The 70,655-nt window shown below is 45.6% G+C and overlaps 3 protein-coding genes across 4 annotated transcripts; all 3 read left to right on the forward strand.

The window, feature by feature from the left end:
• Positions 1 to 5,675: 5,675 nt before the first annotated feature.
• Positions 5,676 to 17,974, forward strand: GPR162 (G protein-coupled receptor 162). The gene is made up of 4 exons (XM_066614138.1): positions 5,676 to 6,545; positions 13,453 to 13,642; positions 16,502 to 16,644; positions 17,450 to 17,974. Exons 1-4 carry the CDS (start codon positions 5,679 to 5,681, stop codon positions 17,972 to 17,974), a joined length of 1,725 nt encoding a protein of 574 aa, XP_066470235.1. The 5' UTR covers positions 5,676 to 5,678.
• A 7,068-nt stretch (positions 17,975 to 25,042) lies between these two features.
• P3H3 (prolyl 3-hydroxylase 3) lies at positions 25,043 to 39,609 on the forward strand. Its single transcript, XM_066614137.1, has 15 exons — positions 25,043 to 25,521; positions 26,414 to 26,566; positions 28,017 to 28,212; positions 30,183 to 30,314; positions 30,445 to 30,578; positions 30,796 to 30,885; positions 31,690 to 31,742; positions 31,935 to 31,993; positions 33,826 to 33,950; positions 34,065 to 34,160; positions 34,892 to 35,042; positions 35,811 to 35,928; positions 37,210 to 37,285; positions 37,873 to 38,013; positions 38,317 to 39,609. Exons 1-15 carry the CDS (start codon positions 25,108 to 25,110, stop codon positions 38,533 to 38,535), a joined length of 2,157 nt encoding a protein of 718 aa, XP_066470234.1. The 5' UTR covers positions 25,043 to 25,107; the 3' UTR covers positions 38,536 to 39,609.
• Positions 39,610 to 61,507: 21,898 nt separating this feature from the next.
• On the forward strand, positions 61,508 to 68,440 carry GNB3 (G protein subunit beta 3). Of its 2 annotated transcripts, XM_066613732.1 has the most exons (9): positions 61,508 to 61,564; positions 61,905 to 61,943; positions 62,114 to 62,220; positions 63,207 to 63,270; positions 63,504 to 63,666; positions 64,440 to 64,506; positions 65,667 to 65,868; positions 66,093 to 66,309; positions 68,334 to 68,440. In XM_066613732.1, the coding sequence occupies exons 1-9, from the start codon at positions 61,508 to 61,510 to the stop codon at positions 68,438 to 68,440; spliced, it is 1,023 nt and encodes a 340-aa protein (XP_066469829.1). The 2 variants fall into 2 exon arrangements, with proteins under 2 accessions (XP_066469829.1, XP_066469831.1); XM_066613734.1 differs by lacking the exon at positions 61,905 to 61,943.
• Positions 68,441 to 70,655: the final 2,215 nt, after the last annotated feature.

A 70,655-nucleotide genomic window follows, 5' to 3' on the forward strand; every position in this document is an offset into this window, starting at 1 on the left:
AGGCAGCCACAGCGTTGGAGACGAGCCGCCAAAAGGCGTCGTGGGTGCGCACAAAGCTCAGCGCGTCCAGGCTTCCCCCAGCTGGAGCCCACATTTCAGCCCCACTGACCAGACTCGTCCTGTACTGACCGTCTCGTCTGAACAGACCCTGCTGCGGTGGCATTGCATCCACCTGCCTGCTACCCCCCCTCCCGGACCACCCACTCAGCCCCACCAGCGTGCCTCAGTTTCCCCCCTGGAGCCCCTCCAGAGCGCGCGGGGTAGCAGCGGCCCTCCAACTTCCACCGCATGGACGGTGCGTCTCCTCCTCCCCCGGCGAGGGCTGCAAATCCCCGAGCAGCCCTGAGCTGGAATAAGGCTGCCGCCTCCCCCGGGGAGGGAGAGGGGAGGGAGGGAGGGAGGGAGGCGCGGGGGAGCAGAGACACGCGCGCACCAGCAGAGCGGCCGGGCCGGGGACGCAGCCATTGAAGCGCCGCCGCCGCCGGTGGGTCGGTGCCCTTCTCCTCCCTCCGCCCCCAGGAGAGGCTCTCGGCGGGGGGCGCGCTCCGCCAGGCTGCCCCTCCCGCCCTGCCCGCTGCCTCCCCTCCCTGCCTGCTGCCGGCGACCCCTCGCCGGGCTTGGCTGCCTCGCCTGGAAGTGGGATGTGGGCAGCGGCGGCGGCGGCGAGGAGGGCGAGCAGGCGAGGGGGCCGCTTGCTCGCAGACACGCACGCACTGCCGGTGCCACTTGCAGCAGCAGCAGCAGCAGCAGCCAGGGATGCTCCGGTCGCCATGGCAGCAGCAGCAGCAGCAAGAGGTAAGCTCGGGCTCCTCACTCAGCTGCCTCCCTCCAGGGGCCAAGCGCGGGAACGGGCTGCTGCTGCTGCTGGCGGCGGCGGCGGCGGCTTGGATGGTGGTGGCCTGAGTATGGCCGTCCATGACGCTCCCGTCGCCTTTGCGCTCTTTCGCGCCTCAGGCGGCTGCCTCCCTCTCTCCCTGCGCCTGGCCGCTGCCTCCCTGCCCACTGCAGCCCCTGACCTCGTTCAAAGGGGGCTGCTGTCCCCTTCCTCCCCCCTCCCTTCAGGACCGACTCCCCACTGAGGAGCCCGCCTACCAGCTGCCAGTAGTGTCCCCTCCCCAAGTGTATGGCGGGGGGGGGGTTCAGGGCTGCGACTGTCCATTGGTGTGGTCACACACATTCAAGCCTTGGCTGGCTTCCTCGTCTCCTTCTCCTCTCTTCCCTCACCCCTACAGGAAAGGGCAAGGGAAGCCTGTGCTGCTGCCCCCCTGCCTCCCCAGACCCATGCCCATCAGCAATAACCATGGCAGCTTCTTTAGGGACACGACTAGCACAGTTTCCTGAAGATCAAAGGGTATGGCATGGATGGAGGGGGGAGTAGGACTGGACTGCCTCTTCCCTTATTATACCTTCCTTTCTCCAGGCCTCAACAGGCCCATCTTGCCATGCCAGCCTTCCTTCTTCATCATCACTCAACCTGATATTATCTTGCATTCCCCCCCCCCCCAATCTGGGTCATCTTGTTCTCTGTCCTTTCCCTCTTTTTCTGCTTCTTCTCTTGCAGTCACGAGCCCATGAGTTAACTTGTTTCCCTAGTGTTCAGACAGAACTTCCCATCTGGAAAGATGGTTCGGATGGTGGGAGGTGGCATTTAACAGGAAGCGTTGTGTGGGGAGGTAATCTGCCAGCAGAAGCCTTGCTGAGAATCAAGCATACGTCTTGCAGGCCCACATCCCAGAATAAAAAAGCCAGGAGCAATTAGGGCTTATCCAGATGGCAGCTTATCCATGGCTGGTCCAGGATTCCGGGGCTTGATCAGAAGTCGTGGGAAAGGTATTGCAGGAAAGAGCCATCGGCTTGTAGCGCAACCGTTGCTCTTCTGGAGATCTGGCTAGACTCAGTGTACCATTTGGGTTTGGAGGGGCCCACAGTGATACCAACATGTTCTTGTGTGACTTGCAGGTGGCAGGTACATTGAATGAACACACCTGACACTTGGCTGTGTACAGACAATTTGGAGACCTGAATGTGGTGAAGCACATATGATGAAGTACTACAAAGGCTTGCAAAAGCAGTTTAGCAAAAGCATTACAAGATATTAAAAGAATGAATGCTTGTGCCACGGGCTCTGTCATATTATGGAAAGCCCTCTGTGAGGAGGCAGGCTGAATTCCAGGCAGGGCTAGCAACTAGGGTCAGCAAGATACGAGATACCCTGCTCGTATACCTAAGGCAGGGTATCTTTCATCGGTCTATGATACTGTTGATCATGAGTGTTGGTGAAGGTTTCTGAGAATGTTTGTGCATTTGCAAGTTGGTGGAAGGCTAAGAATAGGGTTGTCACAAGTCTTAAATATGAAACTGAATGGCACTGAAATAATTAGCTTTTTTAAAGGCCAGTATCCAATCTCCCTGTGTGACTTGAGCAAAATGAGGAGACATGGGTTAGGGCAGATTGAAGCTCATCAGCTAAGCTGCATGCAGTCAGGCAGCATTGCTGTGGGTGATGGGGTTTACTGGTGGGCAGTTCAGGACTCTAGGAGTCGGGGATGAACATGCAGCAAGATTGAGGAGTAGTAGCAGAGCCATGGTGGGAGCTCAAAACCAGAGTAGTGTGACAGGTTTGAAGACTGATTAAAAGAAGGCTGCAGCATCCTGTATTCCTGCTGTTTTAGGACACAAGTAAATCGGCAGAGCTGTGTGCTGCTGATTCTGTGGGGGAGAAACACTAGCAGGGATGTGAACAGCGTATGTTTTGGTGCTGGGTGGAGAGAGAAAGGCCTGCTCCACAGTGAATACAAGAACAACTGCTGTTCAGGATTCCAGTGCTGGAACAGGAGTTGAGTATAGCATGCAGGTAAGGTCCAAGACATGTTGGTGGTCAAAGCAGAAAATTCATATGCTGTCCAATTTTCTCCCTCGTCACACACATGCTAATTAACATAGAAGATAATTTACCAAGTAAGTTGTATACTCGTCTCATTGACATGAGTGGGAGACAGCCAGATCTGCCTCTCATTGTGCCCCTTAATGGCACACAACGTCCTCTGCCTGAGACAGTGGCTCACTTTCAGGGTTAGGATGCTTGTGACTACAGAGCAGAACAAAGGGGCATTATCATAACAAGGAAAAGCGGTAGAGAGGCACTAGATTGTGACTTCTTTTGGGACAGAGAACCATTCATTCATTAATCCATTCATTCATTCATTTTGCTATATAAAACTGTTTTGCAAACTTTTTTTTTTTTTAAGTGGTAGATAAATATTCTTAATCATAATAGCTGGGACTAGAGATGGCTGGAAGTAGGCTCATTCCCTAACAGGTAATTTTACCTTTCATGAAATTATTTGAGCTTGGACTCTTTTGGGGTGCAACATTGAACATGTGACAGGGCAACAACTACAGCTTAAATTCAATGCCATGTAATTCATTATGTGGTTGGAGTCATTCCGTACATGTCAGCGTTGTACTGATCCAATTCTATTTATTTAATGAATTTATACCCTGTTTTCCAGTTAGAAAATTGCACAAGGCGACTTACAGTAAAACCAAACATAATATTTAAAAATTAAAACAAAATCAACGGACAATAAAACAGGCAATAAAATAGCTGTAATAGAGAAAACATTCCCTGCTAAATACAGGGAGCAGTAGCAGAGTGATAACTGTAAGATAGCAGTGAGGCAGCCCCTTTACGCTTCCCTTTCAAAAGCTAAATGAAATAGAAATATTTATAAGCCTCGTTGGAACTGCTCCACTGAGGGGGCTGATTATAAATTCTTTGGAAGTGTGTTCCAGTGGTGTGGTGCCACTGCAGAAAAGGTCTTGTCTCCTGTCACCATCCCTTTTACTTGAATTGGCAGTGCAACTCTTAGCAGAGTTCTGCCAGATGACCTAAAGGGACAAGTTGGACTATATGGAAGTAGGCAGTTTAGAAGGTACCCTGGTCCCAGATCATATATTGCTATGGTGCAATAGACTACACAGTCTCTTACCAGCAGTTCTCAAACTCTCTGGGAGAGTTTGAGGCACAGTAAGACCTTGCGGGGGCAGGGGGGAGGCAGCAACGCAAAACCAGAAGTGAAGCATGATTATTCTGCTTTCATTTTTTAAGCTTTGGGGAGCACTGCGGAGGGTCGTGCAGGGCTCACCGCACCCTCGGAAGGCTGCTGCAGGGACTGGTAAGCAAATGCAGAAGCCAGGGCCCTCAGGCTGGTGCGTCACGATGCCCTAATTTGAGAAACCCTGCCTTAACCACTCATTGTGTGGCCTTGTGAGTTGGATTGATTTTGGTTCTGGGGGCATGTCTGAAGGCTTGGAGATACTGAGATGTTTTCTTAGATTTTTTCCTTATCTTTTTTCTACAGTGAATACTAAACCCTGAGTTTGCCAAGGAATTCTGAGAAAAGGATTAGGCCTTCCTGCAGTTGTTGATTGGCCTTCTACAGATTCCAAAGCAGAGGAGAAGGTTCTGGGGGCAGTGGGCCCATTGGCCTGGCAGAAAAGCAGAGGATGTGGGTGCCAGGTAGGCACTGAAGAGAGAACTCACTGACCTTGAAACAGTTCCTGAGGAAGAGGGAGCATATTTTGGTGACAGAAACCTAGTGTATTCTGCCCTGCGACTCCTGTTCTCTATTCTATTCATCCTGTTCTCTATTCCATTGTATTCAACTTTTCCCCAAGAATGCTTCATTTATCCTTTATTCATCCATGAGAGGCTAAGTGGAGGATTGTTAACAGAAGGTAATAATATTTCTGAAAGAGAAAAAGGAAGGGAGCAACAGGAGCAGATTCTCTTTCTTCACCTTGTTTTTCTTTTATAATGTTTGACTTGTTTTAAATATTTATACCTAGCTTCCTCATTCACTTGAGGCAGGTATAAATTTTTAAAAATAGATTACAACAATAAAACAAAACATTACATTAAAAATAGGAAACCAGTAGCACAAATGTAGACCCCTCCAAAAAGACCTACAACAGCACAAGCCCGCCCCCCCCCCCCCATATCCATAATCAAACCAGGAATAAGTCAGTAATTCCAGAGACCAGCAATTCAGCAAACCCAAATTCAGCACCTAAGCCTGGAAAAACACAGGCTGTACATTTTTTCCAAATATCCAGGAGGAACATGCATATGCTAACATTCTTTGGGCGGGTATTTCATAATATTGGGCTACAGTTATCCAGACTCTGCTCCTCAGAGTAAATGTTCTTTTCATAAATAGAAAATAGAGCCCAACTAGATGACCTTAAAAGATAGGTAAGGAGTTTACAATAGGGAGGAACTCAATTTTTTGTTTTGTTTCCTGGCTTTTTGTACATTGTGTACAAAATGAAACTTTTTCTGCAATAAGATATAACTTTAAAAGAACATATAAGCAGAGAAAGACAGGGACAGATATTTTAAAAAGGAGGATGTATCAACAGAGTAAAAGTGAAGAAAACAGGTAAAAAAGAGAATAATAGAGATAAAAGGAGGAAAGGGAAAGAAATAAACTGTAAGACAATGTGTCTCCCTTGTCCTGGCAATGCCTCCCAAATTCTTCTGCATATCTGCCTTATTACCTTCTGGAAGTAGATCCACCTGGAAGTAGATGACGGGAGAACCACCAGTTCGTCTGGAAGGACTTTATGCATGGTCTTCTTTGACTGTTCCCAAATCCTGAGAAGGAGGCGACACAATGAATCGCGGGGGAGGCAGCAGTGCTATGGAGGACAAATCGGAGGTTACATTGCACAATAACTCACTGTGGTGGCTGGCTTGTGGGCTCCTTGCCCTGCTAGCCAACTCCTGGATAATCTTGAGCATCACAGCCAAGCAACAGAAGCACAAGCCCCTGGAGCTTCTGCTGTGCTTTCTGGCCGGGACACACATTCTCATGGCTGCCGTGCCTCTCACCACCTATGCAGTGGTGCAGTTGCGACGTCAGTCTCCTGACTACGACTGGAATGAAAGCATTTGCAAGGTCTTTGTCTCCACCTATTATACGCTGGCCTTGGCCACGTGTTTCACAGTGGCGTCCTTGTCTTACCACCGCATGTGGATGGTCAGGTGGCCTGTCAACTATCGTCTGAGCAATGCCAAGAAGCAGGCCCTGCATGCCGTGATGGGTATCTGGATGGTGTCTTTCATTCTCTCCACTTTGCCTTCCATTGGCTGGCACAACAATGGGGAGCGTTATTATGCCAGTGGCTGCCAGTTCATTGTCAGCAAGATAGGACTGGGTTTTGGTGTATGTTTCAGCCTGCTTCTCCTGGGGGGCATTGTCATGGGCTTGGTTTGTGTGGGCATCACTTTCTACCAGACCTTGTGGGCACACAGAAGGCATCACAGATGTCATCACCAGGCGGCGGAAGAAGCCTCCTCTTCTTGCCATTCTGCAGCACACAGCACCTTCAATGTTCCAGCCATTGTGGTAGAGGATGTCAGAGGCAAAAGACGATCATCGCTGGATGGTTCAGAATCTGCCAAGACTTCTATGCAGATGACCAACCTCATCAGTGCCATTGTTTTCCTGTATGACACGTTGACTGGAGTGCCCATTTTGGTAAGCAACATTCCTCTTGCTCCTCCTTCTCTTCCTCTGTTATCCTAGAATGTTGGTTTTCAGGTTCTATACCTTTAGATAACTCTGTATTGACTTGCTTGCCAGTGAACCCCTGAGCGCTTGGCATGAAATCTCTGCATCTTGCCGGAGGTTCTGGGGCCTCATTCATTTCATGCAGGGCATCAGGCCAAGACTGTTAGCCCTTTCCATTCACTATGTATGAACCCAGTGCGTCCACTGGAAAACACCTGATAACTCACCATTAACTGAATGTAGTGGAAGAGCAGTAATGGCGGGGAGATGTATTCGTCTACCATTACTGATCTTCTTATTGATGAATCCCCAATAAACTTCTAAGGAACTGGGTTGCCTAAAACAGATTGAAAACTGTTTTATCTATCTGAGAAAGTTAGCAAATCCAGTCAGGTTAGCAAATCCAGGAGCAGGGGTGGTCAAATGTGGCTCTTTGATATATAATGTGCAGCTCTCAGAAATACGTTGACTGAGCTCCTTTTTGCATCACAATTAATATAAAGGTAAATAAGAAATTTTCAAGCCTTATAATTATTTACCAAGTATAAACTGAGAGTTCACTGGTATAAAACTTAACATAAGTTTAATGTTCATGGTGAGTGAATATATTTAAAATTTAAATGCTTCTTAATAATGTGGTTCTCAAGCATCTATCTTGTGACTCCCGTGGCTCTCAAATATCTGAAGTTTGTTGTTTGCGGCTCTAATGTTAAACAAGTTTGACTACCCCTCTCTGTTATAGAGAGATGTGAAGGTGGTGTGATAAAGATATTGATGCCTGTGGTGTTCATTCCATCACCGTGTCCGATTAAACAGTTTTTGCAAGTTTGTGAAGCGCTACAGAATTACCTTGTCTTTACCAAAGACAAGAATGATATGAAGTATACAAATCACCAGCAATAAAAATGCATCTATCCTACTCCTTTAAGACATTAAAAAAAAAAATTGTCCTATGTTTCCATCCTCTGACTGCTCAAAGCTTCTCTTCCAAAGAGCCTCTAGAGGGCATAGTCCCTGTTCTGCCTCTTCAGTTCTAGTCAGAATTGGCAGATCAAAATTATTTTAAGAAAGGAGTAAATAGAAAGGGCTGGGGTACAGAGGTATTGGTGGTGACTGCATTTTTATGGCCCTTGGATATTGTAAAATAATATCATCTTATAATAACAGGTGTTTGGCAGCCTATGAGCCTTGTGGATTATATTATGTATACTTAAATTATTTTTCCACCCCTTCAGTTTCTTTAAACCTCTATGTCCTCTTCTTGTGGCACTCCTTGACACCAGTGACTCTGTGCGTATGTGTACATGCACACGTGCATACGAACTGATCCCAGTTCGAGGTTGCCAAAAGAGACAATTGCCCTAGCTGCTGAATCTGCAGAGTGTACCAAATAGCCATAATTATATTTTAAAATGTGTCTCTTATGATACATTATCAAAATGTATAGTGTACATGGAGGAAAGTCTAGCATTTTGCAGAGACCCTGGTGAGTGCAGTGAGAGGGTTTCAGTGATCCCTTGCAGGATCCCTTGCAGGATCACTGTCATTAGAAGTCAGGCCACTCAGTATCAGGAGTGCAGTTGACAGCAGTTGGCTTTTCCTCACAGAAGTGAATGGGAGCCAGTATCTGGAAGAAAGTCAAGAGGTGCATTCAGGGCAAGGATGGCTTATCCTTGAGACTAACTGAAACTGTTTCTTCAGGCAGCGCATTGGTGGGAGACACCCATCTCTGCCTGCCTGCATGCCTCTACTGTTCCTTCTCCTTCTGCTCCCTGGATTGGAAAAGGAAGAGGGAGACAGAGAAGAAGGGGAAACATAGAGGGGAGAAGAGTGCTAAGCTAGAACATTGGAGAGTGGAAGGAGCAGAGGCTGTCATATCATTGGGTAAGAGAGGGTAGCATTTGGCATGCTGCCTTAGGCAACAGGAGATCTTGGCCCCGAATCTGAGACATCATTGGGATGAGCACTAAACCTGCCACAGTGATCCCAGTATCTGGGTCAGATTTAGGTTTAGTCCATACTTAACTCTGCCCCAGATTTCAGCCCATTGACTTTTACCAGCCGATCTTAATAGGAGCAATTGAATATCAAGCAAGGTGTGTATGGATGGAAATCCCACCACTTCATATGCTTTAGCAGAGTTTGGGTTTGATTTGGGCACGCAGGAGTGTGATGCTAGAGTGTGATCAAACCTTGGGAGGTGGTGTGTCACTGATACACAGCCCCACACACACTTTGCAATAACATTTTTAACATGAGAACATTGCTTTCACTCAAAGTGTCCAATTGTGGTAAAAGATCCAGTGTCCCATGTTTATCCCCAGCTGCTCTTCATTATTACTTTCCCAGAAATTCTGACTTGCTAAAGAAGGCAGCGTGGAAAATGATTCATTTTCTTAGCTTCAAGGGCTAATGAAGCACCAAGTAGGCAAGGACAGGAGATTTGGCACCTGTCTCCTTTCCATGGAGCAGGGAGGCTGCACACTGTGTAAGTACAAGGAAGAAGGGTGAGGGTACCCTCACATGTTCTCCTGCCTGCTCTCCCCCCAATCCATGAGAGGTGACTTGGGAGGATTCGGGTGGCATGGGGACACATGCATTCCTGTTGATGAGGGTGGCAAAGAGAAATTTCTGCAGTCAGTTTTCTATTAATCTGTTTTGAATACTTTTCAGTTTCTTTCCATCTTGGTTTACCTTTCGTTACTAATGGTCATCCTCGTTTATTTATTTATTTATTTATTCACATTTTTATACCGCCCTTCCTCCAAAGAGCTCAGAGCGGTTTACACAGCTGCTCCTCCCCTCCTTCTTGTCCTCACAACAACCCTGTGAGGTAGGTGAGGCTGAGAGAAAGTGACTGGCCCAAGGTCACCCAGGAAGCTTTGTGGCTGAGGGGAGATTTTGAACCTGGATCATCCAGGTCTAAGTCCACCTCCCAAACCACTACACCATCCTGGCTCTCAAGTTTTTTAAAGAAGTCTCATAAATGTACAGCCAGTAATGGAGGGTGTTGCGCTTCTTCTTCTCAGCAGTGATTTTTTTAAAGCACAAAACACAACACAAAATGTTACATTAGAAAAATCTGGATGGTTTAGGTCAAAGGCCCATCTATTCCAGCATCCTGTTTCCTACAGTGGCTCACCAGCCACATCTGAGAATCCCACAAATAGGAGAGAAAGGAATACCTCTCTCCCATCATTGCACCTGGGTAACTCATATTCAGAGGCATGCAGCAGCTGAACCCAGATGTAGCCCATAGCCATTATGACTAGTAGCCATCCTATATTGCCACCTGTCCTCCATGCATTTGTCTATTTAAGCAATTCAGGTTTATGGCTATCATTACATTTTGTGACAATGAATTCCACTGACTAATTATGTACTGTATGAAGACATATCTCCTTTTGTCCTTACTAAACAGTCAGCCAACCAGTTGCATTCTGTGCCCCCTGATTCTAGTATTATGAGGGACAAAAATGTTTTTCTATCCGCTCTCGCTACACCATGCACAATCATATACATTTCAATCATGTGCCCCCTTAATTCCCTTTTTTCCAAGCTAAAAAATCCCAAATGTTGTAGCCTTTCCTCATATGGAAAACGTTCCACCGTTCTGAACATTTTGGTTATCCTCTTTTGCACCTTTCTAGCCCTTCTTCAGGTGCAGCAACCAAAAGAGTACACAATATTCCTAAGAGCCTCACCATAGATTTCTATAGGGATGTTATCATATTAGCAGTCTTCTTCTTGATCTTTTTCCTAATGACCCCAAGTATGGAATTTGCCTGCTTCACAGCTGCCACACACTGCCGGTCAACATTTTCACTGAGTTATCCACCACAACCCCACAATCTTTTTCCTAGTTCATCATGGAAAGCTTAGGCCCCATCAGTGTATATGTGAAGCTGGGATTTTCTGTCCTATATGCATTTGCTTGCCCATTTACCATAACATGCCCATAACATGGAGAGGTCCTTTTGGAGCTCTTTGCAATCTCTTTTCGTTTTTATCACCCTGAAAGTGTGGTGTCATCTACAGACATGACCATCATCATCGATATTGAGCATCACTGCAAACTAGATGAGAAAAGCTCTGATCCTCTGTTGATGCCCATCTTGCTCAGCCATTGCAATTTCCATAAACTATGAACATTAAGTGCTGCGGTGCATGTTATTGATGAATTGGGTTGGCTGACTCATTTGCCACAAGCAGAAGCTGAAGTGTTGCATGACATGCTCAACCCACATTGAGATTATTTGTGCTTACGTTCAGAGTTTCAGCCTCTGCTCATGGTGAATTAGTCGGATGACCTGTTTGGTACATAAAGTGTCCATTGTGACCTACAGGCTTGTTTGAACTAGCTAACAAGTTACAACGCTCCCATCAGTGCAGGCATCAGAATAATTCTCATAGTAGTCAGGAGCTTGACCAAAAACATTTCACTTTCACTACGGACTGCACATTGCAGGCAAAAGTTTTATATATTCAAAGGATTATACAGAGATACATGTTTGCAAATTAACCAGGTGATGGGCCAGCCAATCCTACCTAAATTCCCTCGTGCTGATGCAGCAGTGCCAGTGTTGCTTCCATTGCATCCTGCAGGGGAATTTTGGCTGCTGGAGGTCTGCTCAGGGTAATGGGACATTTGCCCCCTTGCCCCAGGGTAAGTAAGACTCAGCAGTGACAACAGGTTAACACAGACTTGTGCCAGTGATATTGCTGGCACAAGTTTGCGTTGACCCATGTCAGTGGATCAGGCCAGGGAAGGGGGATAGGATGTGATGTGCACTGGCACCACCAATCCAGCCCTCCAGGTTTAATTTGTCCATCCCCCCTGCCCTCATCGCCACCTTCCCCCCCCCATTTCACCCTTTCCCGTCTTCTCCCCGTCCTTCCCCACCTCTGCACAGACTCACCTGCTCCAGTGGGCATTGCTTCAGTCACCAGTATGCTGTTCTTCAAACCACTGCAAAGTGCTTTATGGCAGTTTTGTAACAGGACAAAGGCCTGGCACTGTGGTGGAGCACACGCTCTGCTGGCACGCCAGTTGCATAGGATTGGAGCCTCATTCTCTCACACAGCCCAAACAGAGCTTATGAGAGTATGAATATGGAAGTCTTCCAAGAAATCAGAGAAGCTAAACATTGCTCTGCAGGAAAATATGTCCCTCTTTTCATTCCACCAATACAGATTTTTCAAAGCATCATAGCCCAGACATGGAAAAAGGGAAACAGGTCATCCTTACTAGCAGAAGCTGTAACTATTCCAGGGAACAGCTTCAGTACAGAAAGTAGCTCTTAGTTGCAAATGCAATCCATAGTTCTTCCAGGTTGGATTGTGTAAAAACCTAAACAGCAACATCAGAACCCAGTGTTTTGACAATAACTTCCCTGTGGCCATTCTTTGCAGCATAAGAACATACGAACAGCCCCACTGGATCAGGCCATAGGCCCATCTAGTCCAGCTTCCTGTATCTCACAGTGGCCCACCAAATGCCTCAGGGAGCACACAAGACAACAAGAGACCTGCATCCTGGTGCGCTCCCTTGCATTGGCATTCTGACATAGCCCATTTCTAAAATGAGGAGGTTACACATACACATCATGGCTTGAAATCCGTAATAGATTTTTCCTCCAGAAACTTATCCAATCCCCTTTTAAAGGCATTTAGGCCAGATGCCGTCACCTCATCCTGTGGCAAGGAGTTCCACAGACCAACCACACCAGCATGCTTCATTTGTAACAGAAGTTATGTGTTTGATTCTTCATGCGATGAAGGCAATACTACTGGCGATACCATTGCCCTTCCTTGAAATTATTGCTGTATCTTTGTAGGTGCTAAACACTTACTTTTCTATAGTTGGCTGCAAATTAAATTATTCACTAGGAGGCTGAGCATTCTGTTTTTGAGGAATTTCTCCAGTCATTTACATACCGCATTATGTGAAATCATGTCAAATTGTGTGAAAACGTATCACCTCATTGTGTCAGATCACGTGGACTGTGGTGAGCTCCATACCAGATGAGTCCAGCAAATGATGAAGTTGACATTTGGGTTATTTAGATGGCAATGAGGTTAAAGAGGGAGGATAGTTTGCTCTAAAATGCATTGTTTAGGTAGTGTGCCATTTTTGAACTTTTAAAATTATTTTTGGCATATATAAACAGCATTGAAAACAAAGACTCAACAACGCGGTGGGAAAAGTCTAAGGACAAGAAGTTGAAGAGGAGAGTTTGGAAATTTCCTTCCCTGTTATCATCCCTTTAGACTAGGAGCATCCCTGGTTGAGAATAGATTGGAGGTAGAACTGATAGCCTGTCGGTGCCAATGTTGTAAATAAACAAATTTGTTATTAGAGTCAGGAAAGACCATCTGTTTTTGAATTATTCAAGCTTAGATATCTGACAACTGTTGGACATCTTTTTTTATCCTCTGGCGAAAGCAGAGGGAAAGAAACAATTGTCTCCTTTCACCCAGATGTTTTCATCATCAGGATCAAAGGGAGGAAGGGAATTCTGTTCCCCAAGACAGAGCAGAACACCTGCAAAACCCTGTAATAGCATTTTTCTGTCATTGGTAGCATGTAGGCTGAAGACAAGACATAGTTTTAAGAGAGTTGAAAGTGGCTCATTTTTCATTATGTAGGTGTACATTTATTTCTTTTGTCCTGCTATTGTCTCTGATCAAGCAGTTGGCAGGATTTTGAAAGAGCTTACAAATCTGCAAAGCTTGTTTGTTGAAGGGGTGAGACAGCACGAGCCGCAATCTTTCTCTTTAAACCATTTTCAGCTCTCTGGAAACACTGTCGCATTACTCCAGTCTAAGCTGTGAATTGTTATTCGCTCCTTCTTCATTGTCTCCCTGTATTTAGGTGGTGAGCTTCTTCAGTCTGCGTTATGACACTGCTCCCACCTGGATGGTGCTGGCTGTGCTCTGGTGCTCAATGGTGCAGACTCTGCTGCTCCCTTCTTTCATCTGGTCCTGTGAACGTTACCGCGCTGATGTCCGTACGGTGTGGGAACAATGTGTGGCAATAATGTCAGAGGAAGATGGGGATGATGGTGAGCTCTCCAGCTCCATGTTCTTTCTGTGATGTCCATAGAAAGAGGAGGGAGGCACACACTGTGGTGAGGGTGGAGAAGCCTGCTTTTCAGGTCCAGGAATGCTGTGATAATTATGGGTTGCACAAAGAACCACTTTCTTTTATTTGTCCAGAATCTATTGGCAATCAGTTAATCTGGCTGACTTCGGGCCCAATCCTATCCAGTTTTCCAGTGCCAGTGCAACTGTGCCAATGGGGCGTACACTGAATTCTGTGGTGGGGAGATAGTCACAAAGGCCTCCTCAAGGTATGGGAACATTTGTTCCCTTCCCTCGAGTCTGCATTGCAGCTGCACTGGTGCTGGGAAGGTTGGATAGGATGGGGCCTTCTACTTCTAGCACTTTGAGATAGGGAATAAAGATTCTCTCTCTTCACTTTCTCCGCTCTGTTCATAATCACTTTGATACAGTCAACTATTTTAAAGTTTTTATACAGTTAACTGTTTTTAAAACTGCACTTGGGTTGAACGCACTGCAGGTTGAACATGCACTCAGGTTAATAATAACTATTATTATTAATGCAACACAGTAAAATATGTTTAGTCTTCAATATATCCTGCTTGATAGTAGTAAGAGCCCAAACCTATCTGACTTTCCAGCAGCACTTAGACTTCCACAATGCAGCCCTGATGTAAGGGATCAAAATTCTCTTACCTTCAGGAGGCCTCTGTGACTGCTGCCTCACTGCAGGATGTGGCACATGCCCTGTTGTCATGCATGCATCAGTGCTGGAATGTTGGATAGGACTGAGCCCCAAGTTATTTAATAATCATCTTACTGACAAAAACGTGTAAAAATAAAAGCCTACAAAATTAAAGAATGAAGCCATCTTTTTCCACAATTCTTTTTCACCTGTCATTTTTCTACAGATCATAGGGAAGTGCTGATAAGTTGCAGGAGCTATAGAAGAATGGGAGCACCTACCATTAGATAGCGTTATGGCTGAATTTAATTTGTGTATTCAATATATATCGGGCTTCCCATTCCTAACCTGCCCTGGAGCAGGCAGGCAGGCTGGCCTGCACTGCGGCCATTGCTGGGCTGGACTGGGTTGCAGCACAATGCAGAGTAAGGGGAATTCCTTCTGCTTACCCCATGTCACATGGCAGCTGCCCCTATAGGGCTACTCAGATCTGCACCACGTAAAGAGGTGTCACAGATCTGAGCAGCCCAGTGTAAGGCCAGATTGCCCAGGAGGGGGGGTTTAGGATCCAACCTAAGTGCCGGATCCTGGTCCTGCTCCCCTCCTGGGCCTAGTCCTCCCACCACCTTGCCCACTGCCTGCTCTCCCCTCACTCCAGAACACCCCCATTCTGCCCTCTCAGACCCCCACACCAGCCTGACTTGGTCAGTGTGAACTCACCCTTCCACTGGTGCAGCAGGGCCAGATTTGGCCTCCAGAGGCCAGTGTATGTCAATGCACCAGTCTTCTGACGGCCATGGTGGCACAGAAGTGCCTTATGGCACTTTTGCAACACCTCTGGACCGGCACAAGAGACTTCCACCGGCCCAAGAGCACTTCTGGATTGTGCTCTAAATCTCATTTTATCGTACGTAATTTTAAGGGCTCTAACAATTCCATGATAAAATATTGCAACAATATAACAATAAAATACACCCTATTTAAAATGAAACAACCTTTGAAACTTAAAACAACAGTAATAGGCACAGGCAGGTTAAATAACATTAAAAGTAGTAGGCAAATATTGTATAGAATAGGAAAATCTAGTATTTTTAGGCATAATCTTCTGGGAATTTCTTCTGCACAAGCCCCATGGAAATAACAGCCCAATCCTAATGTGCATTGGAACAGGGAGGCCAGCTGGCTACTGCGCAACTAAGAGTAAGGGGAATCACTTCCTCTTATTCCATGTCATGTGGCAGCGGCCCAAATGGAGCTACTTGGATCTGCACCACCTAAAAGGGCGGTGCCCAGTTCTCCCACCGGCCTACCTGCCGCCCACCTTCCCCCTACCCCAAAACACCTCAGACCACCCTCTCCCCACCCTCCTCAGACCCCTGTGCTGGCCGACGCAGGCCAGAGCAAACTTACCAGGTGCTGGAGCTCTGGAGGCTGAATTCTGCCTCTGGAGGCTGGCTTGCATCTGTGTGCTGTCCTGCCTCCTCCTGCGGCGGCACAAAAGTTCCTTACAGGCACTTTTGCGACACCTCCAGGCTGGCACAAAGGGCCTAAGCAGCCCTTTGGGGTGGGCCCTAAATGTAGTTGTGCAAGTTGTGCTCTTCTGCAACTCCTACACCTTTCATTGGAGCTTATACTGAAGAATTTCCTGGAGAATTCTTCCCTATATGTAGCTTTTGGAGAATGAATTCTTAATCGGGCTTCCCAATCCTAACCTGCCCTGATTAGGCTGGAGGCAGGCACGTAGCCCCTCATTTCTACAGTCACTAGCAGACTTGCACCAAGAAACAATCAATATTTCAACTGCTTTTCATGTGTGGCATTCCTAGTTTGCTAACATATGTTACAGCATTTTATTGAAATCAAATAGCGTGCAATTGATGGATCAAATAGCATCAATTACACCCCTGGTTGACCAGCCAGGAGATAAAGACCTTGCATGTGCATTTGTTTGACCAAAACAAAAATGAAGATGAAATGAAAATAAAAGATTATAATAAAGGGGGAAATCGTTATGTAGGAGAATACAGCTCCTTCAGGAGTTGAAGTTTGCATAGCTTTATCCCCTGATAAAGAGCTATCTCAAAACTGGATGGGATTGCATTTGATATTTTTCCTCCCATTAAATTGTCTCCTGCAAATATCAGAGCTTCTTTTTTTTTTTTTTTAAATCCTCCAGATGGCACTGGGGATGATTATGGTGACGGAAGAATCTGCAAGGTGCGTTTTGATGCCAATGGCGCTGCAGCTATTAAGCGGGACCCCAAGCTGCTTCCAGTGCACCACATGCTCTTGCCCCATGACAGAGTGCACTACCTGCAGGTAAGCTGCTCCCTCTCCCATGGTCAGTCTTGAGAGGATTTGGTTATTAGTCTGAAACACAATCCACTCATACCTACCAATGTTTAGAACATATAAACAGAGATCTCAGCATAGGAGGCTGCCTTATACGGAATCAGACTGTTGGTCCATCTAGCCCATGCAGGGGTCTTCCCTAACCCCATTCCCTCAGATTTTTTTTTAAATTGGAGATTATGGGGGCTGAACTTGGGACCTTCTACATGCAAAGTACATGCTCTATCACTGAGTGTGCCCTAAAAGGCAATGGTTTGAGCTTACCCAGTAATAAAGCCCAAAGATGTTATAGGGGACATTTAGCTGCTGCCAAGCTGTCACCCCTTTTCATATCTGCTCAGCATTGTATAGTGAAATAAGACAGATACATGGTGTGAAATCATGGTTCTTTGTTTCCCTGCTTCTGCTTTACTTCCGTGGTTGCCACCATGTTTTTTCAGTAGAGGTTACCTAGGAGACAATGGAATGGGATTTTGGATTGATATCAGTAGCCACATGTCCCTGTTGCATCTTGTTTGGACCTCGTGAACATATGCCCTGAAGTACATTTGAACATTTGCACAATAATGGTATCAATCACATTTACACCCAATCCTTCCTGCAAAGAATTCAAAATGGTGTGGGGATATGCCAGTCCCTTCATCTCTCTTGTGTGTATGTGTGTGTGAAAGAGACAGAGAGTGAGTGAATTTTCTTTCATGTGTCCTAATGAATCTTTTCTTACTGCACTTACTTGTACATGGCAAACAATCCCTTTCTCCCTTCCTTTTAGGTCCCCATCTCTCGGAGGATGTCCCATGATGAAACCAACATCTTCTCTTCCCACCGCTCCACTCCTTCCTTCCTTCACAAGTGGTCCTCATCTGATGACATCCGAGTGGCCACTCCCCACAAACCTGGAAGAGCCCCTGGTTTTCTGCCCCCGGAATTCCACAACTACCATCACCGTCGTCGACCTCATGAAGACGAACTCACAACACTTCGACAGTTCCTGGAAGCTGGACTGGCTGCACGGGGACCTGGTCCTGGTTCTAGTGCCTGCTTTTTCCGTGATGAGATTACCACCTTCATTGATGAAACACCAGCACCCTCTCCAGCTGGCAGTCCACGCCACTCACGCCTCCCCTTCATAGTGCAGCGTGAGAGACGCCACTCCCTAGATGGTGCTGCGCTGGAAGATGGCTCTGACAAGAATAGACGGTGTTCTGTGACTGGTGGTGAACAGCTGTACCTTTATAGTGGAGACCAGGATCCTAGCAAATGGATTATGGTGGCTCATGAGGCAAAGACCTTCTAGGAGCTCATCTTATGAAATGGCACCAAAGGATTTGCTATTCTCTGAATTTTTAAGTAAAACATGTTTCCCCACCCCAGGACCCAAGGGAAAATTTAGGTCCTAATGTTTCTCACTACATTGGTGGGGGAGGGAATGGTGTCCAGTCTGGGTCCTGAGGCACTGGGGAGGAAAGAAGAATGGGTACAGGTAAGTGGCATGGCTGGACGACACTCCAGTATTTTGCTCTCAGGTGACCATTGTGAGTAGAATTCATTGAGGGCACTGTTGCCAACTTCCCACACCCTTGGTAGCATTCTTAGCTCCAAGTGTCCCTCTCTCTTTCTTAGCTCCTCCCTTTATGAGAAACACTTATTGGTTGCCAAGTGTGGGACAGGATGGTATTAAAAAATCTATATTTGGAGTGTCACATGTGTCTCATTTTTTAAATGTATTAATAATTATGTTCCTTCATTAAAGCAAATCCATACATGCTTAATGAGACTTAACAGAGCCAACTGGTTGAGTCACAGATCAACTCACCTACCATGACAGCACACTAGAGTCCACCTAGTGAGTTCATAATCAACCAGAAATTTGAATTGGGGACTTCCTGGCTCATAGCTCACGCTGTCAGCCGCTATCCCAGCTCTCATTTTGGCCTTGAATGGCTACAGTCTCAGCCCAAACTTCACTGAGAAAAGACAAGATGTACTTCAGTTCAAACCCCTTAGACCAGTGTTTCTCAAACTGTGGGTTGGGACCCACTAGGTGGGTCATGAGCCAATTTCAGATGGGTCCCCATTCATTTCAATATTTAATTTTTAATATATTAGACTTGATGCTACCATGGCATGTGACTGCATTTGGGGAAATGTTACAGACCTGTATTTTTAACAAGCTACTCTGTATATTCTTTTAACTGATAGTAAATGGGACTTACTCCTGGATAAGTGGGTAGGATTGCAGCCTAAGATTGTTAAAAAATTTTCTGCTTGATGATGTCACTTCCAGTCATGACATCACTTCTAGTGGGTCCTGACAGATTCTCATGGGTTCTGGTGCTAAATGTGTGAGAACCACTGCCTTAGACTATATAGAGAGCTTAGGTCCTTTTAATCCTTGATGTAACATTAGCAGACTATTTTGAGCTAGTAATATGCAATATCATTCATTTTAGTAATATCACTCATTTTAAAGCCGAGGGAACCATTAGTCTGATGCAGTCTCTCTACTTACATAATCCAGGCCATGGAAGTTACCCGGCCATTCCTGTACTAAAGGCAGAATTCTTGGTGAAACTGAAAGCATTCTGTTCAAAAAAGCAAGAGCTGTGGAATTCATAAAGTTTCCAAGTGAGTTGTTCCTCCAAGGCAATCCCCCATTTTTGCTCTCAGTGTTTTGAATTTCTGCTGAAACATTTCTCTTGTAGACAGAAATATATTTTTAAAAATCCAACCGAAACTACACCACACTATGAGCTTAATGAGCTTTATTTTATTGAGCTTATGGTCTGCACCACTGCAAAGATTCAAGGTAGGTTGCATCATGTTAATCTTACAGCGTGTTAATCTAATGATAATCTTACTCCAGCCCTTGCCACCAAAAACCAGTTTAAATTTTAAAAGCTTGACACTGCTTTTGGAAGATACATAGGTTGTGATACATCGTCAACAAAGGATTCCAAAGTTAAAAGCAGTTACTGAGAACCAAGCACCAGCCCAAGGATTCTGGTGCCTTTTAGTGAATTAAAAATTCTCACCACCACCCAACCTATGTTTTAGCATATTCTGAGCAGCATAACAATAACAATTCCATGATCAAAAGCTGGTCAGGATACTATTTTCGTTCATTTTTTAAGATCTGTTACTTCTTTACTGCTTCTTCACAACTATGTCAGTGCTCTGGGCAGGGGAAAAAAAACAGGAACAAAACTTCAGAGGTATTTATTATTATTTAATGTGTTTCACCGGGATACTCTTCTTCAGGGCAATGATAAAGCAAAGAAGCCTTACATTTCTGTATTAACTAAAAGTACAGAAATCTGTTTTGCTTTATCAGTGCCCCTGAAGAAGATACGCATCTGAAATACATTAATTACATTGCATTTGTGGTGCATCTGTGAGGTTTCCCCTGTCCGTCCGTCCCCCCACATTGGCCCTCCATGCCCTTTCCTTCTACGCCCTGGGTTGTCAATGTAAATAAAAGGGCTTCAGATCTGGAATGCAGGAAAAAATTTCCCAGCCTACAAGCTGCTAGCCTTCTTCGGTACACCCCCACTAAAAGCACAGGTAGTGATTCTCCACAAGATGTATGTAGCTAAGGGTGCAGTTCTAACTGGCTGTAAGGCACGTTTGCACCTCCTTGAAAGGAAGCCAGGCCAGCGCTCCAAAAGCACTGGCCTGCAGAGGCTCACAGAAGCCTCCACACCAGCTTCCTCCCAGCGCATTGGGAGGACGAAAGGTAGGGGAGGGAGGGAGGCATTCCTGGATGGGGGGAGGGCGGGCAGTGGGCGGCCCCAGGGGTGGCAGGGAGCGGGAGGCAGGGCTGGGATCTGGCAGTTATGCCAGATCCCAACCCCCATTCCCGGGGAGAAGGGAGTGGCTTCAATCTGCTCCGCTCTCGTCGGACTTGTGCCACCTCCAGAGGTGGCACAAGTCTGAAGAGACCCATTGGGGCCAGCAGTCCTTACCCAACCCTTACCCAGAAATGTTTCCCCTTACCTCTGGCTACGCTGCTTATGGCCACTATCCTGCATTGGATACAGCGCAAGCCTGGCTTGCCCATTCCAGCGCAGGATAGGATTAATAATAATAATAACTATGTATTTATATACTGCCTTTCTGGTCATCGGATTACTCCTATGACTTTATTCAAGGCGGTTTACATAGGCAGGCATTTCTAAATCCCTCAAGGGGATTTTTACAAACATAGAGGTTCTCTCTTTCAAGAATGAACAACATTTCAGAATGGATCTTCCTGGTTTGGTCTCACTTCTGGCCTCCAGTTCTCCCACACAGGCTGACAAGCTGCTCCATCTCTCACATGGAGGGCAGCCAAGACACTTCTTGCTCATACCAAGAGCAGGTGGAATCACTCAGCTCGGCTTGTCAGCTGCTTCAAGGTCTCACCATTTTCAGCCTTCAGGGAGTTGCCGGTGTCCTCAAACCGGCGACATTCTGATCTTATCTTCTGGCTAACGGAGGTTCTGCCCTCTAGACCAGACCTCCTGCCCTATGGCAGGCACCTCAGCAGTGAAAACACAATAACTGATCCCCTTACGAGGAGAAAGCATGTATGAGGTGGCACAACTCAGGGGGATTAATTATGATCCCCAAATGAGTAATAGAACTAAGAGCGCAATCCTATCCTGCGCTGGAACAGGCAAGCCAAGAGGCTTGTGTGGCAGGTTGCTATTAGAGACTCAGCCCAATCCAATACTTCCCAGTGCCCAGGGCTGCAGCGGGGCCAAAATGGCAACTGCTGCATCCGGAAGGGCTGGGAAGCAGTACCAGGTCTTATGCTCCCTTACCCCATGTAAGATCTAGGTGGCCCCAATGGGGCTCCTTGGATCTGTGCCTGCTATTGAGTGGGTACAGAATCCAGGAGACCTGTATGGGGTTTCCCAGGCCAGGAGGGGGGTCAGGCTATGGTGGCAGAGTCTGCCACCTTCTCCACCCCTCCTGCCCTGCTCCCACCCCATGCCCCACCTTCCCGCTGCCCTGGAACGCTTCCCTCCACCCGACTCACTATTCCACCACCTAGTGCTCGCCCAGAGCTCCAGGTGGCATTTGACCAGCCTCCACCCGGTGCTGGTTCAGCATGGGCCTGCACTAAGCTGGCACCGGGCCGGCGGTAAGTGTCGCAGGCATGCCTTACAGCAAGTCTGTGACACTCAGCACTGGCTCTGGGCCAGCATAGGCTTGATAGGATCAGGCCCTCAGAAGAGGACAAGCCAAGAAAAAATGTATTAGAATCAAATCCCCAGAAAACCCTCCGGTGCCACTCTTTGTTTACTAAGATTAGTTTGCACATCTTTAATTGGCCTGGTTCCTATGTCTTCATGAGCAGCCTAGGAGTACCAGCAAGCACTTAGCAGAGGTCTGTGTCCAGTTCTGAAGAGTGCACTATGATGACTTTATTTTCCAACATATTTGTTGCATTCAAAGTCTACATTTCTTTCTTTAAAAGATTTGTAGACTGCTTTTCTTGCTTAAAAACTTCCCAAGGCAGTGTGCAATACTTAAATTGAAACAACAGTAAGAGACAAGGAACAAAACAATAGGAGGAGAATTTAAAAATAGTATTGTTCACTGAAAGCCATACGGATGAAAAGGTTTTTGTTGTCTGTTTAAAAACCACCAAAGAGGCAATCTACAGGATCTCTTTGGGAAGGGAGTTCCCACCAAACAAACTTGTGTCAGCAGCAGGCTGTGACTGTAGGGCTTGGGAAGCTTGTGTGGTCCTTACAGTATCCCAAGCTCAGACCATGTAGTTTCAATGGTCAAGATAAACATCTTGAATTAGACCCAGCAAAGATATAACCAGGGTGACTGGTATAAGGCTGGTGGTGTTATATTGCTGTGCCGCTGGGTGCCTACTAACAACCAGGTGGCAGCATTCTGTACCAGTTGAAAACTACTGCTCTGTCATGACTATGGCATCCAAGCAAGCAAGGATACAAGATAATTTATCTGAAAAACATAATGCAAGCTGTAATGCAACAGCAGGCCACCATGGTTTCAAGCTGTTTCCTGGGCTCTCCTGCAAGATGTCCAGAACTACAGTACTTGGGGAAAAAACTCTGTGGTACAGCATTGTGCAGATGCACTAGCAGTAGAGAAATAAGACTTTTTCCATCACCAGCACCACTACGCAGCAGTTTCTAATGTGGGCGCTAATCTTTTTTCCTCTGGATGGGTCCTGGAGTCTTTTGCCATTTCTACTGTAGCTCGCTGCCAATCCGTTTTATTGTTTGCAGTTCAGTGGCATAACAAAGATCTGAATGGACTTGGCAGACTAAGAAAGAAAGTCTAGGAGTGATCATTAGCCCCTGTTATCTCATTCCAGAGAGAGGTCATGCTGTTGGCAGGACCATCAACCATTCCCATGGGAAAGTCCCAAAAAGGCATCAGGAGTCCATGAGACATAGCGCCCAGTCCTATCCAACTTTCCAGCTCCAGTGCAGCCACAATGCAGCCCCATGGTAAGGGAACACGTTCCCATTCCTCGAGAAGGCCCCCAGTGACTGCCCCTCTACCACAGAATGCAGCGCACACCCCACTGCACTGGCACAACTGCACCAGCATTGGAAAATTGGATAGGATTGGGCCCATAAGTCTCCAGGGCAGACCATTCTAATAGGCTCCCACCTTGTAGAGGTGTGTGGAATCCACTCAAGCTTTACGAGATAGTGCTTTATCCATGATGATGGAATCACATTTTGCTTCTCCACCCATAGATCACTCCCATCCACAACCATACGCTTTACTCAGCGTGTAGTTAATCTGTGGAACTCTTTGCTACAGGATGTGAGGATAGCATCGGGCCTAGATGCCTTTAGAAGGGGATTGGACAAATTTCTGGAGGAAAAATGCGTCATGGGTTACAAGCCATGATGTGTATGTGCAACCTCTTGATTTTAGAAATGGGTTGTGTCAGAATGCCAGATGCAAGGGAGGGCACCACGATGCAGGTCTCTTGTTGTCTTGTGTGCTCCCTGAGGCATTTGGTGAGCCACTGTGAGATACAAGAAGCTGGACTAGATGGGCCTATGGCCTGATCCAGCAGGGCTGTTCTTATGTTCTTATACAAAACTGAGCAAATGACTTGCCATGTTTGTGGGACTTTGCAACAGACCTGTGGTTGTAATGGAGGTTATGAAATCACAAGCTGAACCAGGCAAAGCAGCCCCAGCGTAAATGTTTACATCCCCCAAGACAATGAGTCTTGGGGACCTCCACATTACATCCAAGACCACCTCCATTATCCCAGGCAGGAAGTGCTGTTGGGTAGCAAGATGGGCAGCGCACCAGTACAGTCCCGATCCTGTTGCATGATCACAACACCAGGTAAAGACATACAAAGTGTGATAACAGTCGATGAAGCACTTGGAAAGGAGGTGGAATCTCAATGGTCTACTACAACTTTGCTATCCATTGGACCAAGGTTGGTGCCGCACTTTGAAACTGGTGGACACCACTGGGATAAGTTAGAATGCCCCTCCCGTCATCCAGTCAGGCCTCTGTAATGCATGCCACATCAGCCTCTTTGGCTGAGGTCCTCCCACCGACTGACATTAAGCCCTAAGAGTTTTGGACATGACTGATTCCAGGCCGGGAGAAGGACTGGAAGATGCAGTGCTTTTGACACAGACTGCAATCCGATGCACACTTTCCCGGGAGTAAGCCCCACTGAACACCATGGGACTTGCTTCAGAGTAGTGGTGCCTAGGATTGGGCTGTTAGTGCACCTTTCTTTTACCCAATGTGACCAACTCCCCATGCTCAAGACCACCACATATTGGGGGGGGGGGTGCTGCTACTCCCCAAAAAATCACATTCTGTGGGAAGCAGCATATCACTTCCATCAACCTCTTTTTCCTTCCAGCTTAGTGTCTCAGGGTCAAATCCTATCCAACTTTCCATGCCAATGGGGCTTGTGCTGCATCCTGTGGTTAGAGGGTAGTTATGGAGGCCTCCACAAGGTAAGGGAACATTGGTTCCCTCGCCAAGGGGCCGCGTTGCAGCTGCTAGAAATTGCTAGGTGCTAGAAATTTGGATCGGACCTGCAATCCTATGCACACTTTCTTGGGAGTAAGCCCCATTGAACACAATGGAACTTCCTTTTGAGTAGACATGCATGGGATTGGGCTGACGGTTTTCTGATCCAGCCTGTTCCTCTTGCCGTCATGTCCAGAGTAGGCAGAATCCGGGCCCGGCCCCCTTGGGTGTCTTCCCTTCCCCAGCCTGGCTTCATCCCTCAGGTCTTCTGCTGCCTCTGGAAGGAATGCGCAGCCTCTGGCAACCTTCGCGGGGTTTTTCTTTGGGTCTGCCCCGCCTCCTGCGTCCCTCCTGCCAGCAAGGCAGCTCCTCTCGCTCTCCCCTTGCAGCCAGGCTTCCCCTTCGCCCTGGCCAGCATCCTCTCTCGGCCCAGCCATGCCTGCCTTTCCCCTCCTCCTCGCCCTGCTGCTCTGCCCAGCAGGGACCCGCCAGCTGAGCCCTTACGACCTGCTCTACGCCGACGGGGCCCGCGCGTACTTCGCCCAGGACTGGCCGCGGGCCGCGGAACTGCTGCAGCGCTCCCTGCACAGCTACGCTCAGCTGCGGGACGCGCGGCGCCAGTGCCAGGGCAGATGCCAGGGCGAGGCCAGCTTCGCGGGGCAGCCGCCTTCCTCGCAGGCCTGGGAGACCCGCTTCTTCGACCGCGTGCTGCAGCGGGCGGAATGCCTGGAGGAGTGCCTGGGGCGCAGGCTCGGGGGCCAGCCGTCCAGCCACAGGGCCAGCCGGCAGATCCGGCAGGAGTTTGAGAAGAGGGAGCCCTACAACTACCTGCAAGTCGCCTTCTTCAAGGTGAGACCCGGGCAGGCAAGGAGAGAGAGGCCGCTGATGTGGCTGCCCCCTCCCTCCTTCCCTCCCTCCCCGGAAAGCAGTTGCTGCAAAAATGCAGGTCTCCTCTTGTGTGCCCCCTGAGCCACTGTGGGCCACTTGTGGGCCACTGTGAGATACAGGAAGCTGGACCAGACCTGATCCAGCCAGGCTTTTTCCAGGTCCCAAACCAAGTCTCCAACTGTGCTCTGGAGCACTTAGAGCAGTGGTTCTCAAACTTTTAGCACCGGGGCCCACTTTTTAGAAGGAGAATCTGTCAGGACCCACAGGAAGTGATGTCGTGACCAGAAGTGACATCAAGCAGGGAAATTTTGGACAATCCTGGGCTTCAATCCTATCCACACTTACCCAGGAGTAAGTCCCATTGACTCCCATTGTTAAAAGCATTATACATAGTAGCCTGTTAAAGGTACAGATCTGTAACTTTTTCCCAAATGCACTCCATGGTAGCATCAAGTCTAATAGATTAAAAATAAAATATTGAAATGAATGGGGACCCATCTGAAATGGCTCACGACCCACCTCATGGGCCCCAACATACAGTTTGAGAAACACTGCCTTAGAGTACTCACTGCCTTCACTCTTTCAGTTGTTTGCCAGAATCCAGAGGAGGGAAAAATAAACAGGGAATGAATCTTTGGTTTTTTTTAGAAGCATCACTAGCTCTGGCAGCCTGTAGTGGCTCTTAGTCTTTCCAGGCTGTACCTTCTTACTCTTTTTGCCTTCATCCATTTCACCTCCTTCCAGCAGTGACTCCAGTCTCTGTGCCTCCCCCATCCCTTCAACCTGAAGTTGTGTCTACGATTGTTTCCAAACAGAGCTGTTTCTCTCTCTCTCTCTCTCTCTCTCTCTCCAGCTTAAGAGACTGGATGAAGCAGTTTCTTCAGCTCACACGTTCTTTGTGGCCAATCCACAACACCTGCAGATGCGCGAAGACATAGAGAAATATCGACGCATGGCAGGGGTGAAATCAGAAAGTTTTCGGGATCTTGAGGCCATGCCACACTGGGTGAGAAACTTATGGACATCTTTGATCTTGTGTGGGACTGTTAGCCAAATGGGCAAACCAGGGTGAAGGTAACATAACCGGATAAGTGGAAAATCTAAGGGCAAACAGGCAAGGAACAGACCAATGGTAGAAATGGTTCAGGTTTCAGAAGGACAAGGCCAGCAAAAAGCAGAACCTGCTTGAGGAACAGCTGGTTGATTCTAGGGATTTCCTGCTTTCTTTTAGAGGTAGACTAGAGCCAGGGATGCTCAGGTGAGCCAGCATGGCATGGCAGAGCTGAAAAGTGGTTTTTGGTAGGGACTGGAAGTGGCATGGCTGGACTTTGAGAATCACAAGCTATGAAATAGCACACATAATCCCTGAAATTATCCTCTTCCCTATAAGCTCCCCACTATAGAGCCACTTTGGCATCTGTCCCACATCTCCACCATGTAGATCCAGGACTTTGATAAACCATAAGGCTGCATCCAGAGGACAGATTATCTCATATAGTGGTAAGGAGGCAGATTGCCAGCACTGAAACATCTGCAGTGTTCTCCCCATCCCACAACATGGAAGGGGTGAGGGGTTGCTTTACCAGGGGTAGGAAATAGTCTGAAATAATAACAGAAGTTGTAGGTGCTCATTTTAGTTTTCGATATGAATGGATTTTTTTACATTCTATCAGGTGAGCCCTCTATCAGGTGGTACTGAGTAGGCGGTAGGTGGGGGAGGCCAAATGCGGGAGCGGGAGGAGCAGAACAAAGACTGGGGTAGGGAGGGGGCTGTCAAGACCAGGAAGAGGGTAGAATCAGCACTGCAGATGTACTGTCCCCCTTCCCAGTCTTGATCCGCATTCCCAGATCCTCTCAGACTTGTGGCAGCATAATAGCTAGCACACGTCCAAGTAGGCCCATTACTTACCCCAGACAAGGGAACAAATGTGGCATGGTTTCATCGGCTGGGGGGGAGTAACGTAGGATTGGGGTGCCTATGTGGTATGGGAGATAGAGATTCATGAATGGATATTCCAATGCCTTTTTTAATACTTAAAGGATGCATGGAGGTGTCTGAATCAGACTGAGAATGCCAAACTGGAGAAAGAGGTGTTTAATCCATCTCTCCCATGCCAGTGCACCCATTGAATCCCTCCTGCAAACTGCTAAGCACAGTGTGGGCACCTGCCTTGTTTTGTAGCAGGGTTAACAGCAGTTTCACGGGGTGTTTTCAGTTGGAAAAACAGCACAGAGGAAATATCATCTCCTCTGATGTTACTGTCCCAAGATAATTTTTGAAGCTTGAAAAAAGACAGCTGGAACATCTGATGGCCATTAACAGCTTGGCCCTCAGAATGAAGCCTGTGCATGTTACATTGAGACAGTGCCCTAGAGGGCAGCACTATCATATGAGAAAGCCACAGCTCAGTGCTTTTTCAGACATGAATGAGAGGGTGTGGCTTGTGGTCCTGCAGGTGGCATATGAAACAGGAGTGCATCATTACAGTATGGATGACTACCAGCAAGCGGTGACAAAACTGGAGGAGTCACTCCGAGAAGGACTCCTGGCTCTGGAGGACTGCCGAGCTCTTTGCGAGGGGCCCAAGGAGGAGGAGGAGGAGGAGGAGGATGAAGAGAAGATGCCGCTTGGCCTCTTTGAAGCCATTGCAGGTAGCATCAAAAGTCTGAAAAAGCACCTGGGCTGCAGTCCCAACAATTAAGAACACCCCAGACTGGAAAGCTCATGTGGGTTTGTGAGAGCCGAAATGTCCTGAACAATACTGCGTATTTTGATGTAGAAGTTCTTCAGATAGGTGTGGGTGGATAGAGGAAAGGCTCAGCACCCCTCGCCTACATGTCCCTTCCATATCTAGTTAGCTTAAATTAGCTTTTGTCTCTGCTTTCTTTTCTGTCTTCTTATCAATACTTGCACAATTTCTGTTTCTACTGCACCAGGGGAATTTTTGTAGCCATTTCTACCTAGCTTCCATTCTGCTAAAGATCGTCTATATTTTCAGTTTTATTTCTTTCTAAAGTGAAGGCCGGGGCTGGGACTCGGTTAGCTAGTTGAGGCAAGGTCAAGGGTCTGGGTATGCCAGTGGTGTTCCCTGCGGGGAGGGGGGGGCAAAATGGTAAGTTGTGCAGGCAGCTCAACTTGTTGTGTAAGCACCCCCTCCCCTTCACCTCTGAAGCCATTCCCGGGAGTGAGAGCAGCATATAGGCATCTCTTCCCAGTTGCTGTCACCTCCTGGAATGGCTTTGGAGGCGAGGGAGAGGAGCCTCTCACACGGCAAGTTGAGGTGCCTGCACAGCTTACCATTTCCCTGCCTCTAAAAATGCCACTGGGGTGTGCTTTGCACATGTTTGTTTAACTTTTACCCTTTTGAAACAGATTTGTGTGCCCTATCATAGGCTGCTTTGGAAAGTCCATCAGTTTCAAAAGTAGTTTGTCCTATGGCATGGCCAATGAAGCTGGTGTTTAAGAAACGCAGGCCTAAAGTCTCCTGGGGGCATGCCAAGCTAGCTGCATCCCAACCAGTATTTTTTTTTTTATTACTGCTCAGTTACCACAGTTCTTCATTTGGTTCAAACATCACTAAAGTGTGTGACTTGACAGAGAATTTTACCCCATAGTTGTTCACTTTACTTATCTTCTATGATTTTTTTTTAGCAGAAACATGTACTGAAGCAGGAAATGTGAACTATATTTGCAAGGTGTTGAAAGTGTAATTTAAGACCTGTTCAATTCAGAAGAACAAAAAATACCTCCAAGAGGAAAAACTCTCTGTTTTTATCCAGTGACAATTAAGGTTCAATCCTATGCAAGCTTACTTCAGAGTTAGTCCCATTGAACACAGTGGAAAGTGAGATTTTTTTTCTAAGTAAATATGCATAAGACAAGGTTACACAGGTGTTTTCACATTGAATACTTCAAACTATATTTGACTCTGCTCCCTGCACCCTCTGGAGGCCGGCACCCCCTTAGGTAAGTTGAAAACACTACCCTCCCCCTGGCAGCAGCTCAATTGCTGCCTTCCTCCCCTCCCCACCCCTTAAAGGGCCAGAGCTAGGTGCTTCCCAGACTAGTGGGTTACAACCCACCAGTTTGGGAACCACTGGCTTAATAAATGTTCCCTTGCTGTTTTTTCATCTTCAGTCTCTCTAATTTAGTTCATCCTCTTCTTTTCCCCTGTACCACTGGTTATCTGGCACATGAACAGAAGTCCTGAACACCAACAGTCTCCTTCCTTTCCTTGGGCTCCTATTTGGCCCTTCCTCTCCTTCCAACTCTTGCCTGCTTGAGTTAATATTTAGATTTTTGAAATGTGCTGATCTTGCACCTGGCAGTTACCAGTGAATAAACGTTTTGTATCTCATGCCTGTCAAAATCAACACAACTAAGGAGATTCCAACAAGTCTAAAGTACACAGATTTCAAGGTAAATTGCAAATCAGACACATTGGCAGATTCTGAATATTGGTGATGTTGGGTTCAGCTGTCTTCTCTGGGCATCCTGAGAGGTGTTCGTTTGAGACAGGAAGCACCTAGCAGACCTCCTGCCTCCCAAGTGCCCCAGTTTTGTAGAGCAGGCAACCCCACTGTGGTGCTGGAGGTACACGTAGTCTCTCTTTGCTTTCCAGCCCACTACATCCAAGTCTTGAAATGCCGGCAGAAGTGCATCCTCGACATTGCCACCAAGCCAGGGAGGGTGTCTTCTATTGAAGACTTCATCCCATCTCATTTTGATTTGCTGCAGTTTGCCTATGATAGAGGTAAGTGGAGGATTGTTCTGTTGAGAGGGAGCCAGAGGTGCTTGTCTGCTTGGCCTGCCCAATGGCCATGAGATCTAGATTGCTTGCGTGATCAACGGAGCAGTGACCAGGCTGATTTCCTCTCTTTCAGTTGGGAATCAGGCCCTTGCAGCTGAATGTGCAGCAACCTACTTACTGTTCTATCCATCAGATGAGGTGATGCTGGAGAAGTTGAAACAATATCAAGCAGCATTGGGAGAGGAAATTCCAGTCACACCTAGGGAGGTACCAACAGTATTTCCTCTAGCTGAAATTTCTCTTAGCCCTTCCCATGCAAATATTCAGACTGGGTATAATGCAGAGGAAGTTAGATGCATTTTTGGCCCCATTAGAAAAAACTCAAGTGTGATGTTTAAGCACCTCATACATTAGTATCACCAATAATGCATGCCAAATTCTTACTTTCACTGGTGTTGCACATTACTCCTAATCTCATCCACAGGCTATCTATCATTATGTGCAGAGGACTCTCATGGAGAAAAAACTGATTTACTATGCAGTGGAGCACCTTGGAGAAACTTTTAATGACCCTGTAAGTACCTGTTAGCCTCCTGGAATGTGCATTCTTCATGGGCTCACCTTATGGGAATTCAGGCGCAATCCTAACCCCTTATGCCAGTACTTTCCAGCACTGGCATAGCGGTGCCAATGCGATGTGTGCTGCATCCTGCAGTTGGGTGTCACTCACGGAGGCCTCTTCAAAGTAAGGGAATGTTTCTTCCCTTATCTCAGAGCTGCATTGCCCTTATGTCAGTGCTGGAAAGCACTGACATAAGGGGTTAGAATTGCGCCCTTCTTTACTTATTAATTTACAAAGCTCAGCTTGATGAATTGTTATCTGGGCAATGAATCGTGAATATAGGGGAGCTCTTCTCCCAGTGCTTGAGATTAAGTGATGAACAGGAGGAAATCCTATCTTAAGGAAAATTGGTGACATTCAAGGGAAAGGTGCAGTCATACAGCTGCTGCCAGTTGAATGTGGGAAATCTCCAAAGCCAGGAGTATGCAAATTTTCCTAGCAAAAGGCATGCTGTTTACTTCCCCAATACCTAGATACCTCAATGCAAGCTGAAGGAAGCTGGCCAATAAAATTCCTTAACCTGTTGTGCCTCCTTGTTGAGTGAATTAGCTGTGGTAGGGGCATGTGTTTGTGCTGTGGTGATTAGAATTATGAATCTCATCCATCTCATGGGCTCTTTTGCTTCCCTCAAAAGCAGCAATGCAGCAGTGCTCCTAGTACCTTGAAGGAGGTGGATATAAGTTAACTGATTCATGAATCTGAGAAGTTATGAAGAATTTTGTGGAACTAAGTCCATGAATCTGTTTTTTTTTTAAGGAATCATGGACTCCAGAGGAGTTGATTCCTGAAGACATGAAGGAAAAACACAAGTAAGGCCCAAAGCACCAACTTAGAAGTGGCATTCTGGGATGGTTTGAGGAGGGTTGTCGCTTGCCCCTTTAAGCATTAGCACAAAACAAAAAAGGTATTTTGGTTATTGCTGAGCTTTTTAATTGAGGAGGTACCCTAATGGTCTGTAATTCTGCTGCTGATTATTTTTTCTTTTTTTAATTAATCTGAAGAGAAGAACAGGAGAAGCAGAGGCGGAAGGCGCCAGATATGGGACAGCCAGAGATGAATGGTGAGTAGCAGAGAAGATATTATTAATTTTATTCACATCAAAATGACAACACAGCAGATAATGATCATATACACACACAAAAACACAACACTTATCAGCTGGTAAATCCTCATCCACACGGACATCTGCCTGACATCTAGGTGTAGATGAGGTACCGACGAAGGATGAACGCTGTGCCAGTTATGGCAGTCTTCTGTAATTCGACTGGTGTTATTGCTGGGCATCCAGTTGTGCAAAGTTGTTGTTGTTATTATTATTATTGAAAATACTGATGTGCAAGGAGAAAGGGCTGAATATTCTCAAGTTTTAAGAAGATTGGCCCTAGACTAGAACAAGCATTAGGGTCTTTGGAACAGAGCTGCATAGGTGCCATAACATTTTAAAACACCATCAATTTCATTTTAAATCCAGTTTTAAATGGATCATGTTTCTAGCCTCTGTGGCTGGAGAGAAAAAATCTTGAAAATATATCAGGCATTTTGGCTGTTGCCAAAAGGCAAAGAGGCACTGGAAAGAGGATGGGTTTTTTTTTTATAGAATTAAAGTTGGCTCAGGTAGGGTGGTTAGCTTTGATTTTAATTTTTTGGGATTTCCTCAGGGTTTGAAAAGCCTATTGTTAGAAGTTCTGAATTGCTGGAGCTCAACTCTGAAGCTTTCAATCCCATTTACAGAAGCAGATGGACTGGAGGAAAATTTCATTGTTAACTGTTTAAGAGGCAAGAATAAGTTGGAAAACCAAAAATAGTCATGGGGGATTAGGAGCTTGTTGACCATACTTGCTGACTGACTTTTGGTTTTCAGATATGTCTGCAGATTCAGGCAACAACCAGAATGAGAAAACAAAACACATACTGTTTGATGGAATACTACTACTATTACAAATATTTATACAGCGTACTGGTTTTCAACAAAAGAAGTTCATAAAGCATTTTAAGTAGCAACGCTAAGCGTGAATAAAGCATTTTGTGTAGACTCTATGTTCAGTGTCACTGAACTTCCTCTCTCACACTCTCTTCTATCCAGTCCAGCTTTCTTGATGCCCTTGGTTAACTTTCATGTCACAGCGGGGCCATTGTTATTTTTGGAAGTGTGTCAGTTGCCTGGTCGTGGCTTGGTTTGCAAAGCCCTCTGTGGGATCAGAAAGCCTTTGTGTTTTGTTGGACACTCTGCTCTGCTCTATGTGCCTGCACCAGGTGAGATGAGAACATCCATATCAAGGTGCAGGGCTTTCAACACAATTGCTCCGAGACTGTAGAATGAATTCAACAATGAGATTCAAAGCTGCTTTGTTCTTACAACTTTTTGGATGGTGTTGAAAACTGACCTCTTCCAAAAATGCTTGTCAGCACTGAGTTTGCACTATAGAGTTATGTTGCTGCTGCGGTTGATTGTATTGTCCTATTGTTTTTAATTTGTTGTATTACTTTTTATTTTCTATTGGAAGCTATCTGGAGTCCTGGGTACATTTGTCCTGGAGTTCTAGGCAGGGGGCAAATGTTTTCAGTAAGTAATAAAGTAATGCAGGTCCCTTCTGGCTTCCATTACCTCAGTGGCTCTTGTTGCAGAGGACCTAAAAAGCCTGGAATGCTACTCTCACAGTTGAGTAGCGGGGTGGGGGGGGGGGAGACCTTTTAGTTGATTTCTGAGCTGCAGGGACAATAGTGGGCCACTAAAGTGTATTTATGCCATCAACTTTCAAACAACAACTTGGAAGTACAGAGTAGTTGAGTGGTTTTGGAGCCTTTTAACAGAACATTATAGATATGGTAGACTGCTTGGGACTTTCTCCTGTGGATCACTTCTATAACATACTGCCCTTCTCATTTTCCCAGGAATATTACCCTTTGAGGGTATCACCATCACTATGGATTTCCGCCAACTTAACGGGTCGCAGAGGGTCGTCTTCGACAGTGTCCTGACTGAATCTGAATGCAAAGACATCCTCCGTCTTGCTGAGGTGAGGACAGATGCCAACATCTTCTCAACACTACCAGTTCTAGCAGAAAGGGAGCTTTGATATTGGGGAGGGAGGAGCCAACTGAATCTCTCGCATCTTTCATATCTATTTCAGGCAGCTGGAGGAACAGGAGATGGCTATCGTGGCAGGCGTTCTCCTCACACCCCACATGAGAGATTTGAAGGGTTGACTGTGTTAAAGGCCTTTCAGGTAAGTATCTTGGCAACTTCTCAATGAATAAGTGCCTAGTTTTTTGCATGTTTCTTCACCAGAGCATATAGGAGAGCAGAGAAAGACCAAAGCTGGAATGTGAGATCTATATGCCAGAATACACTGCCAAAATAGAAACAAGTTTTCTGAGGTGCACATGCTCATACCCACACACACTTACATTCTCGTACTGTGGGTTGAACTACACATTGGTGGTGAATGAGTGTAACTCCTTGGTTAACTCCTCTCCTTGGCTGCCTTCCTTTAGAGCAGGGGTCTCCAAACGTTTTGGCCAGAGGGCCACATGAAATATCTGGCGCAGTGCTGAGGGCCTGAAAAAAATTTAAATATAAAATTTAAATAAATAAATTAGAGATGGAACTTAGATGAATGAATAAATGAATGAGTGGGCTCGTTCACTAAGCCTCTCCGGCCCTCAGAACACTCTCCAGATGCAATCAGAGCACAGCTCTGGTCATGTTCAGTCGAGTGGGCCAGAGGCTTTCAGGGGACAAGAGGCTGGCCGTGGGCCGGATAGAGGCTCGCTGCCTGCCGCATCTGGCCCCCGGGCCGGGGTTTGGAGACCCCTGCATTAGAGGAATGGCTGCATATTCCAGTAGGTCTTATATTTTGTTTTCTTTTTCTTTCACACGTACATACAAGTGTGCCTGAACTTGTATAAAAATTAAGCACTTGTATAAGACTTTCACTTATGCATTTGTGTCTCCGAGCTGACTGAGGAGAGCGCTGTGAACTGGAGAGATGTTAAATTATTCTTGCAAGCAAGTGAAAAATCCCGGAAAATTGTAGAATCCTATTTTACCCCTGGGAAAGATCTCTATTTTTCTTTCACTCATCTTGTGTGCCGCACTGCTACTGAGGGTAAGGAACTTATGCACCCATCTCCTTTCACTCTTTTGACTCCTTTCTAGTTACATAGTGACCCACACTGATGAGGAGTCTTCATTGATAATTAGCATATAGTATTTTGCATGGTGAAGCTCTAACAAGATTCACGGCACAATCCTATCCTGGTGTTGCATTGGTGCAGCAGCTTCTGTGCCAGCCTAGGCTGTTACAAACTTGCCATAAATCACATTGCAACAGCCTAGCATTTAGGAGTGCCAGCGGGAAGGTCTGTGCCTTTCTTCTAGTGCCAGATTTGGAGGAAACGCATGCTGGAGCAGGTAAAAGCTGCTTGAGCAGTGCAGCGGCAGGAGAAGGGCAGGAAGGGGAAGTAATGGAAGGCAGGGAGGAATGTAATGGGGCAGAGAGAGGGCAGAAACAGGACAGACCAGACCCAGGAGGGAGTGGGATAGACAGCACTAGCACACCAGTATCCCCCTTTCAGAGCCTGAAAACCCAACACAAGGACTTGCACCAGCTGTTTAGCAGATGCAAATCCAAATTGCCCTATTGAGCGGGCAGTGTCCCCTTATGTAAATGTCTCCTTAACTTAGGAAGACCTCCAGCCTGCTCGATCTCTGCATAGGATGCAGTGTGGTCACGCTGACCTCAGTGCATTGGCACATGATAACTGGCACATGGCTGTTTTTCTTGTTGAACAGAAGCAGCCACATTTAGCAGCCATAAGTTTCTAAGATGTTGTTGGGAGCAAGGCAGTTACAGCTTTCACTGGCTTCCTTTTAGGAGAACAGGAAGGTCGCATGGACCTGAGCCACCCAGTCCATGCTGACAATTGCCTCCTGGATCCAGAGGGAAACACATGTTGGAGGGAACCTCCTGCCTACATATACAGAGACTACAGGTGAGACATTGAGGGGGAAGCCTGAGGTAATATATAATTTTTAAAGTAGTAATATATATATATATATATATATATATATATATATATATATATATATATATATATATATATATATACCCTCCATAAATACTCTCTTAATATTAATTACTCTTTTTTTAAAAGATCATCCTGTACACATTTCAAAAAGAGTTGCAAACAGCTCTGGGATTTGGGGAGGGAATTTATGATGTCCTAAGTGGCAGTCAGTAGCCACCTTCCACTGATGGATCTTACCCCATTCAAGCTCTGCCATGTTAAAAAGCCGCACAACCAGGTGTCTTTCTGTGGATGTTTTCCCCTTCCCAATCCCTTCTCCCCTTCCCAGTCTTTTACTATTCTTGGACCTGCACCAGCAAAATGGCTGGTTACTGTTACTGAAAATCAGAAAATCCTTCTTCCAGGGAGAAAGGCAGTCTTCAAAACTGGGCTAGACATTACAGTTGCCAGGACTATCAGCGCCCTAGAAATGAGAGTTCTGTTTCCCCTTCCCCACCACAGTTGAAACATTTAGCAGAGCTCAGAGCATGAATTGGGGAGGCCATCCTGTTATAAGTTTCCCTGTCCCCCAATTCAGTTCCTGGTAGGCAGCCTTCCCTCTAAGCTAATGCAGTTATACAACTCAAATCAGAGCGCCGCACAGCTCCCATCACGGAGCTTGACAATGATGTCACTGTCAAGTGCTCCAGAGCTGTGTCTGCACAGCTGTATGCAGGCTGTTCACTCACACTCCCTGGTAAAATTACAGGGAACATTGCTGGTGGGAGGAAGTCATTTATTTTATTCTATCTGTTCTACCTGTCAAAAAAAATATATAGATAACAAAAAACCCTCAGTTCCTATTGTCTGATTCACTCAGTCACTGCTGCTGAACATTACAGTCATACCTCTGGTACCACAGCTTCCTTTAGTGCTAATTTGTTATAGCTCTTTGTCCCGGCATGATTGACAGCCATTCCACCCAGTGGGAGCAGTACATTCTGTGCCAGTGAGCACCTGTTTCCTGAATAAAATGTGTCCTATAGCACTGTTTTGCCCAGCACTGGAGAGAACAAATCTCCTACGTTGTTGGAGGTATTGCTATACAGCGGTAATGGGTGATGCAGAAAATTCACCACCAGGGATGCTTTGTGGTGGCAACCTTAATATATAGCCTAGTTCTGAAAAATGACTGAGAAATCTCATGAACTCCTCTCTCTGTTGGCAGCCACTTGCAACCTTAGCTACTCTCCCATTTCTCTGCAGTGCAATCCTCTACCTGAATGATGACTTCCAAGGGGGGAACCTCTTCTTCACTGAGACAGATGCTGTGACTGTTACAGTGAGTCTGGGCCAAGGACTGGGCAGGGGAAAGGGAAGAACAGCAAGGACTGGGATTAGGAAACTGACCTTTGTGGAGTTAGACTGTTCGTCCATCTAGGAGGTTATTACTATCAACTCTGACTGGTAGGGACTCTCCCGCTTTCCAGACAGCAGCCTGCCTGGAGAGAGCGGGGATTGAACCTGGGACTTTCTGCATGCAAAGCAGGTGCTCTGCGACTGAGCTACAGGACAGCTCCATGCAGTAATTCTGCCCCTCCTCTACAACAGGATCCATCCCTAGCAACCCAGCAGATTCAAATTGGAAAGCTGAAGGCAAATCCAGTCAAATGTTGTGACAGGATAGACATTAACTCTTTCTCTAACTGATATGCCCAGCTCTCTGCCAGTCTCTGTATTCATTTCGCCTTCCATTCATCAATCCTGTGTAGCCCCCTTTGTTTTAGACTAGAACATGTGGACATTGTCCCATCCTCAGCTGTTCATAGAGGTGCTACTCAGGTTTCTTGCAAGACTGGGCAGGGGAAGGGAGCTGATTGTGTGAGAGCCAGTGATTTACCACTGTCCCCCCCCCTCTCTCTGTGGCAGGCCCAAGTGCGCCCTAAATGTGGGAGGCTGGTGGCCTTCAGCTCTGGTGGGGAAAACCCCCATGGTGTGTGGGCAGTGACCCGTGGAAGGCGTTGCGCCATTGCTCTCTGGTACACCCTTTCTCCAGAGCATGCAGAACAGGTGAGATTCAGGGGAAAGGAGGGGGTGGGAGGAAAGAGTCCAATGACATTGTTTAAACATGTGTATACTTGATGGGGAAAACTGTGCTACTTGGAAACCTGGAGTTTTCAGGTAGCAATGGGAAGGATAAAAGCATCATATGGATTCCAAGTGAGGAGGTGTTTCTTACTAGCTGGAGAATGGGTTTGAAACTACTTGGTAAGGACATATCTTTGAGGAAGACAGAGACCGTCAGGTTGTGGAGTTCTCCAAGGCCATTTCCCCTTTGCTCTCTCCACACATCTGCAATGTCTCTGGTTGTAGGAACGGGCCCCTGCAGAAGAGCTGGTGAGACGGAAGGAGACGGAACAGGAGCAATCGCATTCAGATGGCAAGGATAATACAGGAAACGGGCCTGGCAGTGGAGACTCACCAGAGCCCCCTGTTTCTAAGGGACGAGCCAGATCTGCTAGCCGAAGGAACAAGCCAAGCTCAGAGCCTGGGCTACAGTCCGAAGTGCTACGAACCAGAGATGAATTCTGAGCAGGATGGATGGGCACCAGCCTTGCAACACTTGCATGGGCCTTCACCCAAGTGAAGAGCTTGTGTTGTACTGCTGTTCAGGCCTCTTTACAATGAGCTAAGGAAGTCTGCCTTCCTTCCACAGGACATTATGAGAAATATGGCATCAGAATGTGACTTTAGACCAGAGATTTTCAACCTTTCTCATCTCATGGAACACTGAGATGGCCCTAAAATTGTCAAGGCAGACCATCAGTTTTTTGACAATGGGCAAAGCACACCATGATGCTGTTGGGGGCTTACATCCCCCAAGGGCCTAGTAATAAATGACCCTCCCCCAAACTCCTGAGGCACACCTACAGACCATTCAAGGTACACCAGTGTGCTGCAGCACATTAGTTGAAAATCACTGCTTTTGACCGTGGATTGTGCCTGCCATCTTAGCCTGAGAATAATTTTCTCCCAGTAAGAATGCCAGGTTGGTGAGCCAGTGTAGTTTAGAAAGAAAGACTAAGCTGTGAACCAGGACTACCCATCTGCCATGAACTCACTGGGTGGCCTAAGGCAAGTCACTATTCTCTTTCAGCCACAACTCCCATGTCAACAATAAGGGGTTGATGGTACTAGTCTACCTTACAGTGCTGTTGTAAAGATAAATGAGATGTGCTTTGAGCATTCTGAAGCTCTATATAAATGTTAAAAGGTCATCCTTCTTCCAACCCTTTATTTCCTCACTTGATTTTACAAATGCATCAACAGTACAAGGAGAGATAATTTCTAAAATAGGCGGGTCTGAAGATTTTCCTTGTGTTGGGATGGAAACACACATGTTTAAAACCAGCCAAGCCAGAGCAGGAATCTTGCTTGTGCGGGTACCCAAACTATATAATAAAGGAGAAATGAACAAGTGGCAGAGAATCTGAAGAGCTCTGTGTTCCTGTCCGCAAGAAAACAGTAACAAGAATGAAAAGATGATAGACAAATGCAAAGAGTGTGTGTGTGTCATTGCTTCCAGTGTGGGAAGTGCCCACACTAAACCAGCAGAAAGTCTCAACAACATGTTTGCACATTTGCGATCCTCAGCACCGGTGCTGGGCCGGCACTGATCATTCTGGATCAGGCCTTGAGTCTGTAACAAAAAAGAAATTCTCTTCATTATAAAGTCTTCATTAGAGTGTTGTCTTCTACCACTTATTTCTACTTTGAAACTTATTACACTTTATTTCAAGATCCAGCTCAGTTCATCCCAGTTCATGGGTTACAATAGTTTAAATTTAAAATAATTGAAAAAATTGATTTAAAAAAATATTCCAAATAAATATAAAAGGTTTAGGGCAGCCCAGTTCTATTTAATTCCCTCTGTACCAATGCAGTGTACACTGTATCGTGCAGGGAAATTTCAGGCCCCAGAGATTTACAGGTAAGGGAACATTTGTTCCTTTACTCAGAAGTAAGGTCGGTTAGCAGGAGGTCAGTTAGCAGTAGTAGCTTTTTGGTATAACATTGTGCTTTTAGCTTTTTGCCTCTGAGAATCACAAAGATACTCAAGACCTCCCATGACAACCTTTGATTTAACAGCTTAAATATCTTTTTAAAATGATTTTTGCTTTGCTGATCATGGTGGCATTTAAGTACCCCCAGGTAAAAATTGCATAGATTGGAGGCAAGCCGTAGTTTTAAGCAAGTTGACAGTGCTTTGGAAAAGGTTTCTCTTCCCTAGGAGCGTACACAAATATCTTCTGCCCCTCTGTTATTTCTGACCCAATAGGTTTTTGAAACATTGCAAAACCAATTTACCAGAGGCAAAAATAGATTGAGCATATAGACCCCAAATGATGATTCTTCCTTTTTTATTGCCTTCAACTCCTTGAAAAAGTAGAGTAGCCCCCCCACACCGTAGCATTGTACTCAGTTTCCATAGTTTCAGTTATCCATGGTTTTCAAATTGCACACCATGCTGATTAACATGGTGAAACCTTCCCAGTCTGTTGTGTTCATGACTCATCTCTGTTACCCACACTAGCCCACTTTACTTGCATCTAGTTAGTCTCTAGCATTCTCACTGTCCACATTCATTGCCATGTTATCACAGCATTATTGTGAAAATACAGTCCGTTCTCATTATCCGCTAGGGTTAGGTTCCTGGAAAATCTAGTGGATACCAAATTAGCTGATACTGAATCACTGAACCTATGGGAAAACTGGGGTTAGGTTCCAGGGGACTCTCTTCATCATACACTCTATGAACTTGATGAACCTGAACCTTAACTTGAAGTCTATGGGGCTGGGTGGTTGCGAAGGCTCATCAACATCAAGGTTGCTGGCCCAAAAATGAGGCCTCGGAGTTCAACCATGAGGAGGGGGTTACTTTACCCATCCTTCTCTTCCACCTGTCTCTTGGCTCCTTCCCTGGGTTTGCCCTAACCCTAGATCAGCCCTCAAGTAGCCTTCCTGAGACATCATCCGCCTCTCATCATTGCCAGGGTTGTGAAGGTTCAACTGGAGTTTCCGAGATGGTGCCTATGATGATGGGGCAAGTCTAGAAGCGGACACAAATGTGTCCGACAATTCTCCACAGGCCAGTACCAGTGCCTGTTTGATGCAGAAAATTGACCTAATCCAGAGAACTTTCCCCCCCAAAATTGGCTGGGATACCCCCAGCCCCAAGTGCACCAGCACAGTATTTGTGGGTAACAAGAACAGAGTCACAGATAATGAGAGATAGGTGGCAATTCTGTCCCTTGCGGCTAAGCAAATTTGCAGATAGTGAATTTGCATATAAGGAGAATTGACTGTAACTTTAACATTGGTATCTATGTAAATGAAAAAATGACATATAGATGGTTTTTCTACAATTTTGGGCATGCACAGTAGATCTTGGAGCCTATCCCCCACAGATAAAGGGGAACTACTGCCTCCAATAATATAGACACAGAATCTTCCACAGAGACTTCTGGGGAACATGTACAGCCCCTTTCCAGTCAAAGCTTGCCTTGTTTACTGAGCATGATAATAGGAGCCAGGCAGACCAACTGCCCCGCAATCAAATCTTATTTATCCTTCCAGTGTGACTCTTTCCTTTGTGGTGATGGGACATATTGGATCCACAGAAGAGCACTCAAAAAATTGCATTTTACCACATAACTGTTGAATCCAAGCAGACCAAATTTAAAAAAAAAAAATTCACAAGTTGCACAGGTTGAATAAGAGCACCAGATATACTTGTACACATTGCTTAATGGACGGAAGATAATGGCAGGAAGTGCAGACCTCAGACCATAGCATTACAAATTCTTACTGTGACATGCCTGCAGTGGACCACCAGTTTGCATTGTACCCAAATACACAAGCACATCCACCATGTTTTCACACCACACAGCCAACCCTGCCTTAATGTTCTGGGTTACTCCAGTGGTGTTTTGCAGCCTTGAACAGCCTTGTGACTACTTGATAGTAAGAAAACATTGCTCCCAGTGAGGCCTGATGAAAACTGGCAGGTCTACCGGAATGAGTGTTACTATACTCCTGGGTGCTTATCAAAACAGAAAGAAACAGAAAAAGGGAGTAGCGAGACCAATCTGTGGAGCTGTTGAAAGCGGATAAGAATAGGCCCTCAGTTTGGCTGTACTTGTCGTAAGAGGCGACTAAACAGCCACCAGGTAGATGGGACTCGTCAGCCTGGGAAGGCAGCTCATCTGAGAGAAGGAAAACTCTGATCCCAAACCTCCACTGCCTTGTGGCTACATCCGGTTATGAAAAAGGCTTCAGGAGTCAACCTCGAGGCAAAATCCGGAGCCGGAGTCCCTGAGGCAGTTCATGGCTGAACACAGTCATGTTCTGGCAACTCCTGCAACGCCGCTGGAACCAACCGTATTGGCCTCTGCCTTTCCATTGGACCATTTCAGCGGAGAGGAGGGATTTGCTGCATGGGTAACAGCCTATCCTCCATACCTACTTTACCCAGGCTTCACGCACTGGAGAGGACACTCTGTTCCAGAACCACCATTCAGAGCGTGACACCATAGTCTTCCGAGACTGAAGGATGCCAACTATGATTGTGGAAGGCAGAGGCCTAGAAGAGGGAAAACAGTGAAGAGCCAATACAAAGTGAGTGGGATTACAGAAAGAGTTGGTGTAGAGGTTGTTCCACTGTGGCTTTCATGGTCGGTGCCTGTATTGGCTTGCTCAGCTAAACAGCAGGGAAGGCAAGGGCTGCTGGATAGCTTACTATTTTCCAGGCTGAGATAAACACAATCCACTGTTGTTCCTGCATGGGGGATTAGCATCCAGAGATGGGATTATTTTGTAGCCAAACAGAAGCTAAGAGGAACAGCGGGAAGAGTATCAAAGACAGCAATGACCCCATTCCCTGGCAGTGGTTAGATCCTGACTTGGGCTGGGTCAGCCCAAGGCAGAGTGAGTGGGAGCCTAAAGGAACAACTCTGCATATGGTCCAGGATCTAGTCATGGATCTCCTGTTTTTTATTTGTCTAAAAGCATGTGTGTACTCCACCCTTCAGACTGGATCACTGTCACAACACTGGGGGGGGGGGTTTAACCGCTTTCTTCCCTATACTGTTTCACAGATAGAAATGCCACATGCACTGCAAGCTGCTATTATTTGTGAAGGAGGGGGATAGGTGCCCACATCCTTCTCTTTCAATACAAAGGGCAGGACTGAGGGCCAAGGGCAGGTGCCATGGAAGGAGCTTTGAATGAAAATACTGTACCAGCAGATCTAATCTCTGTTTCATAGACCATCAGTAGCTCCTTGTGTAGAGCTAATCCAGTCCCAGTGAGTCTTGGAGGGTGAAGAGGTTGAACAAATGCCTCTATGCTCTTCGCCTTGTAATGATACTGAGTGCTTGCTTTGATGCATTGCTACTGAGAGTCAGGACTGGGAGTTGGACTTAAATCTAAAAGACTCAGGTTCAAATCACCACTCGGCCCTGAAGCTGCCTTGGACCAATCACTCTCAGCCTCACCTTCCTTACAGGAAGGAAGCCTCACCTTCCTTACAGGAAGCCTCACCTTCCTTCCTTATACCCCTGCTAACTGAGTAAGCGGCACTTTTTCAAGTGGGTGCTCCTTTTTTTAGCAGGGGGAGAGTAACTGGCCCACCTCAAGCCTGCACTGTCTGTTCTAGTGGCTGTCTGCTGGTATTCATTTGCATCTTTTTAGATTGTGAGCCCTTTTGGGACAGGGAGCCATTTAGTTATTTGATTTTTCTCTGTAAACCGCTTTGTGAACTTTGAGTTGAAAAGCGGTATATAAATACTGTTAATAATAAATACTGTTAATAATACAGGGTTGTTGTGAGGACAAAAGGAGGGGAGGAAGCATGTACACCACCCTGAGCTCCTTACAGGAAGGGTAGTTTTAAAATGTGAAAAATAATGTATCTCATCTTGTCTACAAACTCATTAACAACGCAATCCTTTAAGACTCAAGTCCCACTAAGTTTAATGTGACTTGCTTCCAGGTCAGCATATACAGGTTTGCTGCCTTAGGTAACTTACAGTTCCTCAGCCATTTGCCAATAGTGGTAGTCTCTACCTTACAGAGCTGTTGTAAGTAATTAATATAGTCTTAAGCACCTTGAATGATCATTATCCTAGTTTCATGGCAGAGAGAGGGAGGCAGAACAAAATATGTTCCAAGTTGTTCCTTTCCATTCTCTTTTCAAGACTTCCTCTTCTCCATCAAACAGGATCCTTCCATACATTCGCAGATCATTTCAAATCCAGGTGTGGATCCTATTCTTTTTTTGTATGAGGATAGCAAATTACAAGCTTCTCTGTCAGGGCTCAGGTACATGTGAGGTGCCTGGGCTCTCACTGCAGCATGGTGGCTACCTCTGGCCCAGAAGTGGCCCTGCTGATTAGATTGATGACTTCCTGACGTCAGATGCGATCCGTTAAAAGGTATTTATCTCGGGCTTGGGCCAAAGCTGTAGGAGAGATTAAAAGAGATTGAGGCCAAGATAATCCTTTGACAGCAGCATCCCAGAACACACAGCTGCCAAAAGGCCTGTGATCAAATGCTCTTGCCAGTCCTCTGCACACCTTTCTCTCCCTAGTTCTGGGAAAACAGAGTTTACTCCGGCCCTACAAGGTGTGATCCCACTGCTGCCCTCTCCTTACAGAGGCCTCCAAAGTGGAGTTCATCAGGATACAAGAGGATGTCCTAGACCTGCTTTCCTTCCCCTTCTGGATGTTGTTCCAGACCTAGTTTCCACAAGATGCAAAACTGTGTACATTTTTTTTTCTGGCTTAACTTTGTTGTTTTAATGCAATACTATACACAAAAACAAATTTGATCAAACCCTCTGGTTGTGTTTTTTTTCCTTTTCAAAAAAGCACTTTATTCTCCCTCTCTGTCCCCTCCCAATCCACCTGCTTTGCATTAAGTCCCAATCCGATTTCCCCAACTCACTGGTGTCTGATTTAATTTGCCTGATGCTGCTCCTGGAATTGGCCCTCCCCCAAACCCCCACCCCTCCCCTCCACAGCATCCCAGCTCCCCACAGGGAGATCTATCCTAGGAGAGGATAGGAGGATCTATCCTAGGAGAGGATGAGACACTGAGAGTGAGTGAGAGACACGACGCCTGTGGACTGACGGCTGGTGCCAGAACAGGACTGAAGGGAACTAGCAGTATAGCCAGCCAACTCCTGGCCCAAGGGAGCCACACACTCCAGGGAGCGGAGGGTCCTGAGAAGAAGGATCGGACTATAGAGCACGGTAAGAATGCACCTCTTGCTCGCTTCTCCCCTCTCCCAACTTTACCTGGGAACTGGTGTCCACTCCTCTTTGTGACTTGCTGGAATGTAACTTCCCTTCTATTTTTTCCGGAATGTGGAAATGGATTTCTGGGTATGCCTTTGAACTGGAACTTTTGCAAGGAAAGGTCCCATTTCAAAGCCAAACCAGTCTAGTGAAGGTCATGGAATGGGTCATTTCATAAACGTTCCTTTCTTTCTCAGGGCTGCTTTCACAGCCCTGCTTTCACACATGTTCCTACTCTGGTGCACAGTTCAAAATTCTGACTCATGACAAAACAAACAACCTGCACTTTACAAAGAGCAGTGGGGTTCATGCTTTTTCCTACAGTTTTTCTGCCATGTCGCAAATATGCATCCTTCATAAAGCAGAGGCAGGTGGGCAACCTATTTATGAAACAGTAGAGGACTGCAAGCACTGCAGGAGGCCTATTCTCCGCCCCCCCCCTCGAGGATCCCAGCTTTGGTACCCAATGTTCCTTCAGACAAGGAGCCACAAAGTCACACCCTACAAGTACCTGCTCTCCTACCAAACTTTTAGCACTCTCATTTTCTTTTAAGACATCTACAGGGAAGAGCAGCAGGACAGAACAGAAGAGATCAGGGTAATTTTATCCTTCTCTTTGATCTCTTTTGGCAGAAGGAGAGGGTAAAGGTAGAGGTGGATCAGCTCTCTGCCCAGCTGTGAAGGAAGTCAGGGTCAACGGGGTGAGCAAGTCCCACCCCCCAGGGATTATGTGGAGCCCCAAGACCAAGATGTCTTTTAATCCCCCGTCCTTCTCTGCCTTTCCCTTTTCTATTTGCAGCTCCTTGGCATGAAACTTGCTAGAGCTCCTTTCTCAAGAGGGATATTGGTGTGTGATGTGATTGCAGGGTTATATGGATAGCAGTCTGGGCATTCAGCCCCCCCCCCCCATCATATCCAGGCCTTTTCAAGCAAGGAGTCAGAGATTGTCCTGTTTGTTGATCTAAGTTTAAAAGTTCTCAGACAAAGAGTAACCTAAACAATGGCAGAGGGTATCTGCCAGGAGCTGGTGCTGAGCACATCTCCCTAGATTATTTTCTAGGCCTAAGCACTATTTGCAGAACCATCAGCTGTGAGCCTGCAGATCCTTACAACCGCAACAAAATCTTCTGTTGCCTAAAATGCAGCACAAAACTAGAAATGGAGGTGCCTTACCCCAAACTGCTTGCCCTGAAATACGGGTGATGAAAACTGAAGCAGGTCATTCAGGTATTGATTTGTGTGTTGTTTAAATCTAGAAGAGGCATTTGTTCATTTTCCTGCATCCGGGAAAATGCAATGTACAAATCAGGTCTTCAACACACACACAGCATTTTTTGCTGATTTGCTTGTCAGAGGGCCTGTTCACACAACTGATTGCCTCCAGGTTAGCGATTTTCCTTTTTTCAACACCAGAAGGCAAGGGGGCAAGAAGCTTGATTTGTATGTCAGAAACAGGAATAATGTTTGATTCTGAGAAAATACACTAGCACTTGTATAGTATTGGCATTCATGTGCATCACCCTGGAAGCCTTACCCGTTGTAAACATCTTGGGGAAAGCCCAATTATGTTAATATGTTCTCAGTTGGAGAGCTGAAGGGGAACAAAGCACTGGCCTAATAGATTGGTCCAAGGACAGTGTGCTGTACAGGTTTTCAGTTATCTCAGAAAGCAACCAAATGATGGGGAAGGCAGCAGAGAGACTGTAGTTCAGAGAGAGGGAGCTAAAGCCGAAAAGGGTTTTGAAAGTGAAGGCACTTGGAATGTCCTGACTTGATACAATCACTATCAGTGTGACGGAGTCAATAACCTTGCAGAGCCCATCTTCCGTGTTGTGTTGCGAATCGTACAAAACTGTGAGGGATTTTACCGAATATCAAAAACATGGCAATACTGGAGTACTGGGGCTGTAAGCAATAAAATGGACCAACACTGCAAACAAAAACAGTCAACCATACAGTTATAGTATATCAAAATGAAGCTGCCTAGCACGGCTGTGAAGGACCTTGAGTGATTCACGGTCTAAGTATGGGCCAACAAGGTGAAGATGCTGCAGAAGAGGCGAACGCCATCATGGACTGTGTTGACAAAAGCATCCAGGACCTGAAAAGTGGCAGTGTCATGAGCCATAGTGGTTAAGCTTTATAATAAGGGAAAACTAATTCAGATAGTAGTGATGGATTTTTAATGTATAAAAAGGCTGAGGGACCTAGACAGAGATCAGAATAAGGTGGGACAGAGGTGCTTGTAGCTGTATTTTCACAAACATCTGAAAGGCAACATTGACTGTTCACCACAGCAGCTGACAAGGAGCTCTGAGGAAATTTCAGAAGAGCAAAGATCTTCCCAGCTTCTAAAATGGATTTAGAAGTTACTGAAGAAAGGAGATTGTGGAACGGTATTTCCTACTGGCATTCAGAGATCTAAGACTTGCTCTTAAGGATTCTGCAGACCCCTTTCACCTCCTGATTATGGCTTGTTAGCATTTTGTGAAGAACACAGTCAGAGGCTGCTAGTCCGTTCAGGATTTACAGGAGCAGTTTTTTTTTTCTAGATGGAAACAGTAAAGACCAGTCATGCATTTATTTATTTATTTATTTATTTATTTATTTATTTATTTATTTAATGGCAGTATGGTGTAGTGGATAATGTACTTGGCTTGAGGAGATCTGGGTTCAAATCCCTGCTTAGTAATGAAGCTCATTTGGGCAAGCAACTACTTGTCAACCTAACACTCCCAGCATGATAGCTGTGAGGATATAATGGGATAAACCAATATACACTACCCTGAGCTGCATGAAGGAAAGGCCAGAGACCACTGTGATAAAGAAAAGCATCTGAAGTTAATTTTAAAACAACCAGCCTAAAGTGCAAATCACTCTGCTCAAAGTACTTGAGCTTGTCCAATCTGGTAGACAAAACAACAAAAACAAAAAATCACGCCAGGCATTAGGGAAAAAAGTACCTTGGTTAGAACCAGGTAGATGTGTCAACATGGTGAGCGAGCTTTTAAATATGATAAAACTCCTCTTCAAGCTCAATGTTATACAAAGGAATCAAAGGAAAAAAAGGTGGACAGAGAAGATGCTGCTGCCGACAGAAGGCACAGTGAATTGCCTTTGGGAGCAAGACTGTAACATACCTCAGGTGAGGTTTCTGTCTACCAGGGCCTGCATCTAGGTTTTGCCAAACCTCCAGGAATGTTCAGGACTCTCCAGGAATCAGCAGCAACCTCCAGGTGACTACTGAAAGCAATTGTGGAGATTTTCACTGAACCTACAGGACTTTCCATCCTGTTGGGGGAAAGAAAAGTCTCCAGGAGTGACTTAAGTCAGAGTTAGCTACCATTATGCAACCATACCATCTTTTTTCTTCCCCAGCCCTCCTTTTGGTTTATTTTTTTTAACATTAAGTCTAAGGAGAGTTCTGTGAAATTCAAAAGTGATCTCTGTTATTTTTAGTTGGTTCTAATCATGGTATGATAACATTGTTCCTGCTTGGCTTTTATCCAACATGGTATATCCTATAAGCTTGGAAGCATGTATCAGAAGCACTTATAATACAGATTTTATCCTGCCTGCATTATAGCGCTTGTTTATGTAGACAAGGCCTTTCCATAGGTTCCTCGGCAATTCTGGACAGTTAAATATCTGTGACATATACTGCCTGGTTCCCCCTTCCACACTAGGTTCTGTTTGATGGGTATTTTTTTTCTTGTACGCCCATTGTATTGTTCATCAAAAGTATCTGCGTTTCTGTGCCAAAATTCATATACAGTATTGGCTTTGGGGTGAAGAAGGGCACAGGTTTCAGGGGACTGCAGAGTTATTCTTATCCTTTATGGAGGCTTCTTGTCCTTCTGAGGTTGGGAACAATTCCCAGACTTCATTTAGATTGTTTCCTTTGAGAGATTTAAAAGGTTCCACTGAAGACCTGAGCCTAAGCTGTTCCTTCTCTCCTTTCCACTATATTTAGCTCTTTCTATCCCTCCTTATAAGTGAGCCTCTGCCCTAGCCCAGGATTCTTTGCCAGCTTAGTAACCCATTTGCATTAATGGAGCAATTTCACTGCCACAGAAAGCAGCCATCACTCATATCTTCCTCCCCAAAATGAACATTCAGGTTTAAAAAAGACAACAAAGAAGAAAGAGAAATTACGAATGTGGGGAGGAGAGAGGAATTACATAGACACTTGGAAACAATTGTTGGAGAAGCACTGTAAGAGAAATGTTGGGGCCAGCTGTGGTGTGACCCAGGACACTGCCAGAAGCCTTCGCACAATTACAAAAAAAAGAGATAAGTAGCTGCTCACCACGCTCCTCATGCAATTCAATTGCAAGACTTCTGGTTTGATTCGGAGGGACTAAGCAAATGAAGGATCTCCTTTGATTGCACAGTCTCTGTCAATCAAACCAGACATCCTGCACTTCCATGTTTGAAGAAACCACACCAGGAACACGTTAAGAAGGTGGGTGATCCACTTTCCACTTGCTTTTAGTGAGCAGAAGGCAGATCAGTGTGACAAACTGGAGAGATGCAGTGGTAGTGACCAACTCAGAGTGAAGGGCACTCTGAATCCATTGTCCTTTTGATATTCTCTCAATCTGCCAGTGATGCAACTTGCATCACCTCACCTAATGGATGGGCCACCCCTGGTTGGGACTAGCAATGGAAGGGGAGAGGCAACAGTTTCTGCTAGACTACTGATGTGGATACAACACAAGCTACCGACAGGAACGAGAACTTGGCATTTATTTGAGGAAGACAGAAAAGACGTTATTGCCAGATGTAATTTATGGCAAAGCAATCCTAGAAGAACAAGTTGGTGGGTAACTGTTTTAGTATAGGGGCCAGTGACCCTTGAGAAGAGACAGTATAAAGTAGTAGATAAAGCCTCGAATTTGGAAAAGCTGAATCAAAAGCTCCAATTCAGCCATGAAACTCACTCAGCCCAACCTGCTTCGAAGGGGTGATGTGAGGACACACTGGGCTGACCTCCCCCATCTCCACAATGTATACGACCTGAGCTCCATTGTGGAAGGGTGAGATATCAATGTGCTAGATCAGAAGTAACAATGGGCTTTTGAAACAACCACTTGCCACATTTTAACTACTTATTAACTTTGTTCTACTATTTTATATATTTGGACCCTTCGCAAAAGTCTGACAGACCTGCCAGATCTCTTGCTTTTCATAACCTTTTGGCCCTGCTGTGTCCATGTTCTTTCCCATTACACCCCATAAATGGATAGGTGGCTGCAGTAATACATCTTAAGATCCTTAAATCAAGATGGCCATAGCAGTTCATTCCACATCCAAAACCCACAATCCAGGTTCAAGAAGTGCTTTATTTAGGACCAACCCAAAGTAAAAAAAGCAAAAGATTTTTTTAAAAAGTGAGCTTTCAAATTTTGCAGACCTCTTAGTCAGGCAGAAGATGAGCAAAAGGATGGGTGCAAGGGAGCATGTTGGAGGAGACCCCATCATGGAAGGGCATCATGGAAGGTGTGAGACAGAGTCAATACCTATACAGGGCTGCTGTGGAAAAGAAATTTAAAAAATGACTGAACGTTTCATATTCTGGAAACAGATGATCTAGAAGTCAGCCACGTCTGGGTGCCTTGGGCCCTGCTGCTTTTGCTTAACAATTAGTATTGTTCACATAACTAACAACAGAGACATAAAAGTAGAAAGAAATACTTAATATTTATATGGCTCTTTAGAGCCTTCACAGCCTTTCATTTACATCATCCCAGTAATAATCCTTACTGTAAATGAAAGGCTAATGAGAGAGAGAGAGAGAGGCTTGCCTAGGTCACCTAAGGACAGGCCTAAAGGAGGACAAAATCCACAGGGGCCCCAAGACAATACAAGCTATACAGTCCAAAACAAATTTATTGCAAAATAAATTTGGGTGCCTCAATCTTAGCCTATCCAGGAATGTGTTTACACTACAGCTTTAATCCAATTTCAGTGCATTTAAATTTAGGAAGGGAGCAATCAGGCATCTTGCCCAGGGCCCAGTGGGGAATCCATGGCCATGGTAAAATTGGAACAAGGGATCTTCTGGCTCAACTCATGCTGTTAGCCGTTGCACTACACCATCTTGAAAGAAAAATTAAAGTCTTCAGCTGCTCACAAGTCCTCACTCTTTGTCCTACTGCAGCAATTTTCAACCTTTTTCATTTCACGGCACATTGGCAAGGCACTAAAATTGTCAAGGCACACCAACAGGCTTTTGACAATTGAAAAGGCACCTGTCATGCTGTTGGTGGGGGGCTCACATCCTCCAGGGGCCCTACTCATAAATGACCGTCTCCCAAATTCCCACGGCACTCCTGCAGACCATTCATGGCACATCAGTGTGCCATGGTACAGTGGTTGAAAATTATTATTTCTTTTCAGGTAGGGGCAGACATTATAACCTGGATGTCTGATGCTTTATTGCTCTTGGGGGCTGTAAATTGCCAAGTGAATTCCCAAGAAAAGGTAGGCATTAAAGATGAGGCGAGAGTGTGCAGGCTAAGGTGGGCCAGGGCTTAGAGAAGACAAGGAAGAGTGAGAACAGAAAATATCAGGTCAGCAGGGAAGCAAGCCTGACACAACAAGCTAAGGCCTATTCATACAACTGTTCTGCCTTGGATGTGAAGGCGAAGAGATTAACTGTGATAAGGAAGACAAACTTTTGGAACAAGTGCAGTCACTTTTCTTTTTCCCATGTAGCAAGCTGACCCTGCTGAAGCTGACCCCACTCTTAAATGTGCAGGAGCCCTGTAATTTTCCACTGCAGGGATCACTCTCCAATACTTGGCCTTCAGTCGTTTGGTTCATCCAGGAGACTGCCTGTGTTCAGGATGGTATGATGAGCAAAACTCAAATATTGCACCTCAAACCAGTTGGCAGGTTTGCAATATGAGACCAGTTCACATGTTAAATATCTGCGTACCCACGAGGAACAATAATTGTTAATCTGCATCATGTTGCCATTGTTCACATGTTCTGTTCAAGGCAGGTATGATCTGTGTGTAGCGTACACGGGTTGTTGATCTGTACCCATGATACAGGTATGGTCACTCAGACAGAAATGTGGACATTCTGTACCTGAGAACAACATCACATGTGATCAACTCTGGTATACAGCAGACTTGTTGCCTGTAATCCATGGCAAACTATTCTGATGAGATGCGGCTTGCCGTTAATATAGTGCGACTCATATAAGATGTGGGTGGGAGGCAACCAGCCACCTGTGTTGTGAACTCACAGCAAGAGACAAGTGGGTTACCTTTCTGCCAAGCGGGCACTTTGGAGGGAGAAGAACTACCAACTGGAGGAGAAAGGAGAAGGGAGTGAGGCTATGTGAAGCAAGGCTAGAAAGGAACAACTCCAGTTGAGTGAGTAAAAAATGGAGGACTGGTAGAACAGATTAACTTTTTATTAGAGAATATTTCAGTTTTGGTTGGTTGGCAACCTTCAGTCTCGAAAGACTATGGTATAAGCCTACAGCACCCCGTATTCCAAGGTGGTCTCCTATCCAAGTACTAACCAGGCCTGAGCCTGCTTAGCTTCCAAGATCAGATGAGATCAGGCACATGCAGGGTAACAGTTGCTGCGTTTTACAAGCATAACAATGACTGGGTAGCGAATACAAGATCCTGAAACACGGTTACATACATTGAGAGAGTATTGTTAGTCACAAGCACAGAGCATTCGAGTCTGGTATGTAAGTCTGTTCCAGGGGATTACAGGCAGTAGGTTTGAAGTTACTACATTCGTTTTGTAAACCATAATTTAGAACCATCCATGACCCAGTAAGAGCTAGGTGGCCCCAAGAGGAGGCGAGGTGAGACAGCTGCTTTTTTGGGACACGTTTTGGGTGCCATTAAGAGTGGCAGAATGGAAGAGAGAAAGATATGAGCCAAGGACCACTAACCAGTGGGAAATTCTCCAGGCTGTGCCAGCACCATTGAAATGGATAGAGGTGCTCATATGCAGTGAAGCCTGTGCAGGAGAATATCCTGCTGGAGTGATACAAGAGGGGTGCCATTTTGATTTTCCACTTCAGGCACCACAGTGTCTTGGGCCATGTCTGCAGAAAGGATTCAATTAGTAAATAGAGGAGGCCCATCCCCAAGATAGCAGCTATAATTAATGCCTGCTATATAGTGCTGTCCTTTTTCTATTGGTTTGTGGGACAGCTGCTCACCCTAAAAGCCTACATCCCCAAGAATTAGGACTCCAAGGGTTGGAGCTTCATAGAACTAAAGGATATGGTTACAAGAATTGCTCTGTGGCATGAATAATGCAGCTGGCATAAGAGACTCAAGAAAGGTACTGCTAAGATATCTGCTTGGATGCCCCAAACCAGAATTCGTTTCCAAGAACAGGGACCCAGGCTCTCTTGGCTCTGTGTGATACTGTGTTGCAGGACTGTAGTGTGTGCCACTAGGAAGCAACAATGTGCACACACAGAAGTGCAACCTACATGTCCATGTCAAACTGTAGATCCTTCCACTGCAGGGTCACCTGGACTCAGATGAGGCATTATGTAACAGGTTCACAGATAAGCCACAAGGAAGAGGCTGGTGGGCGGAGAACTGAAGACTGTGCTAGAAAACTTGTTGAGGATGATGTTAGGCCTTCACCAAGCCCATCCTCTCAGGGGATAGGAACAGCAAACAGTTATCTATTAAGCCAGAGGAAATGTCAGACACAATATAGGTGGAAGAGGCTATTCAGAGAAAAGGGGATGGTTAACTAGGAGTCTGTGGGCCCAATCCTATCCAACTGTCCAGCACCAGTGCAGCCGCAATGCTCCCATACCTTGAGGAGCCCTCTGTGACTGCCTCCCCAAAACAGGAAGCAGTGCATACCCCATTGGCACAGCAGCACCTGCACTGGAAAATTGGATAGGATTGGGCCCTGTGTTGGCTACACTCATAAATTAAGCATTTTATTTATATGTATGACTTTGATTTATGGACAGGGGTCATTAATGTGATAATAGGAATTGTATATCGGATTGATATTGTATAGCATGTTGGGTATATATACAAATACATGTTTTAAAAAGTTATGTACAATCTGGCTGCACTCGGCTTCTTTAATGGCCCCTCTGACGAGCTATTCAGCACCAAAATTAAAATATCCAAAGTAGGAAATGGAAAATGAGAGGGAGTTTGGTTTTCAGACTGCCTCTCTTTGTGTTTTCAAAGCTCTCCATGGCCAGAGAGAGAGAGAGAATTTTTTTTAAGAAGAGCTTGTCACATTATGACATCTCTAGTAAGCTTCCCCCCCCCTTCATAAAACAATAATCCTAGATATACTGGTGAGTAATTGGAAAATCAGGATCAAAAAGCATGTAAAATAGTGAAAAGGAGAGAAGAAGTTTAGGAGTGAGCTGGAGACTGGTCCAAGCAGATAGAAAGAAGGAGTTTGGTTCAGACACAGCAATCACATGGGCTTTGTCCCTCTTCACACTGGCAAGGCTTTCTTTTCAAAGTTACTCAATGTGTAAAGTTCAATGTTACTCAAGTGTAAAGTTCATGTTACATTTGCAATAAGGACAGTTAAAGAATGGTAAAGAATAGATGTCACCATCTCAAAGCATATTTATACCAACTTTATTGATTAATGGTATTCAATGCAAATTGAAAAAAAGTGCAGAAAGGTTATTAATTCCAGATTAATAACCACAGGATGACATGCTGTTTTTCTTCCCTGTGGGATCAAGCACAGTGACAAATAAGCCTGTGTAAATAACACATTTGGAATGGGAGGTCTCCTTTATTTCCATGAACAAAGCTTTCCCAGGAAGCCAGCATCAACTTGTGAGAGTTGCAGGTACCTGGACCAGGATAAATCCATCTGTCTTATGCTGAAGAAGCCAGGAAGGAAAAGAAAGGGAAGGTAGGCAGAGATCAGAGCTTTCTGTTTAAAAACAATCACTTAAAAGCACCTGATGGCTTTGCAGATTGGACTGGGGTAGCAGCCCTGAAACCCTTTTCCTAATTGAAAGCCTTTCCCCCCAAACTCGTGCTGACCACTGGAAGATTCAAAATTGATCCCTGCCTACTTTTGCCAGGGAACCTAAAACCATCTTGGGTGAGATTTTGATTAGGAAGATGGCACATGGGGAAAAGTTTAAAACTGCTTTCACAGCACTGTTGCCCCAAACTGGTTTGGGTCCCTGCAGCAGCCTTTCTCATACATCTCCCCCAGAATGTGCAGTCTGTCTGGCTTGATCAGCCAGAGAGCCAAACTAGATAAGAAGCAGGAAATGGGTGAGATCCTGTGGTTTAATGTAAAAGCAGTGGGGCAAAGAGCTGGGGAAGGGCAATCTGGCCTGAGGGAACCCAATTAATCTGCTCCCCCAGGGCAGTATTCTGATCTGAATTATCCTCCTCCCCATGCCTGCTTTTAAGTTTAAAAATAGATTCTGTTCATGCATTTCCTGCATCACTGTCTGGCTTGGTCTTCAGTGCTTCTGTCAGAACCTTATTTTCATAGCTGTGGATTAACCCCTTAATGGGCAAGTCATCTGCAGGGATGGGAGTCTGTTGCCAGGACTCTGCAGAGTACAGTGTGCGAGTGTGAGAAACAGCAGTTTGCAACTTCAAATGGACTGAGACAAAAGCCGAGAAGAGAGTGGGAGTTAGCAGGAACTGGAGGTGCAGACTTGGACAAGGAACTGCACTCTGGGGAATCTCCTGCCTGTTTTTAGCCTGTCTGCCTCTGCTGCGCTTGTATACTTGCAAAAAACACACAAAAAAAAAACAGTATTACAAAGGCACCAAATGCCTTCAGTGCTGTCTCAGCCAATGGAAACAGCTACAATCCTAAACATGCTTACTTGGGCATAGGTCTCATTGTGAGACACCTTTGAGCAGACATGCATAAGATTGGGCTGTGAATCCTGTAGTGTTGTTAACCCTAGAACATTCCACTGCTTTGGAGCAGTAGGGAGTGCCTAGTAATGTGGGAGAGAATCAATTCCCCCATGTAGAGTTGGAGGAAAGAGGAGGAAAGCAATGCAAGAGTAATGCATGATCTTTTTTGAACCAGGAAAGGCCTTGGTGCTGTTCTTGTCCCAGCCTCTCCCCAAATCACTCAAGTAATATGATCGCTATCATTAGACACCCCTCCCTGGAAATCAGCAGGTGAGATGCAAAACACTCCAGGAACATCCTGAAACCAGACACTCACCTTGGACCATTACAAAACAGGTGCAAGTCAGTTTGTATGGGGAGGGGAGATGTGTTTGACAGGTAAGGAGTCAGCAGACAAGGACAAATTATGAGGGACTCCACCAGGTCCTTATTCACATGCATTCAGGAAATTGGCACAGGATGTGTTGACCACTTAAGGTCATTCAGACCTCAAGGTCATTCAGCTTCCCCAGGCTGGCAAAGGGCTTTCCTTTCCCGTCACAGCCTTTGTGGTGCTACTGCTCAGGAACAGCAGAACTCAGATGTGGACGTCTGGTCTGATGGGATCAAGGAAAGGCCAAGGCCATGGAGAAGTCCACTCGGGGAAGAAGTTAGCTGCAGTGGGGATGAATCAGTGATATCTACAAGGGCAGCAAGGACTGGCCTGAGACCTCGTGACACTGGGGCACAATGCCGAATGCTGCTCCCCCTTACCTGGTGACTTTTCCTCCCTTCCAAACTTTCTCTTCTGCTCCGTCTACCCCCTCTTTCTCCAATCCAGGAAGTGGAAGGAGGAGAAGTAGAGGCAAATGGTTGAACAGAAGTGGCACTCCCTCCATCTACTGCCTCAGTAGACCTCCTGGGTGGGTTGGCCCTGGCAGAAACTGATTGAGAGTGGGGGAAGTGGAGTACGATGAGGGAGGAGAAGGGCTAATGGGGATACCATACTGTATATGCTGTTGTGACAGTTATGAATCTAATTGCAGAAGCCACAAGGAGCAGAAGGTAACTGGGTTTTATGCAGACATAATTCACACTTGAGTAATCCACATTCCAGAGAATGTCCCCACAGATTTAGAATGCTGAAAATTAGTCTCACATGTTCAAACTACTGGGATGAACTCTACCCTGAGTTTGCATTCACATCAGCCTGCCAACGGAGTGAGGATTTTGTTTTTGTTTTTAACTGCACATCAGGCAAATGTGTGTGGTATCACTGGTTGCCGCCCGTCATTAATAAGTTTAAAATCCAAACTGCAAAAGTGTATCAAGTCAAAGTGATTGCGTAGTGTGCAAAATTCTGGAGAACCAGAGCACCTTGGCTATTTAAACTCAGATAATTCATAACTCCAAAACATTTATCAGTGAAAAATATTTCTTATCATTATTGCTTCTAGCACTCAATCCAATGCTAAACATCATACCTGCAAATACTTTCCAGTCATCTCACTAGCATGATTTCTGCATCCCTCCTTTCAGCTCTTCCTGTTTCTGAACAACTGGGCTGGCAGGTCAAGGAAAGCTTCTTTAAGGTCTTTTAAGAGCTTTGGTCCACTCAAGTGAATTGGAAGATCTTCATTCAGGGTGGCAGGTTGTTTTGTTCACATGATATCCTTGCAGTGCTGAGGTATGTAGGGTTTGCACTCATCCCTACGGCAGTCGTGACATAATTGAAGCTCTCATTTTTGACCATGGGCAAAACAAAGCACATATTACTTTGCAGTGGCCAGCTTGACGAGGGGTCCAGAACATTTATTGAAATTCTAAGAAACCCAGTTTAACAAGAGCAACCACAATAACAATATGGAAAAATGTCGCTTCCCTGAGCAATCCTCCTCAGGTGCCATGAGAGGGCAGTGCTGCGCTCTTAGCATTAAGAATGAAAGGGTAGGTTGTGGATACATTCTCAATATAAGGGGAGGGGTACAGTACAGTATAAGCCAGGGGAGGAGAAGTAGAAACACAAGGCCATGATCCCAAAAGTAGGGTAGCCAAGTGGACAGAAAACAAACTCAGATTTGGGCTGCTCCTATAACTTTAACAGCAACTTTGATCTACAGAAATCTGCAAGTGAAGCATTTTCCGGGCATAGATACAAACATTCTCACTTACTAATGTTTATTAAAGATGCAAACGTTTTGCAGTCAGAGGCGCAAAGGCCAGTTAGAAATGGCAACCCTGCTTAATCCTCAGCAGGAGGGTTACAGGATGATGGGGGAGTAGAATTTAATGGTGTAGGGAGGCAGTTGGATGCACAAAAATTGACACCAGGGTAGACAGAGAAATACAGTTGTAGGGCTTGCGGGGCAGGGAGACATGTAGAAGTGGACTTTTGTCATTTTTCAGGTGTAGCTATTAGTGTGAAGGAAGGACCATATCTCATGGTGTGTTAGAACATCTGACAACTGTGGGTTGCTAGAATATTTTTAAGTGGGTTTCTTAAAATGTTCTTCATCTTTATCTTGCGTGTAACTACTACACACTCCAAAAGAAAGAAAGATTGAATAGTAAATTTATTTCACAGATATGAAATCCTGCTCTATCCTTAATGCTCAGGACACCTTATACATGTATTTACAAGTGTCTGTTTCATGAAAAGAGAGGCAAAAAAACAACAACAACTAACAGACCAAATATGCTGGCAAGTTTGATGACCACTTTAAAAGCATGCCATGCAAATTGTTCAAAGGTTGGACTCTTGACCTCAGCTTGGCACTTCAGAGGCCTGGATCCACAAACTACTTTGGCTTTTTGACCTTCGTCTTTTTGGGTAGCAGGTCTTCATGCCATATCTCAAACTACTGTTTTGAGGAAAGAAGTGCTTTTTGCTACTCCTGAAAGGTAAGAAGGAAGGTTGATTCATCCATGATGCCAACTAAAGCAGTGACCTCAGGCAACAGATTGGTGGGGGGTGCCAAACTCTGTTGGCCGATTTGCCTCCACTGCTTCTCATCCCACTCCATGCTCTGATTTTTTGTCTCATGCATGGGGCAACACGTCATTGCCACTGCCACGCTCTGGTGCACCAATCAGGAGAGCAAGGTGAGAGAGACTGGCGGGGGGCTGAGAAACCCAGCCAAGCCAAGTGGCCACCAATCATGGAGTCACCATGCATGCTCTCTTGCAGCTACATCACCCTCTCACTGTGTGTGGCAACCATGTTCAGCTACAAGTGGCTTCAGTTAAAGTAGCACTGTCAGTTTGTAAGAAGGGCTACTGAGCGTGCATAAGTAATGTTTTGGATCCAAGTCATTGCTTGCAAAGCTCACATCTGTTGGGCGCAATCCTGCCAACGGTACCATTTCTAAGCCTTGTCTGTATCAGTGGAGGTGGATGAAGCACCTGCTTACTCACTGAATTAAATGGGGTTTAAGCCTTGCCTACATCTGGATGGATTGTGCCCTATTACCGTTGCCTGGAACCTCGTCTCTCCAGATTCACAATATTTTCAGGCACCAACCAAAATTGTGCATATGGTTTTGAATGTGCTCTTGGAAGAGACCCTCCCGCATCACGTGGTTAGATTATCTTTCTCCATGGGTATGGGGAGAATCCGCTCTTCTTCAAGCTGCTTACTCCACAGACCTTCTCTAGTACTTCAAAAATGTGCTCACAACTCCTGTGGAAACTAGCTACTCCTGTGCATACACTTATCTGGTCGTCTTGCTCACTGCAGTTTAAACACGCATAACTTACACGTCACCCCTGCTTGCTGGGCAAAGAGGCACCTTTTAAGTGGCAACTGATCCCGTCATTCTCAATATAGAATCCTTCCCAGTGGCTGTTGCTTCTGTCTCCCTTGTTCTTTTAGAATGATCAGGGCACTTCCTCATTGTTTTTGCAATGTAAACACATTGATCACTTGGTGGCTGTTGTCAAAAAGGGGTATATAAATATACTTAATATATAAATTTGTGATCCACGCCAAATACAGTCCACAAGCCAGGTACAGCAGCCCACCAAGGGCTGGATAAACCTTCTGGTTTTGCTGCCTGCCTATGCCTGCCTTCCTTTTGAAAGCTTAACAGTTTATACAGGTGGGCTCTAAAGGAATTCCAACTGCTGCAACATGGTGGATACGGAGAATCTCACCTACCGTGCAGGATTCTGACTCTCTGTATCTTTGGCCACACCCAGCATGGCACACATGACTCATCCAGGGGCAAGATAATGTTTATGTGAATGCACAGCTGAGTGCTACAATTAGTCGACCACATGATCCCAGTTGCCCCATGGTGAGTTCATAAGTGGCCACTGTGTCAAATTGGTCATTTGAATCCACCCTTTGGGAGATTCCCTGAGGGTACAGCAGTAGAAGGAATGCGGGCTTTTAATACTGTTTACATGGAGCAATCACAAAGCATTTCTTTTCTTTCTCCCAGTCACTGGGGAAAGCATGCATTGGCATCAGGGTCATGTGATCATCACCCCCATCTTTCTTTTTCCAGAGTTCTGCGCTACTCAGAAGCTTGCGTCTTGACAGTTGGCCTACTGACAGACGGCATCATTGGAACCACTGACTACCTTCCACATTCCACATGCATTTGCAGAAATTCTGGCAGAGGAAGAAGCAATAGCACCCAAATGAGCCCTTCCTCCTTTGCACTATTTTGGCTAGTGAGCAGCTTTCCCCACTGATCTCTAGCAATGGGCAATGTAGTGGAGTTCATTGGTTTGCTTTGGCCCTGACTTAAGGTTTGCAGGATGGTTTGCTGGTGGGGAATTCTGTTGCATTTCTGCTACCATTATTGCCACTACTTGTATTAAACAGAATTAAATGGACTCTTTAAAGATTTAGACTAGTGGTTCTCGCACATTTAGCAGCAGGACCCACTTTTTAGAATGAGAATCTCTCAGGACCCACCGGAACTGATGTCATGACTGGAAGTGACATCAAGCAGGAAATTTTTTTAACAATCCTAGGCTGCAATCCTACCCACACTTACCCAGGAGTAAGTCCCATTTACTATCATTGTTAAGAGAATATACATAGTAGCTTATTAAAAAATACAGGTCTGTAACATTTCCCCAAATGCAGTCACATACCATGGTAGCATCAAGTCTAATATATTAAAAATTAAATATTGAAATGAACGGGAACCCACCTGAAATTGGCTTGTGAGCCGCCTAGTGGGTCCCGACCCACAGTTTGAGAAACACAGATATAGACGGTCCTGCGGACATAAAACAGCCAAGATTTTTTAACCCTCCCCTCTCTGACTGTCTGTCTGTCTGTAGGACCCAGGTGACCCCACAAGGGAGGCCCAAAGCTAGTTTGTCAAGATGGGTGAAATAGAGCAGATGAAGAAGGAAGCTGAGGAGCTGAAGAAGCAGATTGAGGTAATGCTGTTTGGGGCAAAAAGGAAACTCACCATCTTGGCTCATTCTTGCCCTTATTGTGCTGAAGCTATATTTTCTCCTCTTGCCCCTTGGATGCAAACTGGTACCCATACCCACCCTGCTGTGGTGTAGGGGGTACTGCCACTGGTACTGAGTGTATAGGAGTTGTCCAAATTGGTGGTTCCCTGACCCAATACATGACCTGAATAACCTCAGAGGCTGGCCTAATCCTAGTTTGGGGCTGGGGAGTTAGGGCCCTAATTTTACCAAAGATTGCAGAAGATAACCACCCTGTTACTTTCTACTATCTCAGTGGAGTCCTCTTCTTCTCTTTCTGCAGGAAGCTCGAAAAGCTTGTGCTGACACGACACTTGCTCAGGTAGGTCTGAGAACATATTACTGTGTTTGGACAGAATTTGCCTGAGTGGAAGAACCTTGAGATAGGTGTGAGGTTCCTCCAGTCACCTGGCATACCCATTCTGAGATGGACTGCATGTGTTGTCCCCGACACCTCTGATGGCAGGAGCTAAAATGTCCACTTTTATGCAGCTTGTTTCCGGGATTGAAGTGGTCGGGCGCATACAGATGCGTACACGGAGAACCCTGCGTGGGCACCTGGCCAAGATCTATGCATGTCACTGGGCCACAGATTCCAAGTAAGTTATGGATCCCACCCATTCTCCCTGTCTCCCTAAACCCCACCTTCGACATGAAGTCTTTGCTTAACCCCTTGGTTTGTTCATTCCCAACTGAAATGAAATCCAAAGGTGTATAAAGGCATTTTTATGCCCTCTTGTGTTTGTCTCTTCCTTTCCTCCTTTGTGTTCCCTGCTTGTTGTGCTCCCCCCTCCATTGTCAACATTTAAATTGCATGCTTCTTGGGGCAGGGATCTGTCCTTTTTTGTATATAGTATTAGGCATCATGTATGTTGATGATACTTCATTATTATGTGGTAATTCTGAACTATAGTTCATTTTTTCATTAGGAAGTACAGAAAAATAAATTCATTCATTCATTCCACCTTTATTGGCATAAACAATCCATCAAGAAAACAAAATCAAAACATTCAAGGTAGCCACCAGTATAGAAAAATAAAGCTATTTATCTACCTTGACCATTTGAATGTGAGTACCAAGAACTGATAAAAAGGTACTAAAGGTAATGTTTTCCACCTTGGGTAGGCAGATTGAAATGTCAAGGTATAACAGCCACAGGGAGAGACAGCAGAATGAATGAGGCAGGGAGCTGTATCCTAAGGTAGGAGTCTCCAAACCCCAGCCCGGGGGCCAGATGTGGCCCGTGACAAGCCTCTATTCGACCCGCAGCCAGCCTCTTGTCCCCTGAAAGCCTCTGGCCCACTCAACTGTACATGATTAAACTGTGATCTGGTTGTGTCTGGAGAGTGTTCTGAGGGCCAAAGAGGTTGAATGAATGAATGAGCCCATTCATTCATTTATTCACTCATCTAAGTTTCATCTCTTATTTATTTATTTAAATTTTTTTCCCCGGCCCTCAACACCATGCCAGATATTTGATGTGGCCCTCTGGCCAAAAAGTTTGGAGACCCCTGTCCTAAGGGATGGGGCTTTTGGATCCCTGTCAATGTAACCATACTAACATATTTGTGGTCCTCTCCCTTAGGCTCATGGTCAGTGCCTCACAAGATGGGAAACTAATTGTGTGGGACACATACACAACCAACAAGGTAAGGAATAAAAGAATAGGTGTAAACATCAGCTGTGTCAGAAAGATCAGGGATGAAAAGGTTGGAAACTCCTTGTAGCTATAAACATTTCATTCCTAAGCATTTCATTCCAATGCTGCAGTTGAAGTTGCTCCTTCTGCAACCAATGGTTTCTCTCAAGGAAGCATTTCTTTTATGCCTGGTGGAATCCCAAACTCATGTTGAATTTCTGTTCTCCTGTCCTCTGATCCCAGGTTCATGCCATCCCTCTTCGCTCCTCCTGGGTCATGACCTGTGCCTATGCCCCATCAGGGAATTTTGTGGCCTGTGGAGGTCTCGACAACATGTGCTCCATCTACAACCTCAAGAGTCGTGAAGGAACTGTGAAAGTGAACCGGGAACTCTCGGGTCACAATGGTGACTGTTTGCCTATCAGTCTTAGCTAGGGCTGGCCCTAGGTTGTATTCCCTACAAGCACTGAGAAAGTATGTAATGTGATACTACAGAATTTATCTTCCTGAGACTCTTGGCTTTCGTTTAAAAAAAAAAAAGATCAATTTTGTAGGTCTTAGTATTTCAAATATATGTTTGTAAGTGTGAATAACGTAGTTAAATCTCAAAAGCCAGAGAGATTCCCAGTGATCAGGGTTGCAGTTTCCTGTGTAGCTCATTGTCTCTCCCCATGATGATCAGAATCAGGATATCAGAAGTGGTATTTATTTATTTATTTATTTATTTATTACATTTGTATCCCACCCTTTTTCTGGGGATATACTAAATGGTAGTTATAGTGCCACTTGCAGAATTATGCAAAACAAATTTTTCCTGAATTTGCATAATGCATGCAGATTGAAGTACTGTACAATATTCAGCTTGTCATGGGACAGAGTCTGGACTATCATGATGAAGAAATGTTATTTTTTTAAAATTGTCTTTATTTGTAGTATTTCTATCCCTCCTTTTCCCCTACAAATGTGGGCACCCAAGGCAGGTAACATAAAATACACATAGTAGCCAAAAATAATAATAAAACTGCACAGAGAGTAACCAATGAAAGTAATGAATAGATGTGAAAACAAAGGGACATAACATTCCATAAAACACATACTAGTGCAGGTTCTACACCATCCTGCTCTAGGCTTCCTTCTTTTTCTCAAAGAGCTTTGCTTTCTATTATCCCTTCTCTGCAGGCTACCTCTCCTGTTGCCGGTTCCTGGATGACAATAACATTGTAACCAGCTCTGGAGACACCACATGGTGAGTTTGTCTCTATTAACCCATCTGACTAGCATAGAACAGCCTATGTGGGCTGCACTACAGAGGGGGAATGTGGACACCAGTCCCCAGTCAGCACACAGTTTTGCTCAACTCTTTTTTTGCTACAAGGTTCTCCTTTACTCTTAAGACATGCTTCCACTAAGCATCTGTATTTAGACAGGAACCACTTTTAATGTGCATCTGAAAGCACTAAAGTGTGTTCTCTCACTCTCATACAGGTATCTGCGAGGTAACCTGGATGAAAGCTTCTCTTCACTCGCCCACTCCATACTCTTCAAAACAGTCTCTTTCCTTGTCTGCAACTAACAGGGGTTAGGTTGCCAGGTCTCAGCTTCTGACCCAACATTTTTGGGTTTTAGCCTCCTTCTCTGGGTCTCCAAGGAAAGCACTGCCATCTGGGGGAAGGCCCTGGGCTACTTCCTGCTTGGCTTGATGGAAGCATTTGTTATGAGTGCTCATAGCCACAAGGCTCCACTACTGAACTGCCAGGCATACCTGGGCTCTGCACACTGGCCTACCAGGTGCCATCTTCTGGTGCACCCCCATCTCCAGGACTGGGGGCTATAAAAAGAGACCATAAGTTCAACTGAGCTAAGTTGGGTGGGTCTGTTCCTCTCTCCCACAGCAGCTAAGAACTCTAACTCCCTTCTCCATAGTGTGGATAGTGGCTCCAACAGAGTTCTACTTTTATTTTATTTATGTTTCACATTTTTATACCACCCTTCCTCGAAGTGGTGTAGATAGTACCTTCCCTCCTTTTGACCTCACACCAACCCTGATCAGGCTGAGAGATGGTGACTGGCCCAAGATCACCTAGGCAGTTTCATGGCTGAGCGGGAATTTGGACCTGGAACTTCCAGGTTTGAGTCCAACTCCTGAAGCACTACATCATCCTGGCTCTATTAGGCATCTCATTTGGTTCTCTCCATCTGCCTCTGTCAACGGTGCATCAGCTATGACTGTTGAATCTTCATACCAGGAAGGAGCAAACTAAAAAGTCCCCTGCCTATATCCAGCTCTACACAAAATTGGCTGATAGATACATCAAGTCCATGGGCAAAGCATTTCCTGTCCCAAGATTATACTGGTGAGGTCCCCTGTCCAAATAACGTTGGATTTCTCTCTTACTTCTTTTGCAGTGGCCTCTGGGACATTGAAACTGGACAGCAGAAGACTCTTTTCTTGGGTCACACTGGAGACTGCATGAGCTTGGCTGTCTCCCCAGACTTTAAGCTCTTCATCTCTGGAGCCTGTGATGCCACGGCCAAGCTGTGGGACATCCGGGAGGGAACTTGCCGCCAGACCTTCATAGGACATGAGTCTGATATTAACGCCATCAACGTATGTTTCTTCCAGGGCCCAAGGACAGCCATCATTGTCAAAGATGTTGTGGGGGGTGAGGGGTGGAGGTAATAGGACTCCGATGCTAAGACAGGAGGAGGGTGGCAGAGCAGAAAAACAGAAAACACTAATTATGCAACATGGCTGGGGTGAAATAATGGGAGGAGGTAGGACTGCAGACGAGGGTGGAAAAGAATGAAGTGTCTGTTTCTGTCTTGGACCAGTTTTTCCCTAATGGTGAGGCCATCTGCACTGGTTCCGATGATGCCACCTGCCGCCTCTTTGACCTTCGGGCAGACCAGGAGCTCATTGTCTACTCACATGAGAGCATCATCTGTGGAATTACCTCAGTTGCATTTTCCCGCAGTGGGCGTCTTCTGCTGGCTGGATACGATGACTTTAACTGCAATATCTGGGACTCTCTAAAAGCAGAGCGTGTTGGTAAGTGGGCCATGTTCTATTCCAGTCTTGCCTGCTTCCCTCTAAGCAGGCTACTTCTCCTGCAGGAATAAAGATTGCCATCTTTCCCAGAAAAGCCAGTTCAGAAAAGGAGAGGTTCTGTTTTCCATTGTGAAGGGTAGAGAGTCCTCCTTCCAAGATGGACGGGCTAACACTTGACTGAATGTTTGTCTGTGCCAGGGGTCTCCAAACCCTGGCCCGGGGGCCAGTATGGCCCACGGCAAGCCTCTAGCATGACCAGATAGATATGACCAGAGCTGAGCTCCAGTTGCATCTGGAGGGTGTTCTAAGGGCCAGGGAGGCCATACGCCTCCTGTGTGAATGCCTTCTAAAGGCCTAAAAACATCACTTCCTGGTTTTCCTGAAAAATCAGAAGTGATATTATTGGACCATCTGAAGTCCTTAGACTTTCTAAGGTTTTCTAATGTATTTAAATTTTATATTTAAAATTTATTTATTTTTCTGGCCCTTGACATCACGCCAGATATTTGATGTGGCCCTCTGGCCTAAAAATTTAGAAACCCCTGATCTATGCTATCAGTACAACATGTGGCCAAACTGTTTCTGGACTGTACCACAGAATAAGAGTGAAATAACATTTCATGACTAAATGATCCCTCATAGAAAATCAGATGTCAGGGAGAATCCTAATCTTGCCTTCTCCTCAACATGCTAGCTTTCTATGTGCAGCAATTTTCTCCCACCAGGATGAGAACAGTCATGCTGAGGCTTGGAAATGCAGTATCTTCTTCTTAGCTGGTTATTGGAGATCAAGTTGTCTTCTCAGCCAGTACACTGCTGTAGGTGCCACTGGGATTCGTATATCATTTATGACATGCTTCCACCCTTTGTGATTGTTGGCAATATTTCTAGCCTCGTCGATAGTTAAACACTGGTTCTTTAGGTCTTTCTCAATGTGAGTTCAGCCAAGTTTTCTTCGGTGCTGCCCACTGAAGCCTCCAGTAGGCAGGTCGCTTTTGCTCCAGGAGCTTGTGTAGCAGCTGGCTGGTGTTCGTTATACACTCTGGAGTTTTTACCTTTTTCTACTGTCCTTTTTCCAAGAAATTCAGGGTGGTTTACATAGTTCTTCCCCTCTTTTTGCCCTCACAACAAGCCTGAGAGGTAGGTGAGGCTGCAAGATAGTGACTGGCCCCAGGTCACCATGAAATGGCCCATGGCAATTTTAACCTGGATCTTCCAGGTCTGAGTCCAACTCCAAAACCACTACAATAAGCAAACATTTTGTATGTTGCAGGATCACCATGTGCATAGGCCGTATTCCCACATAACATACGCAGACTGAATCATCCACCATTAATGAAGGGCCACTTTCTATCATGTCAACCTACCCGTATATGACAATCATCATCCAAAACCTTGATCTGGGTATCTCTACCCTCAGAACTCAATGGGTGATGATGACTACAAATATATATGCATGGACAGGCCCTTCTGAGTAGTGGCACCCAAACTTTGGAGTTCCCTCCCCACAGAGATCCATGTTGCTACCTCTCAGCATTTTGTGCCAGGCTAAATCAGATGGGCTTTGGGGGATGGAGGCAGAGGAAGTTTTTCAAATGAGCTTTTTATCTTGTTGCCACTGCTTCTGTTTATTTTATATATTGGATTTTATATATTTCTTACAAACTACAATATTAAAAATAACATGAAATGTGGCCTTGTTTACAATTCTAGAAAGGCAGGTTGTGAGAAATGTATTCCTGCTAGCTGACCAAAGTACCTTTTAAAGTGGCAGTCCTCTTATATTATAGCAGGAAAGGAGCTGCCCCTAGGGGCCTAGTATAGCACCTTTTGCAGTAGCTGTTTGCTGGTGTTTCCTTTGCTTCTTGATTTATTTTTTTTTTAATTTGGAGCCCTCTTGAGCAAGCAACCATTTATTTATTCAGATATGTAATCCACTTTGGGAACTTTTTTTGTCAAAAAAGCAATATATAAATATCAATTATAATAAAGTAAAACTTTGTTTCCCATTCCTTCTCCCTCAGGAATCTTGTCTGGACATGACAATCGTGTGAGCTGTTTGGGAGTAACTGCAGATGGCATGGCTGTATCAACTGGCTCCTGGGACAGCTTCCTGAAAATCTGGAACTGAAGAGAAAATGGGAGGAGAAGATGGGATACTGCAGGGAGCCCTCTCCAGGCCTATCATTTATTGAGTACTACTGGCATTTCTGCTTGTTCTGTGCAGACTTTATTGACCCACAAGACACTTTCCAACCTAAAGGAGAAGCTCAGGGAAAGGGTCCACCCAGGCCAATTTCCCCCCAACTCTTTCTTGCCCCCCCCAACTTCCTGCCTTTTGCAAGCTGCAAAACATGGCAGGGCTCTCCCTATGTGGCTGCTTCAGGGACACGCCTCATTGAGAGGCAGCTGTTTCACCTTTTCTCACTCCAAGCTACAGAACCCCCTCATGGAATCACAGCAGAGGCCCACCAGTCAAGAGGCACTCAAACATTATCCTGAAAACACCCATCCCTGAGAGAATGTTCCCTTACATTATGTTTATTCTCCCTTGCTGTCTGTTCACACAAGCAGTTCACACACAGGGCCCTCAGATGCTTCATAACCATAACTTTGCTCCCTCAGACCAACATCCTTGACAAAGAAGAGGTTTACTACACCAAGGACTCTGCATTGAACTTTTTTCACTTTTACTCCTGTTAAGGAGGGAGGAGTAAGTTAGCTCACTGCTTTAAATCTATGCATTGTTTGGAAAAGAGTTTGCTGCCCCCATCTTGGGCACCAGACCCAGGGAATGTTTAATGTAATCCTATTGTCTTCCTGTAGCCACCTCCCATCACCCTACAATCCCTCACCCCTTATCTACTGTATAGTCTTCCCTCTATTCATCCCATAGGTCCCCCTCAGCCACTGCTCTGAGATGTAACTGTATCATACAGGAGTTTTATAGCCCAGGCAAAATAAAAGTGACAGATCAGATGGACTGGCTCAAGCTACATCATTTGGGACCAACACCCTGGCTGAGCATGAGCAAACATGTTCTTGTGGTCCCATCTTAGGCTGCAATCCTAACCCCACTGACTTGGTAGTAAGCCCTGCTGACTGTATTGGGCTCTTCATCTCTCTTCTCCAAACTGGCAGAGTCAAACTACCAATCTCCAGCAATAGCTGGCTTAAATCTAAGACCCACTGACAGCCAGGTGGGCTACAGAGAGGTAAGCAAAAAACTTATATTCATCTGGTTGTCTCCATCTGACCCTCCCCTTCCCTGCCATTGCACGCTTGTTCCCTCAGTGGAGCTGCATGACAGCTCACATTAAAAAATAAGATTTAAATCCTACTTATGTTTTATATAGAACTTTTAGAATCCTCAAAGTACTTGACATACACTGGGCCAATTCAGGTATCATTTCAAACCATGATTTCTACTAACAGTAGTTTAGAACTTGTCTGTTTGCATTTTCCATCATCTTCAGTTCAAACATTACTCCCATCAACATGGGAGAGCACTATCTGCATCACGGTCAATCACCACACCAAGGCATAGCTAGCCCAACCCATTTTTTTTTTTTTTTGCGCAAACCTAGTTCAAGCCACAGTTTACAAGTCTGGTACTGTACATCAGCAGATCCCAAGTTGTTTAATTCAGATAACATAAAAAGTCTTGAATAAATCAACTTAGTCCTCCCCGTGATCAGTCTATCTGCACTGACACACTGAACATAGGGAATGGTCTTTCTCATGACTACAACCATGGAACAAATGCTGATTGGGGTAAGGGTTCATGTGTCATCAAGATGGTTGTGGTCTGAGGCTAAGAGACAGTGACTTGTTTAAGGTCATTTGTGGACATTTGTGGCAGAGGCACTTCATTGCCATTTCCGGTGCACTTTGAGAGTGAGACAGTGTGCACTTCCTTCTCCCCCACCTGAAACAAGGTGGGGGAGCCTCCTTTTTCTCTAAAATTCAGGGTGTAAGGTGAGGGGATAAAAACAGGGGAACTGGAATGCTCTTCAATGCAACACATAGGCTCTTACTTCATGAGACTGAACTATGAACCACCAGGCCAACTTCTATTTCGGAAGTAGTTGGGAATGTATGTTGCCAAGGCCTTCATACAGCAGAGAGCCACAAGATCAGATAATGCTTGCTTTGTTCTCACTGAGAAAAAGCAAGAGATTTGGCCACCTCTCTTGTAAACCAGAAGAAATTCAGCTACTTCTGCTCTCTTGGGTATAGCATGTATCAAAAGCATGCCTCAATAAGCCTGTTAAAGAACGCAAGAAAAAAAGGATGCAGTATCCATGCACTTGGGTCTCTTCAAATCATTTTGAACTACAACAACA

The sequence above is a fragment of the Tiliqua scincoides genome, chromosome 2 (assembly GCF_035046505.1).
Source record: "Tiliqua scincoides isolate rTilSci1 chromosome 2, rTilSci1.hap2, whole genome shotgun sequence".
Taxonomy (NCBI): Eukaryota; Metazoa; Chordata; class Lepidosauria; order Squamata; family Scincidae; genus Tiliqua; species Tiliqua scincoides.

What these genes read in the sequence shown, in the direction of transcription:
- GNB3 (XM_066613732.1), top strand. Translation starts at nt 61,508, where the DNA reads ATGGGTGAAATAGAGCAGATGAAGAAGGAAGCTGAGGAGCTGAAGAAG. An exon ending in CTGACACGACACTTGCTCAG is followed by an intron (nt 61,944 to 62,113) that starts GTAGGTCTGAGA and finishes ACTTTTATGCAG; the next exon opens with CTTGTTTCCGGGATTGAAGT. An exon ending in CACTGGGCCACAGATTCCAA is followed by an intron (nt 62,221 to 63,206) that starts GTAAGTTATGGA and finishes CCTCTCCCTTAG; the next exon opens with GCTCATGGTCAGTGCCTCAC.
- P3H3 (XM_066614137.1), top strand. Translation starts at nt 25,108, where the DNA reads ATGCCTGCCTTTCCCCTCCTCCTCGCCCTGCTGCTCTGCCCAGCAGGG. An exon ending in CCTCTTTGAAGCCATTGCAG is followed by an intron (nt 28,213 to 30,182) that starts GTAGCATCAAAA and finishes TTTGCTTTCCAG; the next exon opens with CCCACTACATCCAAGTCTTG. An exon ending in TTCCAGTCACACCTAGGGAG is followed by an intron (nt 30,579 to 30,795) that starts GTACCAACAGTA and finishes TCTCATCCACAG; the next exon opens with GCTATCTATCATTATGTGCA.
- GPR162 (XM_066614138.1), top strand. Translation starts at nt 5,679, where the DNA reads ATGAATCGCGGGGGAGGCAGCAGTGCTATGGAGGACAAATCGGAGGTT. An exon ending in TGACTGGAGTGCCCATTTTG is followed by an intron (nt 6,546 to 13,452) that starts GTAAGCAACATT and finishes CCCTGTATTTAG; the next exon opens with GTGGTGAGCTTCTTCAGTCT. An exon ending in ACAGAGTGCACTACCTGCAG is followed by an intron (nt 16,645 to 17,449) that starts GTAAGCTGCTCC and finishes CCTTCCTTTTAG; the next exon opens with GTCCCCATCTCTCGGAGGAT.